Source organism: Solanum stenotomum, chromosome 9, assembly GCF_019186545.1.
Source record: "Solanum stenotomum isolate F172 chromosome 9, ASM1918654v1, whole genome shotgun sequence".
Taxonomy (NCBI): Eukaryota; Viridiplantae; Streptophyta; class Magnoliopsida; order Solanales; family Solanaceae; genus Solanum; species Solanum stenotomum.
Window position 1 is genome coordinate 51,996,088 of NC_064290.1, and position 69,913 is coordinate 52,066,000.

Genomic DNA, 69,913 nt, shown 5'->3' on the forward strand with positions numbered 1-69,913 from the left:
CATTTTTATGGGGAATTGATGCGTAGCTTATATAACAGGAGCAATGTTAAGATATTTTGGTACTACTTAATTGTATTTATAAAAGAGAGCATAAAGGAACAATTGGGCAAAATATTTTTTTTATCTTGAAAAAAATTTAATGATATTTGGATATATTATACGCATCTTCCTACACGATTGAAAAGTTTTCATTACTTTCATAAACTTCATGTCTTGTTAAATTAAAGTACATAAAATAAAATGGAAGAGTAACATGACATTCTAAGAAATAGGAAAAAGGAAAATAATAAAATTTGAATATTATTACTTTCTTTTACATATAATTATAAAAATCATTCAATCTCCTCTCAAAAATCATCACAAGATTTCCCAAAACATGACCCCTTTTAATTAACTTGAATTTAAAACTGTTTGAAATAGTATCCCAATAGAGTTCAATCTGATCACCACAACTCAATCCACGATTTTCAAACAAATCGGCACAAACAATTGCATAGTCCTTACATGGCTTCATCTTCACAACATAAGCTCTTTCATCATTTTTATAGTTCTCTTCAGTAACATCCTATAATTCAAAACGATGCATGTTCCTTTCTCTACAAGTTGGACCATTTCCTTCATCCAATGAGGAAAAACATGTGCAAGAGCGATTGCAAGTGGTAGCGTTAATAACTTGGTGAGTTTTTCAAACTAAGTGATAGTCTTCTTAATATTTCGGGGGTCTTGATCAAGAGCAGAGTGGGTGGTCATCTCCATAATAGTAATTATAGAGAAATGTGTTTGATGAAAATTTACTATGCTGAGGGAAAAAAGGTAGGTATTTTTAGGATTGTTTTGGCATTTAATTTGGAAGGTATGTGACACTATAATTATTTTTCTAATAAATGTTGGTTTCATATATTTAAGATTAGATTACTGTCACGATCCGAGTCTACACCCTGGACGTGGCCGGCACTCGAGAACCATTGATGGTCCCCAAGCAAACCCTCATCCTGGCTAACTACAAGCGGAAGATTAACTCAAGTATACAAAGCTTAAAACTGAAAAAAATTCAATAAACTCGAATACTCAACTTAGAAATAATATAAACAATACTCAATAGATGAACTTAGAGTTTGTAAAACAACTCAAAGAAGACACATACTGAAAACTACTCAACTTTGTCTATCTATGAAGCCTCTACTATTACAGAAAGATATCTGGACAAAACCCACGACATCTCAAAACTACTAATTGTAAGGTAAAGGTGAAATCCTCCAGAATATAAGAAGGCTCATCAAAGCTGACTGGAACTACAAGTGGCATCAATGAAGCTTCTGTTGATGACTCTGAATACCTGTAGCTGCATCATAAAATGATGCAGGCCAAATGAAATCAGTACATTAAATGTACGATCATGTAAGGGGAATTATAAAGCATAAACATAAGCTTGAACAGCTGGAAAAGAAACATACTTACCTCATCTCAACTCACTCAACTCAATGAAACATAGTTTCCCTCAACTCAGAGAAATAGGGCTCAACTCAGAAATAAGATACTCAACTCAGGGAAATAGGGTTCAACTCATCAATAAGGTACTCAAGATACTCAACAACAATAAAAGATGCAATTGTCACGCCCCGAGCCTATACCCTGGGCGGGACCGACACCCGGAGACCATTTCTAGCCCCAAGCAAACCCTTGGCCTGGCTTTCTTAACTCAGCGGAAACCTAACTCAACAGAACAACTCAATACAATGCAAGGTTACACAACAACTTAACTTATGAAATCTGGCCACAAAGGCAACTCAAATTCTCAAAATAGGTATTTACATATATACATAGAAGAGAGACTCAAAACTAATTGATTGACTGTCTATGAAGCCTCTAAAATACTAAGATGGATGTTGGGACAGACCCCGCAACATCCTAATACAACAAAACTAAGTACACAAAATAATTGAGTCCTCCAGAATGCAAGGAGGCTCACCTCTGACTCTGAAGTGCTTAACTGGATCAACGACGTGCTGGATGCTGATCCGGGGTACCTGAATCTGCATCATAATAAGATGCAGGCCAACTGGCATCAGCACATGGAATGTACGAGTATGCGAGCTGGAAAGCTAAACCATGACTTAAGCTTGAAAGGAAGACAAGAGAACACTTACCTTGGTCCTGTACGACTCAAGAATAACTTAACAGAACTCAATATATATATATAAGGCAATAAGATACATGCAATATATATAGCTTTTAAAACATTTCAAACAACTTAGTTCAATAATGATTAAAGCAATAACAACTCAACTTTATTTATATAAAAGTAATATAACTTTAATGGGAGATTCTTTAACCGACAACCACCACTATGAGCCCTAGTGGTGGTACAACGTTTTACCTCACGTTGCCCAAGGATCATCCTATACCTTTGCCGTGATATAGGACCTTACTTTTGCTTAGTGGATCCACTAGCCTAATCTTACGTGATCATCTAAAAAGAATGATACGTCAAGTCCCATGTTGGCGCATGGTTCTTATGGAGAGTTGAGTTAATATGAACTCGTGTCCCCAATTCGGTGCTCAATACTACTCCCAAAAATGCTTTGGCTCATAAGTGTTTTTAAACACATTTTTCTTTAATTGAGATAATTGCTCAAAACTTAGCCAAAAAGGCACTTTTGGAAAGCATGGTTCCCTTCTCACTCAAATGTAAAAGAACATTTACGAACCTCTTTGGGAATACTTAGTTCCCTAATAGCTTTTGAGAAAAGGACTCAACTTTATGCTCTTGACTTAACTTGAAACTCGACACTCTTTACTTAACTTGGACTCTACACTCTTGCTTGACTTTGAAACTTGAAACGAGTTAAAACGTTCAATAATGACTCTTGAAAAGCTTGGAGAACTTGCTTGGACTTACTACTTAACTTTACTTAACTTGACTCTAACTTCACTTTGACTTCGATCCTAACTTGCCTCGGATTGAACTATGGATTCAAGGTATATGATCACACGTATTTAGATGAGTTCGGGATGTTTAGAAATACATTGGAGTGTTGGAAACAACTAGGAAACATAGGTACAATACCTAGGAACATGCATGAGAAAGTGTGGAAAGAAAGGGGGAACTTGGAGTCCTTGGCGCTCTGCAAGGCGCGGAGCGCCAGCCCTTGACGCTCAGAAAGCCAACTGAGGGGCACTGCAGGGCGCGGCGCTCCAAGGGGTGAAGGCCCTTCTTGGGGCGCTCTGCAAGGCGCGACGCGCCACCCCTTTTCACCGACAACTTCGACTTTTCTCCTTCTTTTCTCCAACTCTAAACCTTCTAAACTTCAAGGTTTCCATCCCCAAACATTTAGAATCAAAAATCCCTCAACTTACAATAGATTTTTGACTCAAACACAACCGGAAACATGCCCAAATCAACAAGGGACTTCAACAACACAATCAACAACATCAACAACACAATCAACAACTTCAACAACACAACCAATCTTTTCTTAATAACAAATATGAGTTTGGTGTGTGGGGGAAAGGATCAACCCAACACTAAAGACTCACATACCTAGTAGGGATCACCCCCGACGATATCCACGACGATCTTTGACGAAAACTTGTTGATCTCCTCTTTCTTCTCTTCTTCTTCTCCTTCTTCTCTTCTTTTTCACTCTCAAACCCTAGCTTTCACTCTCTTAAAATGGGACAAAATGATCCAAATATCAGCCTAACACAACAATATAATCCCAAAAGAAATGGCTAGGGAAAAGACCAAAATGCCCTTAAAATTCCCGGACGGATTCCCTGCCAACTGCCCAACTTTCAAAGGGCATAGCTCACTCATACAAACTCGGAATCGAGAAAACTTTGTGGAATTGGAAAGATCATTCCACAAGCTTCGCAACCATAACTGGAACTACTCATATATCATCCTGAGCTAGGAGTTACGACTGCTCAAAGTTGGCCAAAAACTCACTGATTTCCACAGCCCAATTTTCTAGATTTTTGAATTCCTTCCAAAAATGACTATTTCCGATTTTTAAGCCTCTTCATAGATATTTCAAATTACCGGATGTTACAGCAATATATGGAAAGCTTTTAAATTAATAGGCAATAACTCAGTTGTATGCAAAAATACAATAATAACTCAATTGTATGAAAATACAATAATAACTCTATTTGTATATAAAAACATAAAGTAACTCTATGGGAGATTCTCTAACCGACAACCATCAGTATGAGTTGTGTGATGATACAACGTCTAGCCCATGCTGCCAGAATTGTCCTATACTTTGCTAGGGTATAGAACCTACTAATTAAGTGGATCCACTAGTCTATGCTAAAAAATAATAAGGAATCATCTAAAGAGTATGACCCTTTCTACGTTGGTTACATGGNGTTTAGATTTTCACCTTTTGTGGAGCAGTGAACTTGGTCGTTGATCAAAGATCTAATCTCGTTCCTCCGACAAAATCAAGCAAAATAGAGAATATAATAGAAAATATTTCGTGAGATGATATTGAAATATAAGAGAGGAGCGTTCTTGAGAATGCTTAAACTTGTTCCTGATTTCTTTTGCAAGCAGAAAACTCCTCTTTTTCAAAGCCAAAAAACCCCCTTCCAAAGGCTAACAGAGGCAAGTATTTATAGAATAGGCTTTAAGATTTTGGTTTTCATTTGGGCGGGATTTCATCTTTGATTTTTGAATTCATGGTCAAAGAGAGTCGTTTGAAATCAAAAACGTTGAGATTTGGATCAATGTGTCCTTCACATGATACTTCAGATTTATGCTCGAAATAGTGAGCCTTTTTCTGAAGTCGGATCTGCTCTTCATTGGACTTATACACATCTTGATGATATGCTAAAGTAGGTGTACAGAACTTGCACAAAAATGGTGAGGAAATTCTGCCATGACTATGAAAAAAATGTATTTACGCTAGAAGAGGAATGGAAAGGCTGCTGCTGAGAATTTTGAATTAGGGTTGAAGGTGTGAAGGGTATTTTTGGATTATTGATAAGTTATATGAGCTGTGGATTAATGGGTAGATGGGCTGAATGACTAAAACGTTTCTTGGACCAAAATAATCCAATTGTTGGGTTTTGGATTTATTGGCCTTTTCCCATCTTCTTTTTAAATCATTTTGGGCTTCTAACTTATAACTAATATAATTTATATTATGTAAAAAAGTTTAGTAAGTAAGAAACTTGAGATAAAGTAACGACAATCTATTTTAAAGAAGACGACAATAAAGTAATAATAGTAATGTCGAAAATAAAATATATAATTTTAAAATAGTGAAAATGATAATAGAAAGATGATAATCATAAAATAGTAAAATTTAAAGTAATATAGATAATAACAATAGTGGTAAATGGAAAATAATAGTGAATTATAAAGTATTCGACTTATTACCAATTTAGAAGCTCAATGAAATAAATTAGAAGAAAGGAGGGACAAAATTTGGTGTCAACACCCATATATTCATTTTGAAAAAAATAAAACTTGACTCTACTCATCCTCATACTTAGTGCTCAAGTCTTCAAAACAAGTTTTAAAACAATTTGTAAAAAGACTTATTACAATAGGGTTCATGTCGAATTATGGACTTGAACTACTCAATTCAAGGTTTTCAATAACCATGCATACAACTCCATACTTGGAACCCAACAACTCAAAAACTCAAGGAGTCAATGATAATACTCATCTAAAGAATGCTCAACTCGGAGGGTTCATGAGGAATTATGGGCAATGAACTACTCAACTCAAGGACTCTGATACTTCTCATTTCAAGACTACTCGACTCATAGAGTTCATGTAGAATTATGGGCATGAACTACTCAACTCAAGGACCTTCATGGGTAACTTGTAGTAGTCTCATGATTAGAAATATAATCTCAAAAGGATTATGAACTCAAGAATTAGAAATTGAAGATACTACTCCTCTAAAAGAAAATGAGGTTATAGAGTTCACGCGGAATTATGGGTATGAACGACTTGACTCAAGGATCTCAATGATAATGTAGACTCATAAATACATTCTCCTCCTTCTTATACTCACTTACTCGAGTCTTTAAAGAATTTAAAAGTTATTGTGGAAGACTCCTCGAAAAGACTCAAAGGGACTTTCTCAAACTTTACTCAAATCGATAGTTGATCTCGAATGATTCACAATTCAACTCAAAGACTTTCTTGAACTCTACTCTTAACTCAACCTTGAATTTGAATTATTAATTCAAGGATCGTGACTTTATATATTGGATTTCTTGATAACTAGATGTAGGTTGGATAGTAAAAATCACTAAGAGAACGAAGACATGTTTTGAAAGATCGAATATGGAATGGAGAACAGAGGAAGAAAGAACCTGACGTCCCTGGCGCAGCAATGGCGTACTGCGCCAGCCCTCAATTGACTGAGGCTAGTCTGGGGCGCACTAAAGACACAGGGCGCCTGCCCCTCAGGCATAACAGGGGTGCGCCGCCCCAGCCATGTTCTAGACAAATCCGACGAATTTTTCTTCAATTTTTTTCCAACCCTACCTCATCTAAACTCGAATGATTAATTCCTCTAAACTCTTTTGGATCCTTAAACCCAACCTAATTACAGCGAATTCTACACCAAAAACCCACCAAGAATAACACTCATTCGCAACTCTCACCTCAAGAACTTCATTATAAAAAACGAAGCACAAAACTTCAAGAACTCAACAAGATTATCAATATACTTAATCTCATGGATGAAATTCATAAAAGAAACTCATGATTGGTGTGTGGTTAAACAAACCTAACACTATGGAAGCTTACATACCTCTTAGGATAAAATCCTTGGCGAAATCCATCGAAGAATCGCAACAATTTTGAACGCTCTTCTTTTTCTCCTCTTTTCCTCTTCTTGAACTCCTCACAAAACCCTAAGCATAATTTTTAGACTCCTAAAACCCTACGAAAAATGCTTAAATTTGATTGGGTAAGGAAAGGACCAAAATACCCCTCATATTTTTGGGTAACTTTCTTTAATTGGACAGCCCAACTTCAAATGTGCATATCTCCCTCATACATGCTCGAAAATTAGCAAACTTGGTAGCGTTGGAAAGAGGACTCAGAGATCTTTCATTTGATGTATAATGAGTCTCCCAACTCATCATGTACTAAAAAGTTATGGTCGTTTGAAGTTGTAACATCCGACAATTTAAAAATGAATATGAAGAAGCTTGAAATTTGGAAANTTGACCCAAAACTTAGAAGAACTTAGGGTTGACTTGAATGAATTCTCTTTAGTTCTTTTTGGAACTCAAGGTGCTTCATCTAGCGACTTTAAAGCTTAAAAAAATGTAAATTCCTCCGAAAAACCATACTCACAACGAAGAATGGTTTGAATATTAGCTTAAAAATTTTCAGGGGTGTTACAATTACTATGATTAATCATATTTTAATTTTTTTTTCTCATCACTTTCCTTCTACAACTTGACTTGTTGAATCTTGCATAGAAACAAGTTATTTAAATGTAATTACAAGTAATTTTATTTAACACATTTATAATAAACAATAAATACTCAGTTATAAAAAATCAAATTACATTAATAATTTATTATATTTGAATCGTATCACGTATAAGCTGATAATTCTATTTAAAAAAATTCTTATCTTAGTGAACTTTTTATTAATAATAGAAAAAAATTTCAAATATGTCATCAAACTATTAGAAATGAAGCATCTATATCATTCGTTAAGAGTTTGACACATTTATGTCATCGCTATTAGAAAATGTGTTCATTTATATCATTATTTTTAATAGTGATTTTGAAAAAATAGTTTTGCTACAGGACCTCTTGTTAGAGGTCCACAGAAAAAATTGGACCCTTTAAAAAAATAACTCACCCACACTCTGTTCTTTTCCCCAACTTGGACTGAAACTAACTCATTGAACCTAGACGGGATTCATTGGGAGTAAGGTAATGACAGGAGATGGAAAATTTTACCCCATGACATTTTATCGTCCCAACTAACCGTATGTTTGTATTTATTTTTCCATTTTCAATTCTTTGTAGTTTAGGAGAGATGTCGTTGTCACGACCCGAGCCTACACTTTGGACATGGCCAGCACTCGAGAACCATTGTTGGTCCCCAAGCGAACCCTCATCCTGGCTGACTACAAGCGGAAGACTAACTCAAGCATACAAAGCTTAAAAACTGAATAAAAAATTATGAAATCAATTACAAAGCTTTAACTCACATGAAAAACTCAGAATAAAAATAAATTATTCAACTCGCCATAAAATGGGCAACTTAAGTCTTTAAAACATTTAATAAAATAAATTAACAGACTTCTGAAACTCTACAGTATATCTATGAAGCCTCTAAATGACAAAGATAGAAGTTGGGACAAAACTCACGACCTCCTAACAACTGATATAACTGAAAGTAAAAAGTGGACCCTCCGGAAGCAAGGAGGCTCACCTTAGTTAACTAGAACTCCATGTGGTATCAATGAAGCTCGTCTTGATGATCCTGAATACCTGGATCTGCATCATGAAAAGATGCAGGCCAAATGGATTAGTACGTGGAATGTACGAGCATGTAAGGGAAATTTTAAAGCATAACATAAGCTTGAACTTGATAAAAAAGAAGCATACTTACCTCTTCTCAACTCACTCAACTTAGGAATAAGATACTTAACTAAAATATAAGATATTCAACTCAGTAAAATAAGGCTCAACTCAATAATAAGACACTCGACTCTTGGTACTCAAACTCTGGATACTCAACTCAATATATAGCAAAAATAAGAGATGCAGTAGATGGAAAGGTTTTAAAACAGTAGAAAGCAATTCAATGTATTTAAGAATACAACATACTCAGTTTGTATGCAAGGATACAATATAAACTCTGCTTGTATTTAAAAATACAAACAAACTCTGTGTATATAAAACTACAAATATCTTTGTGGGAGTTTCTCTAACCGACAACCATCACTTAAGAGTTATTGTGATGATACAACATTTTGTCTCACGTTGCCAGGGTCGTCTTATACCTTGCCGAGGGTATAAAACCTGACTACTAAGTGGATCCACTAGTCTATGCTAAAAAGAACTAAGGATTTATCTAAAAAGTATGATATTTTTCTACCCATGGTGGCTACATGGTTTATGGGGGCTATGAGTTGTCTCAACTCTCCCTCATATCGGTGCTCAATACTACTCCCAAAATATGATACTAGCTCTTATGTTTAAAATCATACTTCTTTCTGTGATTTGAGATAATTGCTCAAAAACGTAGCTCAAAGGCTATCTTGGAAATCAAAGTTTCCTCTCTCGCTTAATTGTGAAAGCATTTACTCTTTTCTGAAAACTAGCTCAAAGACACTTTGGAAATCAAGGTTTCCTTTTCTTGTTTAAATGTGAAAACATTTTCTCTGTGGGAATAATTAGTTCCCATATAATCTTTTGAACAAACTGAACTTCACTTTTACTCTTACTCAACTCAATACTCAAGTTTAAAATAAAGTTAAAACGTTTGTAAAAGACTTCTTAAAATATGGTTCATGCCGAATTATGGACTTGAACGACTCAATGCAAGGTTTTCAATAACCATAGATAGAACTCAATGTTTGGAACTCAAGAACTTCAATGATACTAATCATTTCAAGAATGCTCAACTCAGAGTGTTCATGCAGAATTATGAGCATGAACTACTCAACTCAAGGACTCAAAGATACTTCTCATCTCAAGACTGCTCGACTTATAGGGTTCATGCGGAATTATGGGCATGAACAATTCAACTCAAAGACTTCATGGGTAACATGTAATAGTCCCATGATTAGAAATATAATCTCAAAGGGGATTAGGAACTCAATACTCAAGACTTAGAACTTGGAGATACTACTCCTCTCAATGATACTCATTTTATGGAGTCCATGCGGAATTTTTGGGCATGAACGACTCGACTCGAAGGTTTACACAACTACATGGAACTCATGTATACAACTCTTCTAATTCTCTTACTTGCTTCCTCAAAAAATTAATTGAAATCGATGATGGATCTCAAAGGATTCACAATTGAACTCCAAGGCTTCCTTGAACTCTACTCTTAACTCTCTCTTGAATGTGAATTATGAATTCAAGAGTTATGGTTCAAGATATGAAGGATATCGTGATGATAAAGTGGACTCATGAATACATTCTCCTCACTTTCTCGAGTCTTGAAACAAGTTATTAGAAACTGTAGAAGACTCATCAAAGGGACTCTCTCAAAATGATTGGAAGAACTCTCAAGACTTAACTCTTAACTTTACCTTGAATTTGAATTATGAATTCAAGGTTATGATCATGTTATGAATGATTTCTAGGTGTTTAGAAGTAGTTTAGAGTGATTGGAATCAACAGGAGTGAAGGTACACTTAAAAGGGGCTTAAATGGGACAATCCACAGAAAATGAGTGGGGGCAGACGACCCTGGCACATTCTGGGCACGGGGCGCCAGCCCCTAACTTTAGAGGCTGCATATGGGTGCACTGCAGGGGGGCCACCCCAGCCCCTTGGGCGCATCTGGGGCGCGCCGCCCCAGCCTCTTTCCAGGCTAAGTTCGACGTATTTTGCCTCTCGTTTTCTGATCCTAAATCGCTTTTAATCAATTTATTTTCTCAAGTTTTCCTTAGATTCAATTACCCAACCTAAGTANCTCTAAACCATCCTTACTTCAATGGATTTAACCCCAAACACTAGGGATCATCAATCTCTCAACATACAATAGATTACAAGTCAAATGCACAATCCAATCATGTCCCACAACCAAAAATAACTTCAACAACACAACTAACAACATCAACAACAACTAACAACTTCAACAACTTTAACAACAATTCCAATCTTTTCTCAAATCATAAAATGAGCTTGGTGTGTGGGGGAAAGGATCAACCCACACAAAGAACTCACATACCTTGATAGGGATCACCCCCGACGATTTCCACGACGGAATCTTGACGGAACTAGTTGATCTCCTCTTTCTTCTCTTCTTCTTCCCCTTCTTCTCTTCTTCTTCTCTTCTTCTTCTCAAGCCCTAGCTTTTACTCTTTTAAAATGGGAAAAAATGATCCAAATATCAGCCCTATACAACAATATAATCCCAAAAGAATTGGCTAGGGAAAAGACCAAAATGCCCTTAAATTTTCCGGACGGATTCCCTGCCAACTGCCCAACTTTCAATGGCCATAACTCGCTCATACAAACTCGGAATCGAGCAAACTCGGTGGCGTTGGAAAGATCATTCCACAAGCTTCACAACCATAACTGGAAATACTCCTAACTCATCTTGACCTAGGAGTTATGACTGCTCAAAGTTGGCCAAAAACTCACTTTTTCCCATACTTGCCAAATTTCCAGATTTTTAATTTTTCCAAAAATGGCTATTTCCAAATTTCAAGCTTTTCCATAGTTATTTCAAATTGCCGGATGTTACACTCATCTTGAGCTAGGAGTTATAGTTGTTTGAAGTCCACCCATAACTCATACTTAGCTTAACTTGCAAAATTTCAGATTTTGCTATTTCCAATTTAGTTCTTTTTGGAACTCAAGGTGCTACATCTAGTGACCTTAACATTTAAGAAATTTTTAATTCCTTGGTAAAATCTCACTCACTACGAAGAACGATTTGAGTCATAGTTCAAAAAATTTTCTGGGGTGTTACAGTCGTCCTCCCTAGCGGCATTAGAAAAACAACTATCCAACAATTCATCCTCATCGCAAAGAATTCACATCTTGTAGAATATGTGGAGAAAAATAACAACTTCCAACAAATTGTAATTTCTTACTAGTGCTAATATGAGTAAGAGAGTTAGGAAGTGTTCAACTTACCAATTTTGTTAGTTACAAGTTAATCAATAAGATATCTATTCGTATTATTATTTTTTGAAGCACTCGTTAGAGTCATAACATGTTTTACAGCTAGTGGTGGAACTACCATGGCACAGTTAGGCACAAATGTCAGGTTTACTAGTTTTCGGATACGGGGTGTTACACTACAACTAACTAACATTACAAAAAAATAAGCAACCAAAAAGAGAGTGGATAAACATGCCCACTAACTCTACCCTATCCACTAAAAACAACAAACAACTTAATGCTAAATAACTAAACAACATTACTTTTTTTTACTAGCTAAAAACTAGGAACCAAATGGACTATTTTGAAGCATTAATCAACACCATCTTATTTCTAAAAAAAGAAATCCATGTATAGTTTGTGTTGACACCTCATACGTCGAAGTGTTCAAAATATCTATTAAGGGTTTCAAAATGGAGATAGGACAAACAAAACAACTAACATGTTGTTCCACGAGCATGTTTGTCAATTCCAGATGTGCAACTTAAAACTTATAACTGTCCAAACTAGGTTGACGTTACTCTCTAACCAAATGGGCATCAAAAGAGTTAGAACAAATATTATTCTCTCTAGAAATTAGAATAAGATCGAACACCTTGCTTCCTGACAATGTTCATCTTATTAGCATAAACCAAAGTGTCAACTATCGTGTCCATGTCTTTCTTGTGTGTTTCCATGGACCAACCTTATCATCAACTTTATCTTTACCTTTGCTAAACTCCATGGCTTTTATGAACCCCAAACATCATCTACTACTTTTCCAAAATTCACATCCAACTTGACTTTCATCTCTTTTGCTCGTTTCGCATCTTCTTCATGTTCATCGTCCAAAAACTTATTAGTCCATTAATATTATGAAAAATCTCAACTTCATTTTCATTCATTATCGATTGTACACCATTTTGTTGTCTCGCTTTGTCACGAACTTTTGAGTTTCCTAGTAACAAGCACACTTACTCTCATCGTATTTTTAATGCTTGCAATGGCTGCAATATGATGGTAACTCATCATAGATATTATTTTGATGAATTAATTTAAATAATGACTTATTTCGATCAAAAAAATTTCATTTCTGGTAAAGTAAAGTGTGTGAATCCAATGGATAACTTCAATAAGTTTTAGGTTTGGTGTATTAAATAATTTAATTACTCATGCTTGTACTATATTTGGTGTATCTAGAAGGCATGCAAGTCACTTAAAATGTAATTACATGTAATTCTGCATAACTTATAATAAATGAAATTAATCGGTTATAATAAATTAAACCAAACTCGAATTTGCCAAATACATTAATCTAATTAGTGGGATTGCAAATGCTACTGAGGATGTGAGGTTGCTTAGGCAACATAGATAATCATTTCTTCTGTATGAATCAATATTTTATTATAAATCCTTCATGATACCTCCCAAAGCTTGTGTAGAACAATGGACTATAAGACCACATCAATGTCAAATATCTTGCAGAAATTAGAGCTTATATATTTCATAAAGTTAAGCATTTCAATTACATCAAAAAATGACTTGTAATCTTTATTATGACCATCTCTCATTGGTTGTCCCCGGGTATCATTATCAAGAAGTATATCTACGACTTTTTGTACTAATTTTTCCTAGCATAGATCTATGTGTTGTTAATAGATCGGTAAGGGTATCGTTTTGATAGGTAACTCTTCAATAGAGTTCATTAATATCTGGGCTAATTAGTTTTTCTATCATCCATCTGATTGATCAGTCTCAACTCATGAGGAAGAACCGTAATAAACACAAAATCATCAATTCTTGCTCTATACTTTTTCAAATTAAATGTTTATCCAATTTCACGCATCTAACCAAAAATTCATTTCTTATTCCAACTTTTTGATATTCCCATTCATTTTCTATGTGCCTTTCTACCCCAGTTATTCCCATTCTACCAATAAATTTCCATTCACAAGTATTAGAACAGTTGAAGAAATTGTGAATACATTGACTTGAAAGGAACATTTTTATGGGGATTGATGTGTAGCTTATATCAGTACTGCTCAGTTACATTTATAAAAGAGAGCATAAAGGAATAGTTGGACAAAACATTTTGTTGATTTTGAAAAAAATTTAATTATATTTGGATATATTATATGCATCTTACTACACGATTCAAAAGTTTTCATTACTTTCTTAAACTTCATGTCTTGTTAAATTGAAACACATAAAATAAAACGACAGAGTAACATGACATTCTAAGAAATAGGAAAAAGAAAACAATTAAATTTATATATTATTAGTTTCAAAAATCATTCAATCTCCTCACAAAAATCATCATAAGATTTCACAAAACAAGACCCCTTTTAATTAACTTTATCCCAATAGAGTTCAATCTCATCGCCACAGCTCAATCCACTGTTGTATTGAACACTGAGTTTTGTGTCACAGCTCACTTCAAATCATAAGGTTGTGAGTTTGAGTCACCAGAAGAAAAACAAATGGCCACAATCTTGTTTCACCCTTCTACCGATCTTCTCATAGACTGATCTTCATTTTCAAAACAGGTTTACTTACTTTACTACAACTTCCGCCTGAATCCCAATCTCTGCCTCTGTTTAAATACAAGTAAGCTTAAACCATGTTTGACAGATTTGTAGAATACCATTTTTCCTTATTAGAATGAATATAGAATGTGGGGAAGGCTAAATATTAATTTCTATAACAAGAGCAATGTTAAGATATTTTAGTAATACTTAATTATATTTATAGGAACAGTTGGGCAAAATATTTTGTTGATCTTGAAAAAAAATTAATGATATTTTGATATATTATATGCATTTGAGTACACTATTCAAAAGTTTTCATTACTTTCTTAAAATTCATATCTTGTTAAATTAAATCACATAAAATAAATGATAGAGTAACATGACATTCAAAAAATTAGGAAAAGAAAAACAATAAAATTTAAATATTCTTACTTTATTTCGAATATAACTATAAAAATCATTGGATCTCCTCTCAAAAAACATCATAAGATTTAAAGAAATAAGATCCTAATTAATTAACTTAAATTTAAAATTGAGTGAATTAGTGTCCCAATAGAGTTCAATCTCATCACCATAGCTCAATCCACGATTTTTGAACAAATCTGCACAAACTATTGCATAGTCCTTGCATGGCTTCATTTTAACAACATAAGCGCCTTCATCATTTTTAGAGTTGCTCTCTTCAGTAACATCCAATAATTCAAAACGATGCATGTTCCCTTCCTCTACAAGTTGGACCATTCCCTCCATCCAATGTGGAAAAACATGTGCAAGAACGAATGCAAATGGAAGCACTAACAATCTGGTCAGTTGCTCAAACTGGGTGATAGTCTTCCTAATCTTTCGGGGACCTTGAACATGGGTAGAGTGGGTGGTTGTATTCATAATAGTAATTATAGAGAAATGTGTTTGATGAAAATTTACAATGTTGGGGGAAAAAGATAGGAATTTATAGGAATTTTTTGGCATTAAATTTGGAAGGTAAATCACACTATAATTATTTTTCTAATAAAGATTGGTTTCATATATTTAAGATTAGATTACTGTGATTAATTTTATTTTATTTTCTAGTCACTTTCCTTCTACAACTTGATTTGATGAATCTTGCATACAAGCAAGTTATTTAAATGTAATTATAGGTAATTTTATTTAATAAATTTATAATAAACAATAAATAATCAATTATAATAAATCAAATTATACACGTGTACAAGTTGGTAATTCAATTAGAAAAATTCTTCTCTTTATGTACTTTTTATTAATAATAATAGGGAAAATCTTCAAATTTGCCATCAAACTATTAGAAATGACTCATCTATTTCGTTAAGAGTTTGGCACATTTATGCGTTGTTATAAATCATGTTCATTTATATCATTAGTTTTATTAGTGATTTTGTATAAACAGTTTTGCCATATGGCCTCTTGTTAGAGGTCCCCCAAAAAATTGGACCCATTTAAAAATTAACTTACTCACACTCTATTCGTTTCCCCAACTTGGACTGAAACTAACTCATAGAATCTGGACGGAATTCACCAGGTATAAGGTAACTGCGGGAGGGGAAAAATTTTACGCCATAACACTTTATCATTCCAACTATGATGTCTACCGTGTTTTTTTATATTTATTGTTTCATTTTCACTTCTTTGTAGTTTAGGAGAGATGCCATCCTCCCTAGCGGGCATTAGAAAAACAACTATCCAACAATTCATACTCCTCACAAAGAAATCACATCTTGTAGTATATGTGAAGAAAAATAACAACTTTCAACAACTTGTAATTTCTTACTAGTGTTAATATGAGTAATAGAATTGGAAAGTGTTCAACTAACAAACTTTTTTAGTTAAAAGTTCATCAAGAAGATTTCTATTCGTAATATTATTATTTGAAGCACTCGTTTGAGTCATAACATGCTTTGCACCTAGTGGTGGAACTACCATGGCACGGTTAAGCACAAATGTCAGGGCTATTGGAGGTTTTGGAAGGGATATAATCTACTACTCCTCTTGCATCATGTATTCCTCTCGTACCACCATTTTGGCCATTTTTTGCGTCAAAATTGTTGGTTGAGTACAATGGAATTAAGGCAAAAAATGTATCTAAATTTTGGTCATTCCCCAGGGATATTAGTTGTTGTTCAGAGCCATTGTATTTCTCACAAAAGAACTCCATGTGGAGTTTGTGTTGACACCTCAAACGTCGAAGTGTTCAAAGTATCTATTAAGGGCTTCAAAATGGAGATAGGACAAACAAAACAAACACCATGTTGTTCCATTAGCATGTTTGTCAATTCCTACTGTGCAACTTAAAGCTTATAATTGTCCAAACTAGGTTGATGTTCCTCTCTAACCAAAAGGGAATCAAAAGATTTAGAACAAATATTATCCTCTGAGGAATTTAATCAGACACCTTGCTTCGTGATAACTTTCATCTTATTTGCCTGAACCAAAGTGTTAACTACAATGTCCTTGTCTTTCTCGTGTGTTACCATGAACCAATACACATTATCAGATTTATCATTATATTTTCTAAACTCATTTATTTATGGAAACCCCAACATCATCCACTACGTTTTCCAAATTCACATCCAAAGTGACTTTCATCTATTTTGTTTGTTTCGCATCTTCTTCATGTTCATCATCCAAAACCTTATTAGTCCCATTACTATTATGAAAAATCTCAACTTCCTATTCATTGATTATCGATTGTACACCATCTTGTTATCTCGCTTTGTCACGAACTTTTTTGAGTTCCCTATTAACAAGCACACTTACTCTCATCGTATTTTTGATGCTTGCAATGGTTGCAATATAATGGTAACTCATCATAGATATTATTTTGATGAATTAATTTAAATAGTGACTTATTTCGATCAAAAAAAAAATTATCTGTTGTAAAGTAAAGTGTGTGAATCTAATGGACAACTTCAATATGTTTTAGGGTTGGTGTATTAAATAATTTAACTAATGATGATTGTACTATATTTGGTATATCTATAAGACATGCAAATCACTTAAAATGAAATTACATGTGATTCGATATAACTTATAATAAATGAAATTAATCGGTTATGATAAATTAAACCAAGTTCGAATTTTTCAAATACATCAATCTAATTAATAGGATTGAAAATGCTACTGAGGAAGTGAGGTTGCTTAGGCAACATAGAAAATTATTTCTTCTATATGAAAAATATTTCCATTACAAATCCTTCTTGATACCTCCCAAAGAAAGTGTAGAACAATGGACCATAAGACCATATCAATGTCAAATATCTTGTAGAAATTAGAGTTTATATATTTCATAAAGTTTAGCATTTCAATTAAATCCGAAAATGAATTGTAATCTTTATTATGGCCATCTCTCATTGGTTGTCCCCGGGTATCATTATCAAGAAGTATATCCACGACTTCTTGTACTATTTTTTCTTGATGTAGATCTACCTGTTGTTAATAGATCGGTAAGGGTATTGTTTTGATAGGCAACTCTTTTTAGAGTTCATTAATATCTGAGCTAATAAGTTTTTCTATCATCCATCTAGTTGATCGGTCTCAACTCATAAGGAAGAACCGGTAATAAACACAAAATAATTCATTCTTGCTCTATAATTTTTCAAATTAAATGTTTATACAATTTCACGCATCTAACCAAAAAGTTATTTCTTATTCCAACTTTTCAATATTCCCATTCATTTTTTGTGTGCTCTTCTTCCCCCAATCATTCCCATTCTACCAACGAATTTCAATTCACAAGTATTAGAACAGTTGAAGAAATTGTGAATACATTGACTTGACAGGAGCATTTTTATGGGGAATTGATGCGTAGCTTATATAACAGGAGCAATGTTAAGATATTTTGGTACTACTTAATTGTATTTATAAAAGAGAGCATAAAGGAACAATTGGGCAAAATATTTTTTTTATCTTGAAAAAAATTTAATGATATTTGGATATATTATACGCATCTTCCTACACGATTGAAAAGTTTTCATTACTTTCATAAATTTCATGTCTTGTTAAATTAAAACACATAAAATAAAATGGAAGAGTAACATAACATTCTAAGAAATAGGAAAAACGAAAATAATAAAATTTGAATATTATTACTTTCTTTCAGATATAATTATAAAAATCATTTAATCTCCTCACAAAAATCATCATAAGACTTCACAAAACAAGACCCTTTTAATTAACTTGAATTTAAATTATTCGAAATAGTATCCCAATAGAGTTCAATCTCATCACCACAGCTCAATCCACGATTCTCGAACAAATCGGCACAAACAATTGCATAGTCCTTACATGGCTTCATCTTCACAACATAAACCCTTTCATCATTTTTATGATTGTTCTCTTCAGTAACATCCCATAATTGAAAATGATGCATTTTTCCTTTCTCCAAACAAATGAAATTGTAACAGAAATGTTTGATCATAAATGTTTGTCCTTAATTTTATTGGCCATGAATGGATGCATTTTACTCCTAGTTCAAAAAGATAAAATACATTGAGTTTCCAAACTATGTGGTGTCCAAATTGAGTCAATATGGAGTATGAACAATTGCATCATGTAATCAAAGAATCTTGGAAAATTACTGCCTATTTTTGGTGCAGAAACTGAAATGGACACTGTTACATTTGGTGCACATATTGAACACTGTTTCCCAACTAGCTTGGGATTTGATGTAGCTTTTGTATTGAACACTGAGTTTTGTGTCACAGCTCACTTCAAATCGTAAGGTTGTGAGTTCGAGTCACCAAAACAAAAACAGATGGAAGCTCCTAGGGAGAAGTTAAAAAAAAAAGGGAAAAGGCATAAGTACCCCCCCAGCCTATGCCCGAAATCCCAGAGACACACCTAACCTTTACTAAGGTCCTATTACCCCCCCGAACTTAATTTATCTATAATATTCTACCCCTTTTCTGCCTACGTGGCACTATCTTGAAAAAAATGTCAACATGCACTGGGCCCACAAAGATAGTGCCACGTAGGCCAAAAAGGGGTAGATTAATACATATAAAATAAGTTCGGGGGGTAATAGGACCTTAGTAAAGGTTGGGTGTGTCTCTGGGATTTCGGGTATAGGCTGGGGGGTACTTATGCATTTTCCCAAAAAAAAAAACAAAAGGTGGCACAGATTAGCTCATTCTATTCATCGGGGACTCCGGGTAGACACCAATGGCCACAATCTTGCTTCACCCTTCTACCGATCTTCTCATACACTGATGGGTGGTCATCCTTGCGGAAATTTATTGACTGTGTTACGTTTAAAAGGACTACTGGCAGCTGCCTTTCCTTAATCACCTCCTCCACAATCTTCATTTTCAAAGGATAGCTCCTCTCAAAACAGGTTTACTCTCTTTACTACAACTTCCACCTGAATCTCAATCTCTGCTTCTGTTTAAATACAAGTAAACTTAAACCACGTTTGACAGATTTGTAGAATACCATTTATCCTTATTAGAATGAATATAGAATGTGGGGAAGGCTAAATGATCAATGTTGCTCGTTCCCTTCAATGATACAACATGCACTTTCATAAGATAAGAACTCTCATGTTAGTGTTATCATTTATAAGTCGGAGATTACCTCTTCGAGCTCTGGCAGCATTTCCTGCTTAGATAGGCTTCGGAAAGCCCTTCACAAATTCTCTCTCCTTAGTTGTGTCACTTAAAATATGCCATCACCAATAGTCTCTGCAGGAACATGTTCCGTTCTCAAATTTATGGAACCTATTGGCATCTCTAACAAGAAATATTTTCTGCAAAATCTTTGACAAACCCTTGATGTACTCATGACAATCTCCACAAACTCTCAAATTCTTGAAAACACGAATTGGCTTCCCCTCAATTTCATCGGCACCAGAAAGAAGTGCCAAACCAATTGCCAATTTCTCGCTGTGAAATCTCAGGCTCTCATCCCTTGTTTCATCTTCAACATCGTGTAATGAAAAGCTTACTTCCCGTGTGTAACCAAGTTCATATTTCATTTTCTTCTCCATCTTATACAAAAATTCATGGATAGCTTTAGTAAGTGGGTGTGTCTCATCTCTGTTGTGGAAAAAGTGCATCTTCTTGTCGATCTCCACCCAACTTTGTCCTGCTTCTTTTCTTAAACCTTTCGTTTTCACCAGTCCTCTTAATCCCTCACATTCTTCCCATAGGCGGGCATCAGCTAAAATGTTTGACATCATAACATAATTCACCGGATTATTGCCATCTAATTTTAAGAGAATCTCCCCAACTTCTCTTCCTATTTCTACATTCTTGTGTACTCTACACGCACCAAGCAGTGTCTGCCAAATACCAACATTTGGTTTTACTGGCATGTTCTCTATCACAACCTTAGCTTCTCTTAGGCGTCCAGCTCGACCTAGGATATCAACCATGCAAGCATAATGCTCTACTGAGGGTTTTAAACAATTTGAATTGCATAGTTTTGAAAAGTATTCTTCACTTTCTTGAACTAACCCCGAATGACTACAAGCTGTGAGCAGAGCTAAGTAGGAAACCTCATCAGGCTCAATCCTATCCATATGCATTTTCTTGAATAGTTCAACTGCTTCTCCACCAAGACCATACTTCCCATACCCGGTGATCATAACGGTCCATGAAATCACATTTTTTTCTGGCATAACATCAAAAAGTGTTTTGGCTTCCTCTATTAACCCACATTTTAGATACATATCCATGATTGAATTCAATACAGATATGTCTAACCCAGAAGGTATTTTTACTGCACAACAATGCAATTGTTTCCCAAGCTCAATTAGAGCAAAATCAGCAAAGATACCCATCATGCTTGACAGCACAAACCCATCCAATGTGATGCTACTTTCCCTGAGCTGCTTGAACAAGTTCATTGCCTCTGTTAGTTTGCCTTCTTGAGCATACCCTACGGTCAGTGTCGTCCATGATATCACACTTTTCTGTTCAACTTGACTAAACACCTTATGAGCTTCAAACAAGTTTCCTGATTTGACATACAAATCAATTAGGGCGCCTGCAATAACTTTTTGGCTGGAAATAAGGAATCCCCTAGTAATAAGAAAACCATGAATTTGGCTTCCTTCACGCACCGCCTTAAAACCACTGCAAGCCTTCAATGTGCTTGCAAACGTAAACTCGTCTGGCATTTCTCCTTGTTGTTGCATTTGTTTGAACAGATACAAAGATTTATCACCAAATCCTCCCATTGCATATCCTGCTATCATTACATTCCAAGTTATGAGACTCTTTTCTGGCATTTCATGGAACTTGTTTTCAGCCTCACCAAGTTTCCCACATCTTGAGTACATATCGATAATTGAATTACCTGCAACTGGATACTTTTCAAACCCACTTTTAGCACACAAACCATGAATCTGTTGTCCATTTTCCAGAACACCAAGAATACCACATGCCTTTAAGTTGGTGGAAAAAGTGTATTCATTGGGTCTTACATTTGAGAAGAGCATCCGAGAGAGAAGCAACAAGGATTCTTGAGCATTAGCGTGTTGTAAATATCCACACATTAAAGCCGTCCAGGAAACCACATTTCTTTCAGGCATTTTGTGAAACACTGAGCGAGCCAGTTCCACTCTACTGCATTTCCCGTACATATCAATGAGATCATTGCTTATCATCAAATCAAATGCATAACCCATCCTTAATACAGCTCCATGAACTTGCTTTCCCACATCTAAAGACAAAATCTTAGAACAATTTCTCAGTAGTTCAGCCAACCTTTGTCTCTCATTCATTACAAAAGATGTACCTTGCGGCATCTTCTTACCAGATATCTATAAATCTCTTGTGGAACTCAAAGAAGTTGTCCAAATATTTGTCATCTCATTTGAAACTCCGAAAAATTGTAGTTAAATGGGAATCCAGGTTCAGATATACGACTGTTCTAATTTTTCGCCCCAAGGGTGGTTTGGGTTATATATTATGTAACAGGAGAGATTCAAACTAGTTTCGGTTCACTGAGTCTCCTACCAGCATCAGCCTCTTTCCTTTCAATCTCTTCAAAAAGTCTGATGCACTAAACCTACAAAAGTAGAACTGCTTTAAATATACAAATCTGTTAAGTAGTCCCCTGAATTGTCAAACGACCAGCCTATTTATCAATGAAATGAATAAGTTTTATCATCACATGAATCAGCAGAACAGCAAAACCTATAGATATTACACAATATTATTGATACTGCCATCTATTAACATGTGAATCAATTTATGAAACTACTATTTGGTGATAATATTGAGGAAGCTCCATATTAATATGCAGGTTAAGGTGTAATTAATTTCTGATTCACAACAAAATGTTTTAAAGTCAGAAAAATATTTCCTTTATTGAGTTAATCATGTATGATATTGTGCAACATGATAAGCCCTCCTACCAACTCCAAAACAGTGTATTACATATATGTTCTACCCAAACCTTAAACATATACATATATATAGAGAGAGTGTTAAATGATCAAGAATCTATTATGCTTATGTTCCACATGGTGATCATGTTGAGGTTTAGCCATAGATCAAGGTTCCATTTCAGATATCAGACAATGACAATGCATGTCAAGGGCGCTAGCGCGTGCCCCCGGGGTGATCATTACCACTTGAAGTTTTAGTTAACCAGAAACATCTCAATGATAGACATTCTCAATTAGAAAGTGCAATGTCATAGTCAGAGTGAATTATCTAACCATGTTGAATCAACATGACAGTGAAATATCCTTCACAAAGCTAAAGAATTCATTTAGACACTTAAACAAACACCTTACAGGCAACCATTTTGAATACAGTGAAACATCCTCCACAAATGTAAAACGAATTCATTCGGACACTTAAACAAACACCTTACGGGCAACAACACCAGGATCTTTTATATATGTGCACAAAAATATTAATTCTGTAAATGTATAGTAAAAATTTAAACTAACGTGTACCTATTTTTAGTGATACTTCTGCTATGTTCGAATTATGAATTTGTATTTGCGTCCAACCAAAATGACCCCTTGAAAGACTATGAAATACTTTTTTTATATATAGTGACACAGCATAACATTTATGACTCACCAAACTCTAAAAAAAAAAAAAAGTGAGTTTCATTAATTACTTGAAGCTTACCAAACTTGACACAATGAAGAATGAGTCTCCAAATGCTTTCATGATTTACTAAGCTAGCATTTGGCCATAGATTTCTAAATATTGTTTGGGTGAAAATTTTATCATGTGTTTTGTCATAATTTTTGGGAAACATATTTCATTTTTTTAGCAAAATATGATTTATACTCGTAAATTTTAAAAATTATCAAAACTAACCATAAGTTTGTATTACAAGTCAATTGGATCTTTGTTGCAACAAATAACAAGTAGTGTCCATGACACTGGAGCAATGTGGTAGTTTGGAGTGAGTGCAACAAGCATCATTCCATATATTGTGAAGTAGACAACACATATGACTTTGTTACCTGAGCCGATTGTTCATCATTTTCATCAATAATCATATCATCACTTTCATATTCACTGAATATCTCATCACTACTTTGGCGTTCACATAAAAAATTATGTAATACAACACAAACAACTACTATAGAGGATGTTTTAGTAAAAGATAAAAGTTTGGTATAAAATTTTAATTTTTAAAAGATTTCAACTATTAAATACTAGAAAAAACTTGTATTTGGGAATTTGGGATATTTGTCAAAAATATTTGCTAAATAATAACAAATTGTATGGACAAACACTATTTGCAAAAAATTTCCCCAAATATTACTTGGAAAATCTATTACCAAAAGATCAAATACTTTTTGAAGTAATTGATGTGACTTATCTCAGTCAGAGAATAACAAGTCATTTCTTAATTATAGAATATGATCAAATTACTTTTTGAAGTGATTGACGATATACTATCTCTTTTCTATAAATTTAATAAGATTAAATGTTTGAAAAAGACTAGTATTTTCTTTATTACCGAAGACGATAAAATACAAAATAAATTTTTTGATGTGACTAATAAAACTATATTTTTTTTATATTTGAAAAGTTAAATACCAGTTCGAGAAAGGTGTTTTCTTGATTACAAAAGATCAAATAATTTTTTAAGCATGAGATGTGTGGAGCTTTATTTTAAGTGTGCTACATGTACACACAAAATAAATTAAGGTATTTCTAATATCCTCTATTTCTTTTTCCTTTTTGGTTGTTTTGTAGTCTAATAATATTATTGTTTTGTAGTCTAATATTATACTTATTTCACCATAGTTTAAAATGTATAAATTGCATGTCCTTCACTAAGTTAATAAATATGATGCACGTCACAATCCATGAACGCAATCCTTTTTAAAAGGTTTATTAAAGTGTTTCACTCCCCATTTAAATTTTTTCTTTGTGTTTCTCCTTTATACCTCCGAAAATATTTATTGGGAGGAGTTTGGACTATTTTATATTATTTATCACTTAATAATTGAGGTGTTTATAATCTTAAGAACAATTACTATTAAGGATAAAATGGAAAAAGAGCCTATCTTGAACTTCTAACATAACAAATAATTTAAGATAATTATTTTTATGAATCATGACAGATAATTTGAGACGAAGGAAATACCATTTTAAAAACAATATATTGTTTTAGTTTTACGGAAAATAAATATAGATTATAATTAAAGAGATCATAAGAAATTATTAGTTAAAAAGGTTTTTTGCTTTATTGGTAAAAATATCGAATATGATGACAAACAGAAAATAAAGACAAGAATGAGTTGCTCAGATGGTGAGTATCCATCACCTTCAACTTTAAAGTTATGAATAGTAAATTCGAATCACCAAGAAAGCAAAGGTGAAAACTCCCGGCGAAAGGAGTAAAAAAAAAATCAGTCAATTATTGGTTGTGCAAGAGTTATGAAATGAATTTTTATTGATCCTAGTAGACTAGACTCTACCAAAATAGTACTTTGGATAGTATATATTCTTATGTTAAATTGAGATCTGAATTACAATATTTCAAACTAGTGGATATTGTATAATGTGTTATGTGTTATTTACGTGCGGAGGTGAAGTACAAATTACGAATTTGATCGAATTTAATAATTTTAATTTATTGTAAAAAATTCATCGAATCTGTATAAGGTAGGAGTAGTTTAGAATCTAATATGTTAAAAAGAAATGAATTTTCAATCATAAATTTTAAATTATAATTAGGAAAAACTATGTTCTATAGTCTATACATAGGGTCAAACAAGATATCACAAGTTTAAATTATACAAATACTATTTTTACAAAGACTACATACATTAGATCCTTCTGATCCGATCATCAGTTTCACTAATTTCCATTCTAGTCTTCTGCCTTTAAAAATGGAGTCGTTATAACTCTGACCAACTAGGGGTTGTTTGGTAAGAGTATTAGAAAAATAATATTGATATACAAAATATTTGATATAATTTTATCAATTGTTCGGTTGTAATTTAGTTCATGTATAATTTAATATATTAGTTGGCGTATTGTTTTAAATATACCACCAGGCACCAACAACATGAAATAATTAATTCATGGACACAATACCAAAAAGTCAAAACTATCTTTATTAATTTCCTAGTAACTAACGAAGTATAATTATAAATCCATTACTTTTTAGTTAAATAAATAAATTAATATTATTTATATCCAACTGAACAGTGAACACCCTTAATTAAATATCCACCTTGAAAAAAATCTCATTTCTTAAAGGTGCCTTTCTTAAATATGCAAAAAGATAGATGATGCCACGATGTACCATGTTACTACCATCATCACAACAACTTGACAAGTCACCAACATGGGTTGTGTGACAAATGCATACTGGGTTCCACCCTAAATAGAGGTTTCGAGTTCAAGTCTTGAACGATTCTACAATGTACGATATGTAGATGCGGATCCACATGTGAAGGTAGGGATGCACATGCACCCATTAACTTCAAAAAAAATTATGTATATATACATATATCTATTTTGAAAAACTGAAAGAAACTAAAATATAAATAAAAGTATTCTCATGGAAAGCATAAAAGGCAGTTAGTACTGCTGGTACAAAGCGAGTGTGACCACCCACACGATCGCGGTTCAATTCCAGCTAAATCTGAATTTAGTCGAGTCTTCAATACAGACTCCAAACACCGAATAAAGAAAAACAACTTGAGAAGTCATGCAAAATAATAAATTAACCAAAATTCAAAAGAAAAATATCTACATTAACAAAATAATAATAATCTCTATTATCTATGTGGATCCATCTAACTACTTTTGTTATTTTACAAAAAAATCATAATAGAAGAACTTTTTTTAAAAAAAATTGATACATTGGTGAAAAACTTTTTCCAATCCTATATGGACCACGTTTAATTTGCGTATCAACTATATCTTTCTATCTATGTATTCTATGATAGGTATAACTTGTCCTTTTCCTCTATTTCATTTTTTTATACTAGAGTTTGATTGATTTAAATTTATAAAACGTAGTGTTATTCGGAAAAAAAACTTTTTTTGTCAAAAGAAATTCTTACATAAAACTCAAATTTAAATTAAAAAATTAATTTTATCCACTAAATCATATTCTTTGTTTACCCTCTTTTTTTTAGTCTGTATAAAAAATATATATCTTTTCATTTCTGACAATTTTTTAATTCAATTTTCTCCTTAATATGTTTAAAATTATAAGATTTATATATCTTTAATTAAAACTTTAAAATTTAAAAGTTTTTATTTTTTATTTTTTTATATCAAACAAAAATAAGACAACATTCTTATCTGGAAACATCACTTCATTTATTTTTTGTTGTTATCTAGTGGCTATGCAACTAATAGCAAGTTGTCCAATTTGGCCATTGTTAAGTCTAAAATTTAATAAATGAGGTAGATGTGGAATTTTAATCACATATATGAGACAAAAATAAATGAAAGTTGACAAGTAAAAAAGATTTTGACAAAAATAACTTCTTTACAAGAAAAGAGCCAAAATGTACAAAAATTCAACAGACTATTAACTCCAAGTAGTTAACACTAAAAAAAGTAAAATATAATTTCTCTTCGTACTCGTTAACTGTCTTAATTTATATGATATCATTATACTAAAAATGAAAAAGAGAGAAATAAAAATATTTAAAAATAGACTCTACAGAATTAAAAAAATAAATAGACAGAGGTAGTATTTTTTACTTTATTCAAGTTAAAAAAAACTAAACTAGTATTCCTCCATCCTATCTGAATTTATGTGTCACTTATATCTCTTATAAATGATTCAAATTTTATGAATTTTGAGTAATATTATAAAATACATATTGTTTGCAACGAATTTTAAAGTGACAGAAAATAAATTACAATCACAAAAAAACATGAAGAAACATAATTNTTCTTTACAAGAAAAGAGCCAAAATGTACAAAAATTCAACAGACTATTAACTCCAAGTAGTTAACACTAAAAAAAGTAAAATATAATTTCTCTTCGTACTCGTTAACTGTCTTAATTTATATGATATCATTATACTAAAAATGAAAAAGAGAGAAATAAAAATATTTAAAAATAGACTCTACAGAATTTAAAAAAATAAACAGAGGTAGTATTTTTTACTTTATTCAAGTTAAAAAAACTAAACTAGTATTCCTCCATCCTATCTGAATTTGTGTCACTTATATCTCTTATAAATGATTCAACTTTTATGAATTTTGAGCAATATTATAAAATACATATTGTTTGCAACGAATTTTAAAGTGATAGAAAATAAATTACAATCACAAAAAAACATGAAGAAACATAATTTTATTGATAAAGATTGCGGATATAATTTTGTTCCTCCCTTGATTCTACTCTCCTAAGATTTATCCATGATTCGAGGGTCGTTAGTGGCGTATTTCTCGAATTAGGATGATTTAGATTTGACCTTTATATGAATATTCCATGACTTTTGTGGAATATTCGAGATCTTGATCTTTAAAAATACCCAAGAGTTTATGGGATATTTCAGATGTCTTTTAAGAGAATTTTGTACCATTTATATAGGCGTGAACTAGGATTTAGGGTTGAGTACCCTCCAAGAATCCTAATTTGAGTTGAACACAATTTGTAGAGTCCACACTCAAATTGAACACATCTTATAGAGTCCCACAAAATTTCAATGTCTACACATATTTTTTTATTCATATTAACTTGAAAAAAAATTGTTTTTGATAGTTACTTTTCGTATTATTTCTAAATATGTAAATTTTATTTCTAAAATATTATGTTAATCTGATACAATTTAGCTTTAAAAATTAGTCAAATTAACTCTTTAACAAGCAAAAATCACGTAAATTGAGATGGATGAAATAATACTCCCTCTATTTCGATTTATTTATAATATAGTGACTACACACATAATTTAAGAAATAAAATAAAATAAAACTGAATCTTGTGATCTTAAATTAAATATATGTCAAATATATTCAACTTAATTTTATTGATTTAAACATGTCACATAAAAATTTAATACTAAACAATTATTAAAAAGATTAAAAAGATAAGTTATTATTCAAAACTGACTAAAATAAATAAATAAGACAAACAAATTAAAACCGAGTGGCACTTTTATATTAAATGATTTACCCATTGAAAAGTACTTACTATTCAAGTCAATCAAAATGAAAAAAAGAGAGAGAACAGAAAGAACAAATGTACATATATTATTAAGAAAATTTTAACAAAATTTCTCTTCTAAATTCATAGTTTTTTTTTCTTCTTTTCAAGAAATTGAAGATGGCAGGAGGAGGAATTGCTTCAATTGGTGTAAACAAAGAAAGAGCTGAAAATTACAATGGAAAACTCACTCTTTATGTCATCATAGCATGTATTGTTGCTGCAGTTGGAGGTTCACTCTTTGGATATGATATTGGAATTTCAGGTGATTAATTATGATAATTATTGGAAAAAATTATTGTAATTTTAGTTTATAAATTGATGATGAAATAATAGAACTTTTCCCTTTTTCCTTTTATAGAATTGGAAAAAGATGAATTACTAATATGTTGTTCGGATTTTTCAAAAATGTTAGTGTACATGTGTTAAATTTTTCATGTTTTTACATGTTTTAAGGATCTGACACGGTGCAACCACATGATATGAGTAATGAGTTTAATCCACCCATTTTAAAAAGAGCTAAGAAGAGCTTTTCCTTATCTTTTTATGCTATGTGGTAGGAGACTAGGAGGAGGCTTCTAGAATTGGAAGAAGATGAATTATTGTTATATTGTTCAGATTTTTCAAAAATGTCATCATGCTCGTGTCAAATCCTTTAAAAATTGTAATTTCTTATGGATTTGTGCACGGGGTGGCAGTATTTTTGAAAGATCCGAACAATGTGTTCAATTGCACTCCTTGTTTGGAAAAAGGGGCTCAGTCCTGTGCTCGGATTTTTCAAGAATGTCATCTCACCCGTGTCAAATTCTCTAAAAAGTATGCATTTTTATGAATCCGACACGAATGAGGTGACATTTTTGGTAAATTGGAGCAATGAATTATACCTAATCCTCTGGAACTTCCACTATTATCGAAAAAAGAAGGTGAAATAACAAAGATTAAAAAGTGGCAAATTGTAACTAATAAGAACAGAAAATGGATCAGAAATAAATTTTCCTTTTGAAAATTTTAAAAGGAAAATTCAGCTTGTTATAAATGTGCACAAATGCACGGTAAGGCTGTGTACAATAGAGCCTTGTGGTCTGGCCTTTCCTCGCACTCTACGAATAGTGGGAGTTTAGTGCACCGAGCTGAGATTTTATAATGTTTGTAGATTCTCAACTTATAGAGTGAAAAGACTACTTCATAATTTTGTTTAATTGTATGATCATTTTCAGCATTATCATGGACTGTGTGACCATCTCATTTAAAATTACGAACGTATGCCTGTTTTCATACCATGTTGAATTATTGTGTGACTGTTTTGTCTTAAGAGTTTAAAAATGCCACTTTAATCATGTCAAATCCTTTAAAAAGTACATACTTTTGAAGGATTCGACACGAGTGAAGCTGTATTTTTTGGAAAATTCTAGCATGAATTACACCTGCCCCTCCGGCAGACTGGGCTGGATGGCTATGACTACTCTACAGTTAGTCTCTGGAACTTCTTGAACTTCCATTTGAAGAGTAAACGAACTGCGTCATTAATGTTGAAATGTTCGACTAATTTCATCTAAAGCTTAGAGATTCAAACGAAGGACTTCTGTTATCTGTTTGTTTGCTTTGATACTATGTTGAATTTAATGTGTGACCATCTAATCTGAAACTATAAATTGTTAGAGGACAGACACTTATTTACTTAAATATATCTTCGTTGCATGCAAGATAACAGGGGGAGTGACATCGATGGATGAATTTCTTCGACGATTCTTCTACTCTGTATACCTAAAGAAGCAGCACGTCCACGAAGACAACTATTGCAAGTATAATAACCAAGTTCTTGCTGCATTTACCTCGTCTTTGTACATGGCTGGTTTAGTTGCATCTCTGGTAGCATCTCCTATCACAAGGAACCATGGACGTCGTGCAAGTATAATATGCGGTGGCATTAGTTTCTTTCTTGGAGCAGTTCTTAATGCCGCTGCTATCAACCTTGGCATGCTTCTTTTCGGACGAATTATGCTAGGTGTTGGCATTGGCTTTGGCAACCAGGTAATTCACCTTGAAATTTAGCTGTTACGTGTTCCTATTCTGTTATCTGTTTACAACAATAAGTACGCCTCAATCCCAAGCAAGTTCAGACCAGTTATATGAATCCTCACCGACCATGCCAGCTATATTAAGTTATTTATACAAAAAATAAAAGATGGATTACCTTCAATAAGCATAGATTTTTATAAAGAACTTTCTTGAATCACACATGTTTGTCTTCTCGTAAGACTGAGAGAAATGAATAAGTATGAAATTGGAAAAAGAATCAAATCACATTGCCTCGTGTTCGAGACAATTTTTAACACTATCACTGTATCTTAGCATGTTATAGCAAGGTAGCATGCCTTGTTTTCAGCATACTAATATACAATTACTTGTAATATAGGTGATTGGATAGTACGTGAATTCTTTTATACTGTCAGTGTATACAAGTTAAACTCATAAAAGTTACTCGGAACTTTTTAAAGATAAATGTTTCAACTCTGTGTCACTTCTTGAAGGCAGTTCCGTTATATTTATCAGAGATGGCACCAGCACACCTAAGAGGATGTCTGAACATGATGTTTCAATTAGCAACAACGCTCGGAATCTTTACAGCAAACATGATAAACTATGGAACAAGTAAACTCCATCCATGGGGATGGAGACTTTCATTAGGCTTAGCAGCAGCGCCGGCTTTCGTTATGACAGTGGGAGGCATGCTTCTTCCCGAGACACCGAACAGCTTAATAGAACAAGGAAACAAAACTAAAGGAAGACGTGTTTTAGAGAGGATAAGAGGAACCGAGAATGTAGACGCAGAATTCGAAGACATGGTGGATGCAAGTGAATTAGCACGTTTGGTTAAGCATCCATTTAGAAACATTCTTAAAAGGAGAAACAGGCCGCAGTTAATTATGGCGATTTTGATGCCGACATTTCAGATACTTACAGGCATTAACATCATACTTTTTTATGCCCCAGTATTGTTTCAGAGTATGGGGTTTAAAAGATCTGCCTCTCTGTATTCCTCTGCTTTGACTGGTGCGGTTCTTGCTTCATCTACACTTGTATCGATGGCCACTGTCGATAGATGGGGTCGAAGAATTCTTCTTATTACCGGTGGAATCCAAATGATCATTTGCCAGGTAAAGATTTTCTACTTACTTCTTCCACTTTTACGGACTGTTATCTGTAATTCTTTTCGTCAGGCAAGAAACTCGCCTAAGGAAAGTAGAAATCTATGCAAACTAACCAAATCTTTCGGGAAGGAAATTGGCCTTTTCCCTTCTCCTTTCTATAGCAAAAAAGAATGTCATCATTTTGTTCGTTACCTGAACAAGTACATCCAACCTTTCACCTTGATTCACAATCAAGAACGACAGGACCTAAGTCTCACATTGCTTGATCTTTTTAGAATTTCTGAAGTACATCGATCTTCCGCCTTGTATAGTTATCTATCAGTAGTAAAAGTTTTTTCACTGTCACTATATAGAAGTTAAGTATAATGCATAAACAAACACTCAAACTTTGCCTCAGCTGACAAGTAAGCACTCCAACTTTGTGAGTGCACATCTAGAGTCCTCAACTTGGTCTCAACTGACAACTAAACACTCCAACTCGTCCCCACTGTGTCTCGTGGGCACCCAACACTAACGTGACACATAAATTTTATAGGTGTCTAGATGATCATTTTGTAAGTTGGAATGTTTAAGTGACGCAATGGAGATGAGTTCAGGTGTCATAAATCNGATAGATGGGGTCGAAGAATTCTTCTTATTACCGGTGGAATCCAAATGATCATTTGCCAGGTAAAGATTTTCTACTTACTTCTTCCACTTTTACGGACTGTTATCTGTAATTCTTTTCGTCAGGCAAGAAACTCGCCTAAGGAAAGTAGAAATCTATGCAAACTAACCAAATCTTTCGGGAAGGAAATTGGCCTTTTCCCTTCTCCTTTCTATAGCAAAAAGAATGTCATCATTTTGTTCATGACCAGACCTGAACAAGTACATCCGACCTTTCGCCTTGATTCACAATCAAGAACGACAGGACCTAAGGCTCACATTGCTTGATCTTTTTAGAATTTCTGAAGTACATCGTTCTTCCGCCTTGTATAGTTATCTATCTGTAGTAAAAGTTTTTTCACTGTCACTATATAGAAGTTAAGCGTAATGCTATACAAACACTAGAACTTAGCCTCAGCTGACAAGTAAGCACTTCAACTTTGTGAGTGCACATCTAGACTTCTCAACTTGTTCTCAACTGACAACTAAACACTCCAACTCGTCTATGTCTCGTGGACCTCGGACACTGACGTGACACATAAATCTTATAGGTGTCAAGATAATCATTTTGTAAGTTGGAATGTTCAACTAACTGTTACTTTTATCAAAAAAAAAAAAAAGTTGGAATGTTCAACTAACGCAATGGAGATGAGTTGAGGTGTGAGGTGTCATAGATCTACATACTCAAAGTTTGAGCGTTTACCTATCACCTGAGGCCAAGTTTTGTCACTGTCAGTATATAGAAGTTAAATTGATCGGTTATATCATATGAAAGATAATTTGCTATCCTTATTACAGGTTATTGTTGCGATAATCTTGGGACTCAAATTTGGTAGTGACAAGGAGCTATCAAGAGGTTACTCGATTATAGTAGTTGTTTTCATTTGCCTCTTTGTAGCTGCATTTGGATACTCATGGGGGCCTCTTGGATGGACAGTGCCAAGTGAAATTTTCCCCTTAGAGACAAGATCAGCAGGCCAAAGTATCACAGTTACTGTGAATTTGTTCTTCACATTTGCAATAGCACAATCTTTCCTCTCACTTTTATGTGTTATGAGGTTCGGGATTTTCCTATTTTTCTCCGGTTGGATTGCTGTCATGACAATCTTCATCTATCTCTTCTTGCCCGAAACAAAGGGAGTTCCAATTGAAGAGATGATGCGTCTTTGGGAAAAGCATTGGTTCTGGAAGAAAATCGTCTCGGAGGATCAACAAGCTAAAAAGACCAATGGACTCAATCATGCTTGAAGTTGAGGTACATTTTTAACAATGTGAAAGGTGAATACAAAAATCTATCTTGTTCATGTAGAATTATGGTCTTCTGTATGTATATGCAAAAGTGTAAACTTTATTTTTTAAGAATGTCACTTTCTATTGTAGCAATACTTCAATTCCAACATCTCGTCGTCTGACATGTTTAAGACCACAAGACTGAAACGATATTTTGATATGTTATACACCTCGATCTTTAATTTATGACTACAAGATTTTAAAGTCTTCATTACTTTTTTGGGGGCTTGCCTTGGGTTTCGCCTAGAAACTATCCTTAAAAACGTTCACTAGAACGTGAATATATCACTAGTTAAATATTTCCTATGATGAGACCGTCAAATCAAATATATTCCTCAACAAAATTATATAAACAGTGCATATATTTTTTTGTGCGTGTTAATTAGTATATGATTTTGTTGGAATTTGGACATTTTCTTTCAAAGAACTTTACAGGACCATTCATAATAACATGGAGGAACAATTTCTATAGTCTCACCATGATCCAATCACTTTTTAGCATTTAGAAGACACTCAACAAGAATTAGACAATTTTCTTAGTTTTTGTCACGACCCAATTAAGGATCATGACCGGCGCTAAGGGGAAGAATCTCAAAGCAAGCCTCACCAGAATTTTACAGAAAGTCGAGCAGAGTTTCCTTTGTTTTTAGGCCTATCCTGAATTTTTCCTGTCTCATAATTTTATAACACAACTAATAGCAATTATAAACCACCATATAATATCCATCAATGATCAAATTGTCACGCAATAAAACCAATTCATCTCCAAATTACGGAAAAAGTTCCAAACTAGTCACTTGACTACAATTCGAAGGACTAATCTTGACTCAAATCAAAAGAATGACAAATGGAGCGACTCTAAGAGTTTTTAAAAGAAACTAAATAAACATAACAAATCAATAGCTCTCTTGCCATGCGAAGCAATGCGGGGCTCGCCAGATGCTACCAACTCACACGCTAGTTAATGAAATCCTCTTCAATACCACTTGAATTCTCTGTAAAAACAAATAGCGAGGAGTGAGATGCTAGCTCAGTGAGTAATAATACTTAACCACAACCATTTTAATGAGGGACAAGTCAGAAAATATGCTAGTGTAACAGTCATGATGATGAAACAATGCTCTTTCAGAAACAATAACAATATTCAACCTTAGGTGCCTCATATAAGCAAAATCAATGTAAATACATAATAGCAAACTCAGAAAAAGAACATTTTCATATCAAATCTTATAGCTGGGAGGTTTCCAAGGATGAATCATGTAATCAGTGTGGTCTTCTCTTTAAGAAGTAACCAATAACAGTGAACTCCTCATAAAGGAGTTAGTTATTCATAACAGTAGATCCCTACTCGAGGGATATCAGTAACAGTATACTAGTATTACCTTCCCACTAGCAAGGGCTTGATCAGTAATCAGAACTACAAGGTGCACCAGGTCTAACGAACCCGCTGTTAGCTACGGGATTAATCAAGGTCTACTCCTATTTATACTTTTCTTATAATCTATAAAAGCATTTCAAAATCAGATAGAACATTTATATCTTATCAATCAGAACATTTCAAAGTTTAACAATCACCTGTCAAAATACTATTTCTCAAATAAGTGTAAAACCTTTTCAATATCAGTAATCATATCTTGTAAGAATGAGATCATTTCAAATGATCTTTTCAGTATCATATCCAGTAAAAGACTTGTTCCACATGCAAGTTTAAAACATTCAGTAACACATTTGCTTTATAAACCATGTGAAAGTCATGCAAGTTATAAAACATCAATTGTGGTAAGATTACTACTCACAGTACTTGTGTTGAGTTACCAAGCTTGCCACTCGATTACTCCGTACGAATTCCTTTGGTCAATCTATAATCACATTCATAATAATTACGTGTTAACTCCTTCATTTAGGTAATTCATACTACATTAAAAAAAAAATCCAGCCCTAGAGGTTTCATGGTTGATTCAAAATCTGCCTAATCACTTAATTAGTGCTTTAATCACACACATTAGTCTCTTCTTGGTCAATTCTCGCTGTAAAAAGATCAACCTAACCTTACTGCCCAATTACTCTTATTGCATATAAGCCCAATACCAAAGTTTACAGTTAAAATCATTGACTATATTCACTTGGTTCATAAGAATGAAATAAATTTCCTCTTTTTCTTCTAAACCCATGTTTCTTAACTTCCCAATTCCCAATCTTATAGTCATGGAAGATACAAATTCAACCTTTAGACTAAGTTAAGAAACTTACCTTATTCTCGTTCTTCTTCTTCTTCTTCCACCTCTCTCTTTAGTTTGAGAGCTAAGGCTTTCAATTTAAATTTATGTTTCTCCTTCGTTCGTTCGTTCGCGCACTATAGAACAAGAAGAGTCCTTTTTTTTCTTTTGATCGCTGAAGTTGCAGCTTGCTACTGCTTCTGTTAGGGCTTTCANCCCCCCCCCCCTCCCCCACCCCTTTTTAATTTCTGATCTTTTTTTAAAAAAAAAGAGAGCTAAATGACAATTATGCCCTTATTTTAATATAGGGTATTACAGTTTTTCGTGTGTGAGTACTTGAATTTTTTGATGATATGGATTTCGAACTCTCTTTTTGCATAAATCTTTTCAAAACTCTTGGTAATGACATGTGGGAACAATACTTTTTGTCTCATCATATCAAGATCTACACCACTTTTTTAACATTTAAGGGCCACTTAACAGGAATTAAGTGATTTTCTTAGTTTTTTGTGTGGATTAGTACATAAATTTTTTGATGATTTGAAATTTGGGCCTTTTTTGCAAAAATTTTACAGGACCCTCCGTATTGACCTCATGGAACAATACCTATCGTCTCACCATGATCCATTCTACTTTTTTAGCATTTAGCGGCCACTCAATATGAATTAAACGATTTTCTTAATTTTTCATGTGTGTTAGTACATGAATATTTTGGTAATATGAATTTCGGGCACTTTTTTGCAAAAAACTTTACAGGATCCTCCATAATGACTTGTGGGAATAATGTATATAGCCTCACCATGATTCACGCCTTTTTTAATCATTTAGGGGTCACTCAACAAAAATTAGACAATTTTCCTAGTTTTTCATGTGTGGTAGTACATGAAATTTCAGCAATATAAATCTCGGGCACTTTTTTGCAAAAAAAACTTTATAGGATCCTCCGTAATGACCGAGAGGAATAATACATATGCCATCACCATGATCCCCCACCTTTTTTAATCATTTAGGGCCACTCAACATGAATTAGACTATTTTCTCAATTTTCGTGTGTTGTATTACATTAATTTTTTGGTGATATGAATTTTGATGATTTTTTATTTATTTTTTTGCAAAAACTTCATAGGACCCTCCATAATGACTCGGGAAAAAAAATACTTACAGCCTAATCATGATCCACACCACTTTTTTAGGATGTTAGGAGCTACTCAATAAGAATTAGATGATTTTCTCACTTTTTCGTGTGTAGTAGGTAGTTCATAATATTTTGGTGATAAGTATGTTGAGAGGTTTCTTCTTCTTTTTTTTTGCAAAATTTTTACAGGATCCTTCATAATGATTTGGGGAACAATATTTATAGCCTCTACAGAATCCACACCACCTTTTTTAGAATTTAGGAATTACTTAACATGAATTAGACAATTTTCTCAATTCTTTCGTATATTAATATCCATAAAAATTTTGGAATATGTTTTAGAGACTCTATTTGATTTCAAATTTTTGTGCATTTACTTATGAAGAACTAGTAAATAATACTCATTATTTCCTATGGACGAACATCATTTTAAAATAAAAAAATAACAAAAATACTCCCTTTGACTCAGTTTATATGACTTATTTTTCATTTTAGTCCTTCTCAAAAGAAATTGATATATTTCTATATATTAAGTAACAATTTAATTTTAAAATAACTATTTTATATTTAATAAAATGATTTATACCCACATAAATATTCATCACTTATTTTAGAGCACAAATTTAAAAAATCTATTTTTCTTTTTTTAAAAGTTTTTTGTTAAGTCAAAGTAACTCATATAAAATGAGAGGCCGGACGGAGAGAGTTGGTAGTAATTCATAAATTTTTAGAATGTGTGTGATGAGTGATGACTTTATTTGACCTGTGTTTGTAGATTCTTTTCACTCCTCAAAACCCCAAAGCAAGGCCTTTCATTCCCAAAGTTGTTAGCAAAATTACTTGAAAATGGCCATTAACACTGAATGTACTTCTCCTTCTCCTCCTCCTCCGAGGATCGGTAAGATCGGGCCATACACGGTTTTCATGACCCCTCCAGCCACACCCAAATCCGGTTCTACCGAGCTACCACCACCAGTTCAGCTGCAACCGGTTCAAACACCACCGGTTCAGGTGGTCGATAAGTCATGTCCGGTTTGGTCTCCTCCAATGCAGTATGATAAACCCTCTCACTCTTCTTTTGGGTTTTTCTGGAACGCTGTCGCTAAAGTTCAAAATGGTACCTTTTTTGTTTTGCCCTATCTTTTTAAAAAGATTGTAACTTTATTCTATTCTAGATTTTCAGATCTTGATTTCATGAATATTGTTCCTTTTTCCAGTTTGTGTTACTTAGTTTTTGCTGTACTGATTTCTAATTTGTATATGGATTTTTATAGCTCATGCGAGTTTGGATGAACAAGTGGCATACTGGTTTGGATTGAATCAGTCGAAGTATCAGTGGGCATTAGATGATTACTATGAGAGCAAAAATATTGTAAGTTTTAAGTTTGTTTCTCAAATTTGTTGAATTTCTTGTTTGGTGTTGTTGGGGTAAGGTTTGGAATTCAGAGGTGGAGCCAGGATTAGGAGTTTGGGGTATCTAGTGTGGAAAGTGTTTTCATGGTCTAATCGTTACCACAGAGCCGTCAAGTCAGTTTTTAGGAGTTCACAAGTTAATATACATATATAGTTATTCAATTTTTCAATACAAATACAGAATCTACAAAAAAGTTACTAGCCTAGCTCCGCCCTTAGTTTGGATATTATAGTTACAAGTTCATGCAATTTTGAAGTGATATTTATCTGGTTTCTACTTTATGATCAAGTAATCTTTAAGGTTAAGTATTGTCTTCTATAGTTTGTGTCACAGAAATCATCCGCTTGCTCTTACCTGGAGATGCTTCTTTTTTTCTAGTTAGCACTCTTAACTTTACCTCTTACTGTGGTACAGATTATGTTAATCATTGCAACAACAATTGTTTACAGATGTGGATCAAGGATATATAAACTTTAAATTTAGTCTTCACTAGATTTTTTTCCTACAGTTCCTCTGCAGTTTTGCCTCCTTCATGTCATTTCCTTTCTAGGATCATGTACCTGTAGATTATGACTTCAGATTTTAGTTTGTTCTTAGGCATAGAGGAAAAAGAGTCCTAATTAATACAACGTGGTGGTGCGGTCTTTTGCTGCAACTAAAAAGGTTTTATTTAGGATGAAGTCCTTGCTGGTGCTTTCCAGTTACAATCCCCTACTTAAATCTCTTGAAAGTTGTCACGACTCAATATCTGGTCGAGCCGTGACTGGCAGTCTAGCACCCGATGCCTTGACTTTACCAAGAAAACTTTCTTGGCCTTTCTACTCCTTAAATTCAAAACACTATGCAACCCAATGTAGTTCTTAAAGAAAACTGAGAATGTAAAATGATAAAGATGTTGTTCTTTCTTTCTTTTCTGAAACTGTAACGCTTTATGGAAGAAGTTTAAGTAGATGGTTGAGAGCTTCCCATGTAGTTGTGCAGACTGTTGCTAGCCTACCTATGTTATAGTGACATCTAACATCTGGGGACCACGAACATTGATCACTTTGTTATACACCTCTTTTCAAGAAGAAAATGGTAGGTAATGAAATGTTTGCTTGAGGTATTACAGGGCCGTGAAGAATTACTTGTGCTGTGCATAAATGTGGTGGGCTTCCAATAAACAGCCTAAAGGACATACATGTTTTTGGGCGCTGTATTGTTCACGAACTCTTTAAGTCTAAAGTTATATAGTATACTTCATTTGTCTTGAGGTATCTGTGTCAGCTGGTGTGCAATGTGCATGGATTCTTCAAAATTGGAAAATTTAGCAAAGAGGTGCTTGATTTTGTACCTGATACTATCCCATACACACTTGTAAGCAACTCTGTGAAACACAGCTAAGAAATTAATGTGGAATTTGGTATCTACTGTCATGGTAGAGAAAATTGGGGATGGGTAGAGAGGAAATATTGATTGCGGATGCTAATAACTTTCACCAAGAACATAATTAATGTAAGTTTTACACCAGCGACTGTCTTTGCTAGGAGCTCATTCCACTTCCATTTCATGAATGTTCTTCTTCAGCTCTCATAAGGTTTGTTTTTGCTTCGAAGTGTTGATTTTATGTTTTACTCCAGCCACTGAAATTTATTCAAATGGTTAAGATACCATGCCACTTTGATCTTCATATCCTTTTCTTTTGGTGGCGTGATTATGGGAAGATGATGCTGATTCTTGCAGATTTTGGGGTAGGGGTGGGGTAGGAGCTCTTATGGGTTTTTTGGTAAGATAAGATGAAGTTATGCTTCTTATGTTGTAGTACCTCCATTTTAGTTTATATGGCAGTGTAAAGAGTATAAGAAAAAAGACTTTTGGCACATATCAAAGGTAATGTTTGAACTTGTGGTCACAAACATGTCATCATCGGAGACATGTTTTTGTTTTCTTTAGCATTTATTGGGTTTTGTTTAATAAAGGATCTAAGAAGCTACTTCCTATCTCAAACAAATATTGTAATTGGAAGTGTATATGACATGTTTTTGTTTTCTTTAGCATTTATTGGGTTTCGTTTGATAAAGGTTAAAGAATTGCCTCGTTCCATAGAGTTAGAAACTGACGTTTAACTGGTCAGGAATTTTCTACATGAATCATTAGTTATCTGAAAACTTCCTAATGTTTGAATGATGAATGCAACATGCTCTAAATTGAGAGCATGATAGGCAGAGTTCTGGCTTTGGTGCCTGCTTACATTTCCTTCTAATTCTACCTTTGATTGATTTCCCTACACAGAATCACAAATAGTATGTTCAGAACTTAACTAGGCAAAGTATGTTTTCTTCCAAAAAGGAAAATTACATTTTCATTTGATAATAGCATACCTAGTGTAATTCCGTGAACGGAGTCTGGAGAGTGGTGTTTATGCACCTTACCCCTATCTTGTGAAGGTATGGTATGACTCTCGTGGGGTGCCACAATGGCCATCACAAAAATAAATACTGAAATGTTACTAATAAATCAGGCTGAGGCAAACATTGATACCGATTTAAATCGGACCTGCAAATCTAAAGTCCATGAAATGCAGTGGTTATACTTTTTGGTGTATTTGTAACTCGTACTCATTGTCAGATCACTTTTAATTGCTCTGTGAGACGTTTGTTTTTGGCTTTTTTGTTGTTGCTTATTTATTAAATAAATGTTTTGTGCACAGAACCAGGCCGAAGAAAAAGCAAAAGTCGTAGCTAGTAAATTAGAGAATGTATGATATGCCAAAGGAGAAGGTATAAAATCTTGTCAGGATGTGCTATCTCTTGTTGCTTCTAGTGCTATTCCTGCACGGTATGCATTTATGTGTGATTGTCACACATTACTATGTCGTGTTGTGTGGTGCAGCAGCTAACAATGCTGCTTGTGAAGTTATTGATGTTATCTATTACAATATGTATCTATGTACTTTTGTTACTGGTAGAAAGTTTCTTTCAGTAAGAGATTTTGTTGTTTCTACTCATCATTTTGGTGTCCTATTCACTACTGCTGTTATTGCGAATAATTTGGAGGGAAGCACCCAACGTTAAATCAATTTTGTTTCCTTTTGATAAATGAATAATCAAAAGCATCTTTCAGTGAATAATTTGTAACACGCACATCTATTCATTACTTGCTTGTATAATTTGGTTATGTTACACTAATTCATTTGAAACGTGATAAGAAGCTAAAGACGTAACCTTTGACCTCCCTCCCTCTGCTAGAATTTGCTTTTTTAACATCAAATCATAAGAACTTATGAATCTAGTGATGTTATATGTAGCAAAAACACTAAACCTATGTGTAAGCAAACAAATTTTATCCCATCACCAGTCCAAATGCTTTCTGCATAGCTGTTGTTTGCACACAACTAAGGCTAGCCAATTAATCTTTCATCATATGCATGTGTTATTTTGTTGGTGATGGGTATTGTAGAGTTAACTGCAATGATGTTGCTATTGGTGGTGCATTGCCTATTTATCTTTCTCACTCAGGAGCCAAAATGAACACGTCTGCTACCTACTATACTAGACCTTCGATCAGGCATGAATTGGAACCAACACCACTGCATTGCGCTCGAATAGTTGAGCAACTGCTGACCAACAATTTTCGCGCACAAATATAGATTCATTCCTCGTACCTGGTCCAGCCTCACAACCTTTAGCGAGTTGTTAATAAGTCAGTCTTGTTTGGTAAGACAAAATTGAACAAAGAAGAGATTGCTCGATTGGAACAACAGCCAACAAAGCACGTAATTACATTGATAGTATTGTGGTGTTGGTGCCCGATGACGGCATTAATGGAGATGATCACGAATCCGACTAGAAAGGACGAAAAACTTTATATCAATTATAGCTCAACATTCTGTATCATAGTTGGATAGTTTCATTGACAAACACACACTGCAAATTACGTAGTCACACTTCATAACCCTGTGATATTTAATATCATCACACCAAACAACCACTCAGTCTGTCATTTTGCATCATACCAAATGACACCAAATTAATAGAAGAAACTCCAGATCCTCTCAAGTAATCTCACAGGCTCTAATAGACAAACTTGGATAGGCAACACATTCAACAGTAGCGTAGCCAACTAACTATAATAGACTGTTTCATTTTTGCTAATTGTGATGCACACAATCTCGACTAATTACATGGGGTACCTGCTACCTTTCAAAAACATAGACATTTTCTTGGATAGATGGAAAGAAATAACTTACATTTCTCTCTTCACCTCTACCCTACATTTTGCCATCATGAAGCAGGGTAAAACACAGTTACAAAAAAAGTCATATGAACCCTTCCATAATACAAAACCTACACAAACGATCATTGCTACAAACCCACACAGCTATTTTTATTTTGGTTTGTTCATTCCTAGGAATCAAAGAGGGGTGGTTATTGCCACTATGATGAGTTTACATGATTTTTATTAACCAAGAAAAGAACCAGAAACTCTTAAGACATGCGGAAGTATGTTCTCATAGTTAGGAGTTCATTAGATTGTCTTTTCAGAGAAGCTAGAGCATATAATTCGTTACAGTTGAAACAACTGAATACTACACTTGAATAACTCGAATCACAAAACATACAGCCTAGCACATTCATAGCTTAAATATTGAGATTTCTTATGAGGATCCTGCTATATATTGCTCTAGCAGTAGAGACAATCCTTCATCAATCTCATGACTGTATGATAGGCTTCTGAATGGACCTACCACAACACACCCTTTAAAGACTCTACATTACCCATATAACACCAAAAATTTCCAGATATCCCTTGCAATTTTTGTTGAGGGGCTAATTTTTTTGGATGAAGCAATAAAATTTCATTCAAAAAGCATCAAGAAGAGATGCATACCAAAAACTTCCAAACTAAAGACACTATTATCTTCCCATATAGGCATATACAATAGTTTTTTTGAGGGTCTCATTTCAACAATGGTATATTAAATATTACGAACAACATCACTCCCCACGTCGATGCATATAATATAAACCAGCATTTGACTAAACTATGCAAGCAAAACTGTTCTGCTAAACCTTGCAAGCAAACCTCTCTGCCCGAAGATTGGAAGAAAAAGCTACGGTTCAATTGAAAAACATCAATAAACACGCAAGCACTTGTATTATTACATCGTGTCCATACTGGGTTAAAGGATTACATAGTCTAGCAAGTAATAGTAATGATTCAACATCCAATACCCGAGGTAACCTATTAGAAGCAACACTAATTATTTTTTTTTCACAAGCTTATCTAGGTAGAGTAAATGAGGTAGCTGTACAATGTAGGAGAGCTTCGATAATCGATAATCGATTATCGACTCTAGACAGGAGGTATATTGGAAAAAGAGAAACCTTTATAACCCTTGTAAGCATAGTATGCAATCCTTGTATAGTAGAACCCTGGTATAAACAGAACTCCACCGAGTACAGCAAAAAAAAGCCCTGCATTACAAACATTCTCTTCAAATAACAAGACATGCCCAAAAAAAAGACCTAATTATAAACCCTAGAGATAAATCAAAATCGAAATCAGATGAGTAAAAGTGAGCTGAAGAGGATTAGGGAGTTACCATGAGCTGTATCGCCACCGACCTTATTGATTGCCATGAAAATACCTAGAAAAATAGCGAGGGTACCAAATACAAGAAGGGAAACAGCAAGAGCGATCTCTTTAATGGGTCCACGATTGTTATCGGCATGAGAACCTTCCATCATCATATCCTCATCGGAAATTGAGAAAGCATGATCGACATACGCCATTGAAACAAACACTATTTCTTTGTAATGCTTGAAGAAGAAGAAGAAGAAGGGTTAGTGGGAAATGCCTTTTTCAGCAGAAACAGAGTTAGGCTAAAGAAGAAGGAGTCTTTGCGTGTGTGGGTCGACCTTTCTATTGTTTTTTTGTTTATATAATATTCCAATATAGACTAATTGTCAATACAACTATGCTAACCTATGGGTAACAATGATCCAAACAGAGTATAATAGATTTGAGTCCTAAATCGACTTTGATACCTAGGTATGAAAAAGTTTTTGATAAGTTCGAATAGGGTGTACAGGGCGTGAATTCAAAATAATCGGGTCCCAATGTAGATATTGGACATCGAATGAAAAGAAAAAACCCTTAGTCCTTATGGACTACTATTTAACCTTTATTCACCTACTACATTGAACACTAATCCAATTCATTTTAGTCTATTCTCATTCACTACTTGATTAATTTGGATTTTGTTTTATTATACACACATGGATACATAAATAAAGGGGGAAAAGGACAAATATACCCTCAAACTTTACGATTCAGATTTGATATACATATTTATCATTTCCGTTAGTATTTACTGATTTTTTTTAAAAAAAAATCAAAAATGCCACTACACCAACATGAGTTGTGGTGCAATGGTGAGACTAATTCACCCTTAATCAAAGGTCTCGAGTTCGAGCCCTGGGTATGGAGAAAATCTTATTGGGAGCGTCACCCCCGAATGGGCCCTGAAGTGCGCGATCCGGATTTAATCGAGGCTCCAATGTGGACTCCGGACACCGAGTGGGAAACCAAAAAAAAAAAGGATCATTTGCCCTCTTGATATTTTTTTTAATTAAAAAAATCTCAAATCACTGACAAGAGTTGTGATAGATTGATAAGTACTACCTCATTCTTAACCCACGTTTTCCCAGTGGGATACCAAAATAAAAATACATCCATATTCCATTTCTCTACTTCACTCACATTGCAATTTCAATCACCAAAAACACTTTGCACTCATATTAACTTATTTCCTCTACTTATAATACACTGGAAACTAAACTTTTTCCCATACTCATAGAAACAAAAAAAGAACCTTGGCTGAATTACATAGACACAAATGCTATTGACAACACACTAAAAAATCTTTTCCAGCTTCCTGAGATATGTACATTTGTGGTGAATGAGTCAACCATGTACTGTTATCGTCCTTCCGATCCTTAACTCTGGATCTAAGAAAGGCGGAGGCGTTGGTGTAGTTAGTGATCCAGCTTTGGTTACCAACATTGCAACAATCTCAGACATTGGTGGTCTTAAATTGGCATGAGGCTGAAGGCATAAGAAAGCTACATGTATTGTTTGCATTACATCCTTTTCTGCCATCCCATCTTCCAACATCTTTGGATCAACTAGATCGATTAATCTTGATCTTTCATATAGCTTCCACGCCTGTATATACGTACTTGAACAATCAATATCTATATATATACCGTCATAAACTTAATGAGAACTTAAGGCAGCTTACATATTCGGGGAGATATTGCATTTCTGAAGGCAAAGAAAGATCTGTATTCTTCCGAGAATTGATTATTTCTAGCACAACAACACCATAACTGTATATATCAGCCTTTTCAGACAATTCTCCTCGAATTGCATATTCAGGAGCTGTGTAACCTCTGCCAAAATCCAGAAAAACGAAAGCAATTAAGATGATATATGTTGATATATGTCATCCGTTAAAAGTTTGGTTCATCTACGTCAATGAGATTGTCATAATAAACAAAAATGAGAAAAACAACACTACTTACAAGGTTCCAGCAAATGCGGTGCTGAGATATGCTTGATCTTCAGGGAAAAACCTAGCTAGGCCAAAATCTCCGATTCTTGGTTGAAATTTGTCATCCAACAGAATATTGCTTGCCTTGATGTCCCTATGGACAATCCTAATGTGTGAATCCTCATGAAGATATTGTAATCCTCGCGCAATCCCTAAGATTATCTGGTATCGAGTTTTCCAATCAAGGAATATATTACTCTTTCCTGTGAAAAACAAACATAGAGGCCTAAAGAGTGCATAAATAATAACATTCATAATTTCTTATATTCAAGAACTCAAAAGGAAACAACTTATAACACGTTTGAAAGGAAAGAGACATAAATACCATATAGTATTTGGTCCAAGCTCCTATTTTTCATGTATTCGTACACGAGAAGCCTTTGATCCCCTTCTGAGCAACAACCAAGAAGGCGGACAAGGTTCTTGTGCTGTATACTTGTTATCATCCTCACCTCAGCAAGAAACTCCCTGTCCCCTTGCTGTGATTTGTCAAGAGATAGCTTCTTGACAGCAATTAACTGTCCATCTCCAAACTTCCCCTAAGAAAAACACTAGGGACAATTCTTAACCTCTGCATCTAATTATAAAAATGAATTTTACAAGTCGTAAAGACACATTAACCTTACCAGGAAAACCGGACCAAATCCACCACATCCTAGGAGGTTATCTGAGTGAAAATTCTTCGTAGCCTTCTCCAATGTATGAAAGTTAAAGTAACTTATCGTACGAAGATGTACACTAAGAGCATCACTAGTCCCTGTATCATTTGAAAAAGACATAATCTTTAATTTCGAACAACTATAAGAAACTGAAAAGAACAAGAACCAGTAAAAACAAAAAAAAAAACCTGAAGTAGGCTTAAATGTGCTAGTAATCAAAGCTGTCAGTTTTCTTGGTTTGAAAAACTTGCATAGGATGAATATGAGAAGTAAGACGATAAATAGAACAACTAAAGTTCCAAGAAAAAAGAACAAGCCGGAGAAAGGCTGCATCTCAAGTTTCGATATCACTGTTATCGACAAAGTAGATAAGAATTTATTAGGTTAATCAAGCTAGATTAATTAACATGAGAGACATATAGGGAGAATCGAAAGGGCTTCGTAAAATCCAGAGTTGCAATGCCAGCATAAATTAAAGACAAAATACTTTGTTTCAGTCTTCACTATGGAGGACGGCAGAATATTGTTCATTCAATAGACAACATCTTTTACTTGTATAATATTTTAATCATACCTACTGTAACTCATAAGAAAAAAATCCATATTTTGTGAAGTCCATATCCTTAGATGATATACTATATCTAACTTAAACTCAAATTTTAAAAGATAAATATATCTACACGAAGAGATTATATGTACCATGTGGATATGGATGTGAACGTATTAAATTAAAGAATAACTAGTTAATAGGAATATTTACAAGAGTCAATTATAAGGCAAGAATTTGTCTTTAGATATGGGAGAGCAAGTTCAAATGGAGTTGTATTAAGTGTTGAAGTGTGTGACTATTTCCATCTAAAAGCTGAAGTTGTTAGAGAGAGTACTCTTTTAGTTAATTGTATTATCAACAAGCCCCTCACATGCAGGCCTGATTCTTTTTCATGGGCCAAGCATGTGTAAATTCTTTTTGATATGAGTGACGGTGAGATTCGATCCCAGAACTTGTGCTTGCTCTAATATCATGTTGATGATAATTAATGATCTCATTGATATGTAGAGTGGAATTGAATCGCTACATGTTTGACAAACTTTAATGTGTGTATATTTACAACATGTTAATGATCAAGAATCCTTGTTGCTTGTCCCCCCTTCGGGTTGGAAGTGAGGGGTGCTTACTATCGGAGCAACACCCTCTCGTTGGACAAAAGACTCATGGGGTTGTGTGCTAAAAGTGGGTTTGAAAAGTATTCATTTGTGAGTAATTCAATTATTGATATGTACTCAAGATGGTGATGCTGAAAAGAAGTTTCATGAAGTGCTAAAAAAGAGTCTCATAACTTGGAATGTAATGATAGAAGGGTGTGCAATGTGAGGATTTGGTGATAAATCTTTGTTTCTGTTTCAGATAAATACAACAAGAAGAGAAATGCCAGAGGAGTTTACGTTTGTAAGCACATTGAAGGCTAACAAGAAGCCAAATTCATAGTTTTCTCATTACTAGTGAATCCCTTTATCTAGTCTCTATTGGCCCAAACATTGTGGCAACCATACACAGAGCAAAATGCTTGGAAAATTAGCAGCAAGACAATGAATATTGACATAACAACAGGCAAGAACTTCAAAGAAACATAGATGTGTTTCTTCAATCCTCTACGAGCCCTAACGATTAGCCTCTGGTCATAGTACTTGTTGACTTTCTCCATGGCAATCTCCACATTAGAACTTCCACTAGACCTCACAAATGACCTTTGTATGGTACTGAACAAAGTGGCAATTTCATTATCAGTCAAATCCCCTTTGATAACACCAGCTTTCCTTAGCAACATCACATCCTTAGTAGTATTTGCAGTTCCACTCATTAGATTGATGTATCTAGCAAATTCGAGCTTGGATTTCGACATGGCAGCTTCATAGACCATCAAGTTTCTAATTATGACTTCTGAGCCAGCATTCATTGTGATCACAGGAAGATATAACGTCGAAGAAGCTTGTTCAAATTTAATCCTACTGATACCCTCATGAATTGGGCTGCATTTGACTCTGGCATAACACCATAATTTGTATGCTGAAGGGATAGTACTGATATTCTCTCTTTCTTCGTCTCCATTTATTTCTATACCATTCCTAAATAGCCCGGAAATCGTTGACCATGGGACCTTTTCTACAACCTGGTTAATGGATTTTAGAAGTTTTTGCACGTTTCTTGGGCCTATAGGTTCCACCACCTCCAAGATTGTTTCGAAGTTGTGAATGATGTCTTCATGTGTATCTTGATCTCGAACATCTTCTTTATCTTTATCGTCATGGTTGATAATGATAGATGACATTTGAATAGGAACTGAAACAAAATCTACATGATCATCAAGGATTAAATGATACATAAGATCAAGCAAATGAAGAGGCCGAGTTTCTTTAGCATTTTTTCTAGGCAAAGGAAGCGGGGAATGCATTTCACAGAAGCGCCTAAACATGGAAACTAGCTCGGTGTCTTCTCTGTCTTCAGGGGAAGAGAAACAGAGAAACTTTCTAATTTGCTTCACTACCACAAAGGGGATTTGGTTTTCAAGCATCATGAAGTCTCGAGTGAAAATGTTATCATCAATATTATCATCATGAACATTATTCCCATACGATGAACGGAGGATGTTAAGCAAGAATAGACCATCTATGGCTACAATCCAAGCTAAAGTCTCCTCATCTATATCCATGAACCGGTTATAACAAGCACGTATAACAAGGTCATTATCTCTAAGTTTATCGATCAAGAGGTGCTCGAAATTGAGGATTTGAACAGGCTGAAGAATGTGTTTGATGGCAGCAAGTTTGTACCTTTCCATTTGATATAAGTCTGGCCTTAAATGGTGATAAGGTCCCATGCCAATGAGCTGAGGAGTATAGGCTTCTGGTTTGTGATGAGTTAGTGTTTTCGGAATGTGGAGGACACAGACAGGAGGGAGAAGATTGATGTCAATAACAACATCTTTCTTAAGGGCATTACTTATGCGGTCTGTCCATCTTCTTGCACTTGAATTTGAGGGAACAATTGGATCCAATGCCATGTTTCTTCTTCTTTAATTTGTTTGCAAATTGTTCATGCATGCATATATGTACTATGATGTATTTATAGATGGTGTATATATTCATTCTATCATGTTTTGTTTATGAGTTTTGAATAGTATTATTATATGTTGGAGACTTGTTATTAAAATTAATTAGTGGAGGCACAGGGAGTTTCCTGCTTGCTTCCTTGTTTTTGGTATCAGGTAACAAGTTTGCTATGCTGCTCAGACTCTTTAAAAATATCGACAGGTGCGTGTCTGATCCTTAAAAATAGTGTATTAGTAAAGGATCCAATATGAGTGCGATAACATTTTTGGAATTTGGAGTTGAGGGTAGGGCTATTCAAAACCGAACCAAAACTGATAACCCGAACCGAAAATTTTTTATTGGTTTATCAGTAAATGGTTTTGCAGTTTAGATAACGGTTTTGATTTTTTTGTTATCGGGTTATCGGTTCTTAATGGTTTGAGGTTTTTTCTTAATGGGTTAACCGATAACCCGATAGTAAATTAAATAATTATATTTATATCATTTTGTATATAAAGTCCCTGACTTAGAGTTTAGTTTCCTACTTTCATTTATGGCTACCTCAAAATCTTGGTTATTCTACAATATAAAAGTGTTTGCTTTTGAGCAAGATGAAACTTGTGAACTCATGTACATTATTCATTCAATTTGTCACCTTGTTTCTAAGTGATTTTTTATTAATTTATTTTTGTGTCAAATCTTAACGGTTAAACTCATAACGATCAATAACCGATAAGCCAATATCTTAATAGTTTTATAACGGTTTTACATCTCTACAAACTGATAACAATCAGTCAAACCGATCATGTTTAATTAGGCTAGAAATAGTATTAATCTATGGGGAGTGTTAGTTAATCACGACAAGTCTATAATATATGTCTATCCCATATAATTTTATATGATACTTAGCTTTGCGTAATAAAAAGTATATATACATATATATAATAGTCTATATTATCACTTTAGAATATGCCAATAGATTATCATTGTCATTCTCAAATAGGAAAATCCTGGTCAATAGTTTATCTTTTACCACAATTTGATAAACAAAATTGTTGCATGTTGGGAATTAAATGTTGTTTAATATGGTCAATAATTATCTTCTACACAAATAGTAGTATTAGTCTAATGTTGTTTGACATTTCAAATACTCCACATGGGATAATTACTTAAGTTATGGTAATTTATATCTCGTTTAGATTGTTGTTACCCGTTGTATTGTATTATATTGTTAGTTTAAAACCAAAATATTTATTGTATCATATCTTTTAAATATATTGTTAGGTAACAATGAAAAGACTCATTTATGTAACAACCAATTTGATGTGATTGCATAGTTACCTTAATATTTTTCTCTCAATTTATCTTTATTTATTATTTAATAATCATATTTAATCTTGGGGAAAATGACAAATATACCCCTCGAACTATCGTAAATGGTATGCAGATACCCTCCGTCATACTACTTTGGGACATTGGTATCCTTGCTATCCAAAAACTAGAGCATATATACTCTTCATTCTAACGGAAGACTAAACAGGGACACGTGGCGCAATCTTATCCATCGATCCGATAATTAATAAATGTCAGCCGGTAGATAAGATTATGACACATATATGTCCGTTAGTATAAAGAGTATATATGCTCTAGTTTTTGGAAAGCAGGGACACCAATGTTCCAAAAGTATGACAGATGATATCTGCATCATTTACTATAGTTCGGGGGTATATTTGTCATTTTTCCCTTTAATCTTTTATCCTACATTTTTATAGTAACTCTACCCCGTATCCTATTTTTCTTGTAGATTTATCATTCAAATTATGGATATGTAACATTATGTAACGATGAAGAACAATGTAATTTATTCAAACATTGTATTCATTAAAACAATACAATACGACATAATACAACACAATATAATATAATATAATATAATACAATACATCCGAACAAAGTTAGTAGATATCCTACCTGAGTAATTTGATTTGAGAATAGAAAGGGTTGTGGAAAAATTAGATTGGTAGATAAAGAATTACTATAATTCTGAATTTAAATATGGTAAGTTGACTCATTATTACTATTATTTACCCAAAAAAAAGATGGTTTATGTTGAGAGATTATAGGAATTCATGTTTGTCGGCCTTATACATGGCTACAAAATCAGTCATAATGCCGCCTTCTTCTTCTTCTTCTTCATATGGCACGTTATACTTGTATATTCTTTGTCCTTTTCTTCTTTATTTCAACTCTCTTCTTTTTCAGCAGAAAAATTGTTCAACCTACTCAATTACTCTCTGTTTACAGAGATACCCTTTCTCAAACCCCTATACTCTTGCAAAATCAGACCCCCATTTCACCAAAATCTGATCTTGATGATAGTTTGGTTAACCCCATTTCACTAAACACTTCTACAGAGATACCCATTTTGACAAAATCTGATTTTGATGGTAGTTTGGTTGAACCAGAGACCATTTCTAGTTCTAGTGAGACATCAAGATTTAAAGGACTAGAGGCTAATACAGAGATACCCATTTTGCCAAAATCTGATTTTGATGGTAGTTTGGTTGAATCAGAGGCTATCTCTAATTCTAGTGAGACATCAAGATTTCAAGGACTAGAGGCTAATCCAGAGATACCCATTTTGGCAAAAACTGATTTTGATGATAATTTGGTTAAACCTATTTCACCTGAGACTATTTCTAGTTCTAGTGAGAAGTCAAAATCTGATCTTGATGTAACATCAGAAACACCCAAATCTAGTTTAGTTGAGAAAAACTCAAGACCCATTGGAGAAAGTTGTGATCTTTTTAAGGGAAGTTGGGTGAAAGATGAGAATCATCCAATTTATAAACCAGGGTCTTGCCCTTATGTGGATGAGGCTTTTGATTGTCAGACTAATGGTAGGCCAGACTCACAATATCTTAAATGGACATGGAAGCCATATGGATGTCATCTTCCAAGGTAACTTAAATTACTCATTCTTCTTTGTAAATGATGCATCTTTGAAGTTATTTTGTAGTTATATGTCTTTTGTTGAGCTGTCATCTTCCATCAACTACATGAGTTGGACATTCAAACAACAATTAGTAACCAATATTGATTTCCTACATTGTGATTGTGATTATATATTTGGGTGTTTTCGATCGTAGCTCTGTGTTCGAGTAAGGTAAACAGTTTTAATGGAGAGTGAAGTGCAATGTAATCATTTAAACAGAATGAATTCTTCTTCTTTAGCTGGACCAAAAGTTTCTGGTTTGAATAAAGATTATATTTTGTCTTATTATGAGGTTGTTTGTCAATGAACGATTTGCGATTCTTGAAAGAAAGAGATGGTTGAGGTCTGTGGTTAAAGGAAGATTTTCAACTCTGAAGAAAGAGATGGTTTTGTAGTCCAAGTTTGCAAGTTCTGTTTGTGCCGTTATGATAAGAAACTCATGAATAGCCTGTCTTTACTACTGGAAGTGTGTCTGATATGTAGAGGATAATGCAAATGGGAGGAGATCTCAGGAACGATCACTTGGTTAAATTCCACAATAATTTGTAATGTCTGCAATTGTTCAATTGGAAGATAATAAATGCAAATGTACTACCACTATAAATTGATTTCGTTTTTAAAATTACCGAGGACATGACTTTAGATAGGACGGAGTGGAGGTTGCGTGTTAGGGTAGAAGGTTAGTAGGGGTAGATTATTGTCTTGCCTTGTGAAGGTTTAGGCTTGTTAGTGCCTGGTGTAGTACTAGTCATATTCTTGTAGTTCTTGCCACATGTATATTATTGTATGTCAATTATCATGCTATTTTTGTTTCTCTCTTGTAGACGTTACACTGCTTTCCTTATTAATTGCTATGCTTTCTTCATTGTCTCTTCTATTTTTACTTGGGTTGATGTACTCGAGCCGAGGGTCTTTTGGAAACAGCCTCTCTACCTCCATGAGGTAGTGATAAGGTCTGCGTACACTCTATCCTCCACAAACCCCACTTAGTGGGATTTCACTGGGTATGTTGTTGTTAGTACAAAAAAAACCTGCTACTATAAATAGATTAACTGTTAAGATAAGGAGTTAGTAATTGTTATAGGTTTTGACTGTTGGAGAAAATTGGCAAATATTAATTAGTATCTACACTAAAGATTTGGTTGACTATTTCCCAAGGATGTACTCTTGTTTTTGTTTTGTGTTGGCAAGGCTATAATCCTATTTGTGTAATAATCTTCTTCTTTTCATGTTGTTAGACTGTAGGCGTTTGGCCATGCGATATCATATCACGATTTCAACTTAGTAAAATACTTCACGTTATAGTTAAAAATACTAAGGGTGGAGTTCAACTTAGTAAAAGTTGTGTGTCTAATGGTGTGCTCTAGATTTCAACTGATTCATATGATGATAGAACTGATTCATCTCGTTGATAAATAGTCAGTCATTGTTGATTCAGGGGACTACTTATAGTACTTGTATCCTTAAACCAGTTATAATTCTTTTGTAGGTTTAGTCCATCAGATTTTTTGAACAGATTGAAAGGAAAGAGGATGATGCTGGTTGGGGACTCAATGAACCGGAACCAATTTGAATCTCTCCTTTGCCTTCTTCGTGAAGGTCTCACTAATAAGAGTAAAATGTACGAGATCCATGGGTATAAGATAACAAAAGGAAGAGGCTACTATGTTTTCAAATTTGAGGTGATTTTGCGTATGCATTTATAAAGATTTCGTTCTAGCTAAATTGACACCATTTATATCAATGATGAAATGTTGCGAAAGCTTCTTAGAAAAGAGAGCAGTGAGGACTAAAATATTATGGTTTTGCAGGATTATAACTGCACAGTTGAATTCGTGCGCTCACACTTCCTTGTTAGAGAAGGAGTACGTATCAATCCTCAAGGAAGCTCAAATCCAACTCTATCAATAGATCGCATAGACAAAACATCTAATCGTTGGAAGGGAGCGGACATTCTTATCTTCAATACGGGGCATTGGTGGACTCATGGAAAGACTGCCAGGGGGTGTGTTTTATTCTTCTTACGACATATGCAACATATCATTTGCGGTTCTTTTCTGAGATGCAACATATATTATGCTATCATTGCCGTTAGTATCTTTTCTTACTAGCTATCTGAGGTTCTCTTATCTGAGCTGGAGGATCATTTGACTTATCATTCTATAGTGCTCTGAGAGCATTATAGCTCTTCAAGGCTGATATCCTTATAAACGAACCGGTCTCTTTGACACAATATCTTTTCTTATTTTCTACTGTATATTCTCAGTCCTTGTGTTTTTTCTCGTTTGACTAAATGGAGCTGCAGGGGCATCTAAGATGAGGTCTTTGTTGGTGCAGGAAAAATTATTATAAAGAAGGTGACCAAATATACCCTAAATTTGATGCCGTTGAAGCTTATAGGAGAGCATTGAAGACCTGGGCTAAGTGGATTGACGAAAACATGAGCCGTGAAAAGTTGATTATATATCGTGGGTACTCTTCAGCTCACTATAGGTACTTACTTTTGCTTCCATAATAGAATCTTTTGAAACCAAATGCTAAGGTTTGTCCAAGTAAAAACTCGCCTCATTAACTCATTCAAGATCGACCTTAAATAGCATTTCCATTTGGTTGTATCATGTATGATGTACAAATTTGTGTAACGTTTACTTGTACTTAAACAGAGGCGGAGATTGGGATTCAGGTGGAAGTTGTAATAAAGAGAGTGAACCTGTTTCGAAAGGAGCTATCCTTGGAAACTATCCTTTGAAAATGAAGATTGTGGAGGAGGTGATTAAGGAAATGCAGTTTCCAGTAGTCCTTTTAAACGTAACACAGTCAACAAATTTCCGCAAGGATGGCCACCCGTCTGTGTATGGTAAGGTTGGTAAAAAGGGTAAGCAAGATTGTAGCCATTGGTGTCTACCGGGAGTCCCCGATGCATGGAATGAGCTAATCTATGCCACTTTAGTGTTGCAACAATGAGCTGAGGCTGTTGTGCAGCAAATGTAAGAGTGTCTTGTAACATTGTAAAATGAGTTGAATATATAGTTAAATCATTTTTGAATGAAGTTGCATCATTTCAGTTTTTTTGTACTAAAATTAGACAGTATATTCTTAATTCTAGGATCAACTCACTTCAAGTTTTGTAATACCAAACTTATGCTGCTTCACCAATTAGCAATGTTATATTTTTTTTTCTACAGAAGTATTCAAAACATCTCTAAATTTGTCGTGAATTATTAGTTTCATCCTCAAACTATTGACAACCTTAAAAACATTCATCTACTTTACTAACTGAATTTAAATACACCCCTAATTTTGCACCCTAAATTCTCGTCAAGTTTAGGGGTGTTTTCAATACTTGTTCCTCATTTCTACAAAGATTTTGAAACCACTTGCTATGTCATGTGGCAAATCGTATGTTTATTTAAGTTGAGTTAGTCAATTAGAGGGGTGTTTTATGGCTATCAATACTTTAAAATGAAACTAATAATTTACATCAAATTTAGAGTTGTTATCGATACTTAACTCATCTTCTTTTTTTAGGTGGAAAAAGCAAACAAAAAAAAAATAAAAATCAAATACTATAGTATTGACTAATTTCAACTTAAATCCTCATTTGGAACTATTTAAATGTGGTCCTACAAATAAATAATGATCTACTTGACCTAATCTCTTGATCACAATGGAGTGGGGACCCACTAACTTATACTCCTTCCGTTCAATTTATAACTTATTTTTCTTTTTTATCCATTTAGAAATGGACATATTTTTATATTAAGTAATAATTTAATTTTAATATCTATTTTACTCTTAATAAAATGATTTATAGCCACATAAATATTTATGCTTTATTTTATATCACGAGTTTCAATAATCTTAACTTCATATCGAATCAAACTAACTGGTATAAAATGAAACGAAGAGGGTAATAATAATGATTAACTTCAAATCTAAACGGCTCTATCTTTTATTAATACTTCGAAATTCCAATTAATGATGTTCAACTGTCGGTGCATGCCCGTGATTTTCTCCGACAATAATATACGCTTTGTCACTTGTACCTAAGCCTTTTAACTCAAATCACTCCGCTTAGCCCGACAAAACCCTCTTTCCTTAAAAAAAATCAATACTGATTACTCACTAATCTCTGAGATTGTCATTTTCTTTCATTTATTTTGAGTGAATGGTAGCTAGCTGATACAGAAATTAGTTAGATTGAGAGAAAGATGATGGGTTTTTTGATGAGAAAAGATATGAGGAAATTACTCAAGAGGAAGGACAGTGATGCTGGTGAAAAAGGTACTTAATTACTTCAAGATTGAGTTTTTTCCCCTTTTTTCCTTGTGGGGTTTTGCTAAAATGTGTAAAGGTGTAATCTTTGTACATTATGTTATTGAGGGATTTGGTTGTTATTGGGTAACTGGATATTTCTATGGATTCTTGGTGTTCATTGTCTTGTCATTTCTGTTGATCTTTTTGTTGTTGTATGGAATTCATCACCAACTAACTAATCTAGAAATTTGAAGAATTGGGAGGAGAAATCTGTATTCATATGTTAGCGCTCCAATGGTGTGGTCTAGTAGACAATGAAGTGGTTTGCAATCCTGAGGTCTCGGTTCAAAACTCAGTGGAGAGACAATAACACTAGGTGGTTTTTTTCATCTATCCTAACCTGGTGGATAGAGTTATCTTGTATGTTGTTGGTGGGAGGTGACACGTATCTCGTGGAATTAGTCTAGGATAGAGTTATCTGGGAGGTGGCACGTATTTCGTGGAATTAGTCTACAACGTTACCTGGGAGGTGGCACATATCTCGTAGAATTAGTCTAGAATAGAGTTACCTGGTATTTGTTACTGGTGGGAGATGACACGTATCTCCTGGAATTAGTGTAGGACAGAGCCACCTGAGAGGTGGCACATTGGAATTAGTCTAGCACAGAGTTAGCACAGAGTTACCTGGTATATGTTGCTTGTTGCTGGTGGGAGGTGGCACGTATCCCCTAGAATTAGTCTAGGATAGAGTTACCTGGGAGGTGACACATATCTCGTGGAATTAGTTTAGGACAGAGTTACCTGGTATCTGTTGATCGTTTGAGGTGACATGTATCCCGTAGAATTAGTCGAGGTGTGCGAAAGCTGGCCCGGACACCACGGTCATCAAAAGAAAAAAATACTCCATATGTTAGCAACCAATTGTGATATATGTTTGCTATTGACCAAAATGAAAACATATGTATTCTCCCAGTTTGCCCTGAGTTTTTACTTAAATGGAACAATGACTATATTCCATAACTTCACCTTTGCTCCTGTCAAGTCATTGTATTCACAAATTCTTCGATTGAGCTAACTGTTCTAATACTTATGAATGGTTTTCCTCTGCACTTAAAAGGCTAAACTTTATGAAATACGTAAGCTCTTTCTACAAGATGTTTGATAATCATGGTCTAGTAGTCTATTGTTCAACGATCAAATTGATTCCTACAGAAGAAAAGATTTTCTATGTTCCTTTTCTTGATGCAGGAAGAGCATTGGAGGAGGTACGGGCGTCTTTGTTTAGCAAATTACGAGAATTTGGAGGTGGGAAGCGTCAACAAACTACCTTATGGGGGCCTACGGTTGCTTTGACATTCAATTTTTTTGTTTCTGTTAGTATCATCTTGATGAACAAATTGGTCAGTCTACTTAACCTTAATCTAACTGAAAGTAGATATTACATCTTTTAGAGATCGTAACATTTGCTTTCCTCTTCTCTCTTCCAGGTTCTTGTTACAGTCGGATTTAACTATCCAATTTTCCTCTCTTTCCTACATTATGTCTGTAGCTGGTTGATAATGGCAATTCTTAATGCTCTCTCCATCCTTTCCTTGTCTACGCCATCAAAATCGACAAAATATTCATCGTTGTTGTCTCTTGGTATAGTTATGTCACTTTCGACTGGGCTTGCAAATGTGAGTTTGAAGTATAATAGGTGAGACTTATGGTAATCTATTCTCCTCTGAAATCTTAACAGGTCTTCTTTCTTGATAGTTAACAAGCACGATATATTTCCAGTGTAGGATTTTACCAGATGGCAAAGATTGCAGTAACACCAGCTATCGTTTTAGCTGAATTTGTTCTCTTTCGGAAGAAAATTTCTTTCTTAAAGGTAACTGCTTCTTACTGCTAATATACAGTGTATGCTTGTAACCTAGTGGAGAGCTAGGTTTAGTTTCTTTACGCATTGTTTTTCGTTTCCATATGCCGTTAGTATTCTTGGAAAAATTTCCTACTTTTTTTTTTGAGTATGTGTGAGTATGCCTTTTATGATAACCGATTACTATGGTCAGTTTATTCAACGCAATGATTTCCGTTTGGTCCGTCTGCATCTCCCTTGATAAGAATATTGATCTGTAGCCTTATGTTTCAGGTGCTTGCACTCACTGTTGTATCAGTAGGCGTTGCTGTTGCTACGGTGACAGATTTGCAGTTTCATTTCTTTGGTGCTTGCATTGCAGTAGCATGGATAGTACCAAGTGCAGTTAATAAAATACTATGGTCCAATCTCCAGCAGCAGGAGAATTGGACTGCCCTGGCGTATGCTCCAAAACGAATCTCCTTCTGTTAATTTTTAATCAGTTCATTGTATTTTCGTACCTCAAATTTGCATTTCTGGTAACAGGCTAATGTGGAAAACCACACCGATTACATTATTCTTTCTGGTGATGTTGATGCCATATCTTGATCCTCCCGGTGTCCTTTCATTTAAGTGGAACTTTTACAACTCGACAATCATTGGTGCCTCGGCTGTTCTTGGTTTCTTGCTTCAGTGGTCAGGTGCTCTCGCACTTGGGTATGCATTGCTTAGTACATCATTTGGAAATTGCAAAGTTCGTTATTATTTATGCTTCTAATTATGTTTTCGTCTAATTTAGGGCAACATCTGCAACAACTCATGTGGTACTTGGACAATTTAAAACGTGTGTCATTCTACTCGGAGGTTTTCTTATCTTTGGTTCAAATCCGGGTCCAATTAGCATACTAGGAGCCATTACGGCTCTTGTTGGTATGTCTCTCTACACTTACCTTAACTTGCAGCCCTCGTCCTCTAAACAATCTCTATCGAAATCAAAGCTAGGCAAAGAAAATGCAGATGGAAGTCATGCTGATGAATCTGTGTAGTGAAACTCTTTGGACCAACAGAGTAAGTTTTGTGAATGGAGGAGCAATTCACTAACCACGTAAAGCTTATCGCCCCCCTGTATTTGGTAACAAATGATAGCTAACATGAGCGTTTTATAAAGTTACGTTGTATATTCAAGTACAATGACTTTTGCTATACGCAATGTTTGTCAAGGGGACGATTGGATTCGTCTTCTTTAACAGCTAGCTAGAATGAGGAGACCAAAAAAGAAACAGAAGAATGGAGTACAAGTCACTATTAAGCATTCTTCATTGCTATGTATGTTATATGTATATGATTATGGAGTCAATCTCTCAATGAAATGTCTTGTCCTTATTTTCTGAGATATTTTTGTTATTTGTGTCAAAGTGTGAAATTTCACTTCTTTTGTCTATCATATCCATATGCTTGCGGTGCGCGATTCGGATTTAGTCGGGCTCCATTGTGGACTTCAGACACCGGGTGGAAAATTAAAAATAATATCCATATGCTTGCCAATTAGGGCAAAAAAAACAATTAAGCACATACATATGTTGTCATATCAATCTCCAACGGTCAAATGTTTGTACTTAACTAATTAAAAACATGAAACGAAATCTTAAATTAAGGACTTTATATATCGAATGTAGATAAATATAATTTATTAATTTACTATTGGGTTATTGGGAAATTTGTTCGGAAAAAATTTCAAATCTTTAAGAACCGATAACCCGATAATATAAAAAATCAACTATTAAACCAATGACCCATTACCGACTTTTTTAAATTTTGATTATCGATATTAGTTCGATTTTAAACAATCCTATTTTTACTTATCTATTTTAAATTTTGCACATCTATTAAGAAATAATAAGTAATTATTTTTTTGTGAAAATTTATTCTTGAAATGACAGTAGTGAAAAATAAAAATGAAGCGATGGAGTAATTAATGTGCCAATAATACAATTTCCCACGCTAAATCTTTTGGAAATTGTTGTACGAAAAATGGAAAATATATATGGAGTCAAACGTAACGGTTATTCATCCTTTTTTTTCAACCTAACTTTCAGATGGAGCCTTTTGTCAAGAACTTAGACTCCAACTAAACTCTTCGTGCGGCACTTGACAATTTATTCATGAATTTTTTATAAAGTTCGTGAATGAATTGTCAAGTGCCGCACAATATATTTAATACTTCATCCGTTTCAAATTAATTAAATTATTGAGGTGTTTTACTTCTTTTCAGAAAAGAAGATTAAGACATAAATTAAGCATAACTTTCCATTTTTATCCTTATTAATTATTGTTAAATTTATGATTAAAATAATTAAACATTAATCAATAACTAATTCCAATACTAACTAATGAAGGGTAAAATTAGAAGAACATTGTAAAAGTAATCTTGAAAATTGAACAATTAAGTTAATTTGAAAAATGAAAAATGTCTCAACAATTCAATTAATTTGAAATGGAGGGAGTAGAAATTTAAGGCCGTGACACCTTGCTGTCCAGCTTAGCTCAAGCTATATATATATAGATGGATCTGGCTCCCCTCCATTATTCCTTCCCTTCATTTCGTCAAGTGCACATCTACATTAGAGACATGTGTCATATTTAAAGTTTAAAGGTCAAGATTATATATATTAACAAATATCATAATCATAGTTAAGTCAACTAATTTTAGAAAACTACTCTCCAAATTTAGTAAGAATTACAATATATTTTATACAAAATTTGATATTTATTAATATCATTAATTTCATATTATATTTTTGTATTTAAACGTTAAATTATATGATATTTAAGGTGAGAATCAACTAAACAATTTATGTACTAGTAAACTTTGCTCTTGAAATATTATAAATACTATGTTGAGAAACAAAACAAAAAAAATTAAGAATTATCGTGTGGAAAAAAAATCATAAAATAAAAGACATGAAATAAAAATAAACATAAAAATAAAAAATAAAAAAAAACAATAAAAAGATGAAAGGTTTTTAGAATTAAACGTGAAATATCAGGAGAAAATGTGGCTATTGTGTTTGAAGGGGAAAAATATATGTTTTTTTTTTAATAATATTTTTTTATCTTTTTTTTTTGTGAAAATAGAAGATAATATTGTTTTAAATGCAAATGTTTTTGAAGATTATTATTTATCACATTAAATATAAATGTTTCATGTTCTACAATTTTAATATTTAATATTTAAATATAAAAATATAATATGAAATTAATGATATTAATAAATATCAAATTTTGTATGGAATATATTGTACTTCTTACCAAATTTGGAGAGTAGTTTTCTAAAATTAGTTAACTTAACTATGGTTATGATATTTGTTAATGTAATATAATCTTGACCTTTAAACTTTAAATATGACACGTCTCTAGACTCTAATCTAGACGTGCACTTGACGAAATAGAGGCAAAGGGTAATGGAGGAAAGCCGAATCCATATATATATATAAATAAATAAAGCCTGTAATTAATTTTTCATATAAGCCTGGTATATATCATAACTTGGATAATGTAAAAATAACTTGCTAGAAACAGCTAAATTAAAACAATAGTGTAAAAATAAATTAATTCTACACATTTTTAAATAGATCTAGATGGATGATAAGTTAGAGAATGCATCCATTTCTTTCTAATGGCTCCAAAGTATGTGTACTTTAATTAACTAGATATGATAAGTAATAATTTATCTACAAATCAAAATTGGGTCATGTGATGTTGTAATTTGTAAACTTGTAGAGCTGGTAAGATCCATTATGTTCAGACTTAGAGGAACATTATCACATGCATTATATTGCTTCTACACAACTTATAATTAAAAAAATATTCTCTTCGCCTCAATTTATATGATACTTTTAAAATTTTGAGGTTCAGACAAGTTTATTTTTTACTACAATGAATTTTGTGCTGTGGATACGTACAAACTTTGGTGATTGACTGAGGTAAATAATACTCCCTCCGTTCTTATTTACGTGTCGTCTTTTATTAAAAATAAATGTTATTTAATACTTGTCATTTTACAAAATCAATATATAAATAACACTATTATTCTTTTTTTACCATTCAGAATTATTAGCCTTTAAAATATGCATTTGACTAACATAGAAAAATTAAGTAAATTATTCATATTCATTGATCAAATTAATTAATTAATGTTCATTGATTGAAAACTTCACTTTAAGAAAACATTAAATAAGGATAAACTAATAAACTTACGTAGTTTATTAAGGAACGTGAATTTTAAAATGATGACAACTAAATAGGAATGAAGGGAATACAAGGGAGTAAAATTAATGGAACTAGAAAACAACTTGTAATTACAAATATACTTCATCCGTTTCTATTTATATGTCACCATTTTAGATTTCACGTCTCTTAAGAAACTATGTACTAAGTTTTGTTATTTTACCCTTATTTAGTATTTTCTTAAAGTCAAATTTTCAATCAATGAACATAAATTAATTTATAAACATGAATCAATCATTTAGTTTTCCTATGTTGGTTAAATTCATACTTTCAGGACTAATAACTTTAAGAAAAATAGTGTCGTTTATGCATTGGTTTTTATGACAAATATTAAGAATTATTTATTTTTAATAAATACGACACATAAATAGAAACGAAGCAAGTATTGAGTAAACATTCAAAAAGTGTTCAATTGCCAGTTTCCTACTAAAGGCCGTATTCACATATTTCAAAATTTTAGAAATGAGAATAGTAAATCTTGGAACAATGCACTGAAGCTAAATTTTCTCTTTTTCCCACTATGATTTTATTGAATTTAATCTTCCACGTGCATGTACTAATATTTGAAAAAAACTCATCAAATAGTCAAATTTAGCCAACGTAACATCATCGAAATAAAATAAATATTAATTTCTGCAAAAATGAAAAAGGATCAAATCTACCTCGTTTGACTTCTATTTTATTATAAAATAATGAACTATTTTCATACTTAAACAGTACTAAAAGTAGAAGAGTCAATAAGTCACCCTTCTCGTTAGAGTCAAGTGACTTTCACTCTTTCAAATTCATTATATTCAGAGGCCTCAATAGATTCATGTGACTTTCACTCTTTCAAACCATTATATTCAGACGCCTAACGAGTGATAATAGTTCACAGTTCGACTGCTAATTCAAGTTACAAATTTCACATCTACTTATTTCGATCGGGATAAAAATATATTGGTCTTATATGATTACTAATTGAGGCCTAAGGTAAAGAAGTAGTTGTGTTAAGCGTAATAGCAATGACTTTAGAGGAATTATTAGCCGTTAAGAGAAAGAAATGTCGAATAAGGCCACTCATCCGCTGAGTTGATCGAAAGAAGCAAGCAAAGAGTTATTCTAAATAAAAGTTCTATTCCTACTCTAGAATTCTGCAAACTATTAATAGAAAGTACTTAGCATTCACCGCTACAATTGGACTGAAACAATATGTCAAATGTTTAGATCTGAACTAGCTACAACTTTAATATTACTTCGTAAATGAAAGTAATAATTCAACATGAATTAATAATTCTAGTACTATTGATGACAAGTTCTTCCTAGCTAGCTAACTATAAAATTTTAGAAAACTACAAAATTAAAGAAAAAGAATGAAAATAAATTAATGCATTTTTTTTTGTATAATAATATAATTAAGTAGTCACATGCTAGAGGAGCATATAGTAGTTTCCATATTGTTGAATCCATTGAACTTATCTGTCTCTGTTCCCCATGCCTACGTCTACACACCAAGAAGCACATAATATAATATTGTAATTGGTAACGCAACTAGCATTCCAAATATAACCCTGCCAAATAAAAACAATTTAAATAATAAACACGCTAAAACAGAAGCAGATTCAGAATTTAAATTCAAATTAAATGTATACAAAAGTACTTACGCGGTACTAAGTATATCAGGGTGGAGATTGTATTCTTTTGCAAACACAAACGGAACAATGCCTTGTGGCAAAGCAGCCTACAAGTTATATATAAGTCAATTAACGTCAGTATATATAAGTTAAACTTATGACTTTATTATCCTTAATGTATATATACCTGAACGATAGCAACATGTAGTAATACACCGCGAAGACCAATAGCAATCGAAGTAGCAGCAATAACAGCAGGTCCTGTTAAGAACCTAACTGCCATGGAAAATGTAGCAACAGATTTTCCACAAGCTATGATCTTTGGTTGTAAAGCCATGAATAGACCTATATACATAATATAATTGTGTTATATATATATGTTAGTTACTTAATTCTTCATTTTATGAATGATATATGTATATACCTAGACTGAACATAGCCATTCCGAGACCAGCATCTGATAGAATTGAGATCGAACCTTTTACAATCGAAGGCATTTGAATATTCCATCTGCAAAAAAATTGACAACATCATTAATCCAGCAAGATGAACGCTCACCAACAAGGTGAAAGTTTTGTTTGAAGTATGTTTTTGAAATACCTGAATGAGACAAGAGACCAAATGAGTCCAATCAAACTTGCATAGGTGTTTGGATTTCTTATCAACTTCCTCCATACCATTATAAGGATTAGCCTTGTCATAACACTTGCCGGAGGCATTTGTGATTTCTTTTCTCCATCTTCCATGTTCTTCGAACCATCCTCAATCTCGATTTCTTTTTCTACGTTTCCTTTACTAACCGAACTTGCATTCTCTATATATGAATTAAGTCAACACACGAACGAACACAAATTAACAACAATAACAATAACTGAGTATAACAAGACCTCTCGTATTCAAACAGAGAGCGTTTTACTTTCAAAATGAGACTCTCTGATGTTATTTAGTTGGTAGTAGCTTCAATAGCTTGAAAAATAAGATAGATTACCCTAAATAGAGTACTAAAATTTGTTTGTATGCATGCAAAATGAATTTTTTTTATCAATCTAAAAGCACTTGGATGGATTGAAGAAGGTCAACTAAAGTAAAGTAAACAAGGACAAGAAACTTATAACAAGAAGCCAAAAAAAAGTGAAAAGGACACCTTATTTCAATCTTTTGCATGCGCTAGAGACAAAAGACATGACAAAGTAAAAAAGGACTTTACTACTTCTCAATTAATTTAATTGACACTTTTCATTTTTCGAGAGTCAAACAGTTTAAGTTTCATTACCTCTTGCTGCTGCTATCTCTTGTTGAAGAACAGCTTTGGATGCATCAAGAACTCCAAGTTCACTTGAACCACCTCTGTTAATCGCGTGTTTATGATTACCTTCAGATGTAGGAGAAGCACTTGAACTCCAAACAAACATATGAAGCTCTTTACTATTGTTATTACTATTCGACATTGGTACTGGTACTGGCACTGGCACTGACACTGGCGTTGGAACTCCACTTCCGCTTCCAACTTCCTTTTTCCTTTGTCCGGAAAACATTGGATTTGGAGGCGGATACACCAATCCATTAGTAGAAGCATTACTACCACTGTTGTATAGCTCCCCGCTCATACTCCTACCTGTTCAGACATATTATAATCAGAAAACGATGAGATGATCATACAGTTCAATATGCATTATATTACTACATTACCTCCTCTGTTCTTCTTATTGCTTCCAATCTTCGACATCTCCTCTTCAAAATTAGAAGTTCGCGGTGTTGGCCCTTTAGATGACTGCACAGAAAAAACATCTCCACCATAGCTATTCGTATACCCATGCTTCGGACTAGCTGTTTTACTAGCAAACATCGCGTAAAAATCACTCTGATTAAAACTAGACGCTCTTGGAGTTGGTTCTCGAGACGATTGCACTGAGTAAATCTCAACACCAGTTAAATTCGAAGCTCTTGGAGTCATGTTATTCGATTGCAATATCCCCTTATTATAAGACGAAATAATCGAAGAAGCAGAGGATCTTCTAACAATTACATGTAATTTCCCATCGTCTCCAATTTCTGCATCAGCCTGTAATGGTTCACGTCCGTTAAGTGAAATTACATCAGATTCAACTCGAAATGAAGTAATCGAAGCTGCAGTTTCAGGGAATTGCTCTCCGATTAGTAACTTTGCTCCTCTGTATTCGAACATAAAAAGCATGAGAGTATACCAAATAACACTTTGCATAACAACAATTTGAACCATGAGATTCCCTGAGAAATCTCCGTACATTGCTTTAAGCAATGGAATACCCATAACTAATGTATTAGGCAAAGTCGATAATGAAAACAGAGTAATCACCCATTCTAAACTTCCTCTTTTGCTAAAAACATGCCAGATGAAAAGCGCGAAAAGGATAACAACTTTTTGAAGGGAATCAGCAGCAATGAAGTGGTAATTCATTGAGTAAGGATCATTAGTAGATATGAAATGAAAACCGAGCAGAGGAACAGCGAAAACCGCTACGAATCGATTGATTCCAGAGCACTGATCGGGGGTGAAGATTTTCCACCATCGAACAGAACCATAAGCTAATATCATAGCAACATATAAAGGTATAATTGCTGCAAGAACATCATATATGTCTTTGCCATTAATCATGGCTGTTAAGTAAAAACCAAAAAAATGAGGAAGAAAAGAGAGAAAAGTATGAAAGTAAACTAACAAAGATGATGAAATGTATACTACCTCTTTCCATTTTATATTACATATAGTTCGAATTTTGAGAATCCAACAAAAATCATGTAAAATATATTAATAAAGATTATATATTTGAATACAAGGATAAAAGTTAAAGTAGAAAAATTTTCACCATAAATATCTCTTTGATAATTTCAAATTTATGTCCTTCAATTTTGGATATGTATAAGTAAGCATTTAAATTTGTATAAAATTAAACAAATACATATGCATCATACGTGTCACAATACACGTAGGACATAAATTGTTAGATAAGATGCTACACAGAAAGTGTGTGTTTATTTGTTCAACTTTATACAAGTTTGAGTGTCTACTTATGTACACTCAAAGTTGAAGAACATATACGTGAGTTAAAGCTAAGTTAAAGGGCATATTTATGTCTTATGCCAATAAATGATATTAAAATTCAAATTATGGCATATATACTACTTTCTTTAATTCATATAAAGTGATTTATTGAAATTTTCTTTTATAGTTAAAAACAAATAAATTTAATGTTAAAAAAAATGTTGACATTTTTTTCGTATTTATCATTTCTTTTAATGAGGTTCTTAACTATACTATATTTTCTAAAAGATTACTTAGAAATAATCTAAAAAAAGTAATAGTAGAAAATAGCCTTTAATTTTTTTTCATATTTATCTTTTCTTTTAATGAGGCTCTTAACTACACCATTTTTTTTTAAAAGATTACTTTAAGAATAAAAAAAAAATAGCCTATAATTTTTTTTAATTTTCCAACAGTTCACTTAATATGGACTGAAGGAAGTAATTATATGAAGAGACCACTCCTTCTGTTCTCTTTTACTTGTCTAATATTTGACTTGATACACATCTTCAAAGCAATAAATAGAATATTAATTTTATTATATTACTATTTAAATATAATAAATTAAATATTTTTAAAAATTTATTGAAAAATAACTATAATTAATAATAAGAATAATTTAAAATTAAGTGATAAATTATATCTTAATTTTTTAAATTAAATAAATAAAAAATAGGAATTTATTTTTAATAATTTAACGGATAAATAAAAATGGATAGGAGGAAGTAGTTTATTGGTCAAAGGAGGTGGGGACGTATGGTAATTAAATGGAGAAATTAATTAAATGCTATTCGGTTAATCTTCCTCTTCATGCGATTGCATGTAAAAGGGGGGAAAAGTTTTGACTTATCAGACACTATTTATTATATGATGTCCTTATTAAAAATAGATATTTAATATTTCTTCGGTCTTTACTTATTTGTTTACTTTTGAATTGATATATCTATTAAGAAAATAATAATTGATATAGTGACTTTTTCATTTTATCCCTATTAATTATGGAGTTGATGAATTAAAAATTTAAGATTTTCAAGAAGTTCTTCCTTTTGCAAAATTAATAATTGAGGGTATAATAGATTAAAAAAGTGTCCTTTACTGATTTGTCAAAATGAACAAGTAAAAATAAACAAGTAAAAAAAAGAAAAATTAGACAAGTAATTAGGGACAGAGGGAGTGTTTGTTATTTTACAAAATAAATACACAAATAACATTATTCTTTCTATTTTACCCTTGAAACTATGAATTTAACCAACATAGAAAAACTAAATGATTAATTCATGTTTATTGGTCAATTTAATTAATCAAAATAAATTAATCTATGTTCATTTATTGAAAATTTAATTTCAAGAGAACACTAAATAAGAATACAATGGTAAATTTACATAGTTTTTTAAAGGCTGTGAAATCTGAAATGGTAACCTATAAAAAGAAACGGGGAGTACTTTTTAACAATAATTAGTTAATGCATAATATATTAATATATTATAATACTTAATTATAATAAGTTATTAGAACTAAGCATTTAATTAATTATATGAAATTATATTAAGTATATATATAAAGAGTGCTTAAGTTTGTAAGCAAGTCAAACTAAGTGATAAACCCCCTCTCTCTCTTTATATATATATATAATTTTTAATTTTATTAAGTTTTTATACTCCATCTGTCCCAATTTATATGACTCACTTTT

General features: G+C 33.4%; 9 protein-coding genes across 10 annotated transcripts; 4 read left to right on the plus strand and 5 right to left on the minus strand.

Moving 5' to 3' along the window:
• Positions 1 to 19,467: 19,467 nt before the first annotated feature.
• On the minus strand, positions 19,468 to 23,368 carry LOC125876341 (putative pentatricopeptide repeat-containing protein At3g15130). Its single transcript, XM_049557512.1, has 3 exons — positions 23,277 to 23,368; positions 19,940 to 22,378; positions 19,468 to 19,747 (listed from the first exon to the last, which is right to left on the minus strand). Exon 2 carries the CDS (start codon positions 22,113 to 22,115, stop codon positions 20,034 to 20,036), a length of 2,082 nt encoding a protein of 693 aa, XP_049413469.1. The 5' UTR covers positions 22,116 to 22,378; positions 23,277 to 23,368; the 3' UTR covers positions 19,468 to 19,747; positions 19,940 to 20,033.
• A 5,628-nt stretch (positions 23,369 to 28,996) lies between these two features.
• On the plus strand, positions 28,997 to 34,148 carry LOC125876354 (sugar carrier protein A). The gene is made up of 4 exons (XM_049557533.1): positions 28,997 to 29,240; positions 30,687 to 31,006; positions 31,507 to 32,133; positions 33,571 to 34,148. The coding sequence occupies exons 1-4, from the start codon at positions 29,096 to 29,098 to the stop codon at positions 34,018 to 34,020; spliced, it is 1,542 nt and encodes a 513-aa protein (XP_049413490.1). The 5' UTR covers positions 28,997 to 29,095; the 3' UTR covers positions 34,021 to 34,148.
• A 4,046-nt stretch (positions 34,149 to 38,194) lies between these two features.
• LOC125876384 (uncharacterized) lies at positions 38,195 to 41,951 on the plus strand. Its single transcript, XM_049557567.1, has 3 exons — positions 38,195 to 38,530; positions 38,688 to 38,785; positions 41,517 to 41,951. Exons 1-3 carry the CDS (start codon positions 38,260 to 38,262, stop codon positions 41,568 to 41,570), a joined length of 423 nt encoding a protein of 140 aa, XP_049413524.1. The 5' UTR covers positions 38,195 to 38,259; the 3' UTR covers positions 41,571 to 41,951.
• A 2,179-nt stretch (positions 41,952 to 44,130) lies between these two features.
• LOC125876389 (uncharacterized) lies at positions 44,131 to 44,714 on the minus strand. The gene is made up of 2 exons (XM_049557573.1): positions 44,412 to 44,714; positions 44,131 to 44,283 (listed from the first exon to the last, which is right to left on the minus strand). Exons 1-2 carry the CDS (start codon positions 44,599 to 44,601, stop codon positions 44,162 to 44,164), a joined length of 312 nt encoding a protein of 103 aa, XP_049413530.1. The 5' UTR covers positions 44,602 to 44,714; the 3' UTR covers positions 44,131 to 44,161.
• A 1,061-nt stretch (positions 44,715 to 45,775) lies between these two features.
• On the minus strand, positions 45,776 to 47,416 carry LOC125877638 (probable LRR receptor-like serine/threonine-protein kinase At1g56140). Its single transcript, XM_049558869.1, has 6 exons — positions 47,272 to 47,416; positions 47,051 to 47,181; positions 46,750 to 46,963; positions 46,396 to 46,627; positions 46,113 to 46,263; positions 45,776 to 46,036 (listed from the first exon to the last, which is right to left on the minus strand). Exons 1-6 carry the CDS (start codon positions 47,414 to 47,416, stop codon positions 45,776 to 45,778), a joined length of 1,134 nt encoding a protein of 377 aa, XP_049414826.1.
• Positions 47,417 to 48,597: 1,181 nt separating this feature from the next.
• On the minus strand, positions 48,598 to 50,142 carry LOC125877639 (putative UPF0481 protein At3g02645). The gene has a single exon (XM_049558870.1). The coding sequence runs from the start codon at positions 50,140 to 50,142 to the stop codon at positions 48,598 to 48,600; it is 1,545 nt and encodes a 514-aa protein (XP_049414827.1).
• A 2,213-nt stretch (positions 50,143 to 52,355) lies between these two features.
• Positions 52,356 to 56,393, plus strand: LOC125876351 (protein trichome birefringence-like 5). The gene is made up of 5 exons (XM_049557526.1): positions 52,356 to 53,131; positions 54,655 to 54,847; positions 54,977 to 55,170; positions 55,503 to 55,658; positions 55,829 to 56,393. The coding sequence occupies exons 1-5, from the start codon at positions 52,368 to 52,370 to the stop codon at positions 56,127 to 56,129; spliced, it is 1,608 nt and encodes a 535-aa protein (XP_049413483.1). The 5' UTR covers positions 52,356 to 52,367; the 3' UTR covers positions 56,130 to 56,393.
• A 717-nt stretch (positions 56,394 to 57,110) lies between these two features.
• Positions 57,111 to 60,609, plus strand: LOC125876368 (nucleotide-sugar uncharacterized transporter 2-like). 2 transcript variants are annotated; one of them, XM_049557546.1, is made up of 7 exons: positions 57,111 to 57,449; positions 58,671 to 58,822; positions 58,910 to 59,118; positions 59,202 to 59,295; positions 59,557 to 59,723; positions 59,809 to 59,979; positions 60,062 to 60,609. In XM_049557546.1, exons 1-7 carry the CDS (start codon positions 57,377 to 57,379, stop codon positions 60,306 to 60,308), a joined length of 1,113 nt encoding a protein of 370 aa, XP_049413503.1. In that variant the 5' UTR covers positions 57,111 to 57,376; the 3' UTR covers positions 60,309 to 60,609. The 2 variants fall into 2 exon arrangements, with proteins under 2 accessions (XP_049413503.1, XP_049413504.1); XM_049557547.1 differs by having other exon boundaries at positions 57,153 to 57,449; positions 59,809 to 59,963.
• Positions 60,610 to 64,717: 4,108 nt separating this feature from the next.
• On the minus strand, positions 64,718 to 67,850 carry LOC125876344 (auxin efflux carrier component 2). Its single transcript, XM_049557516.1, has 7 exons — positions 66,852 to 67,850; positions 66,436 to 66,777; positions 65,763 to 65,976; positions 65,587 to 65,672; positions 65,350 to 65,507; positions 65,193 to 65,269; positions 64,718 to 65,099 (listed from the first exon to the last, which is right to left on the minus strand). Exons 1-7 carry the CDS (start codon positions 67,795 to 67,797, stop codon positions 65,033 to 65,035), a joined length of 1,890 nt encoding a protein of 629 aa, XP_049413473.1. The 5' UTR covers positions 67,798 to 67,850; the 3' UTR covers positions 64,718 to 65,032.
• Positions 67,851 to 69,913: the final 2,063 nt, after the last annotated feature.

Excerpts from the sequence above, each read along its gene's own strand:
- LOC125876341 (XM_049557512.1), bottom strand. The coding sequence starts at position 22,115 with ATGCCGCAAGGTACATCTTTTGTAATGAATGAGAGACAAAGGTTGGCT.
- LOC125876354 (XM_049557533.1), top strand. The coding sequence starts at position 29,096 with ATGGCAGGAGGAGGAATTGCTTCAATTGGTGTAAACAAAGAAAGAGCT. Across the intron at positions 31,007-31,506 it reads GCATTGGCTTTGGCAACCAG|GCAGTTCCGTTATATTTATC; the intron begins GTAATTCACCTT and ends CACTTCTTGAAG. Across the intron at positions 32,134-33,570 it reads TCCAAATGATCATTTGCCAG|GTTATTGTTGCGATAATCTT; the intron begins GTAAAGATTTTC and ends TCCTTATTACAG.
- LOC125876384 (XM_049557567.1), top strand. The coding sequence starts at position 38,260 with ATGGCCATTAACACTGAATGTACTTCTCCTTCTCCTCCTCCTCCGAGG. Across the intron at positions 38,531-38,687 it reads TGTCGCTAAAGTTCAAAATG|CTCATGCGAGTTTGGATGAA; the intron begins GTACCTTTTTTG and ends GGATTTTTATAG. Across the intron at positions 38,786-41,516 it reads ACTATGAGAGCAAAAATATT|AACCAGGCCGAAGAAAAAGC; the intron begins GTAAGTTTTAAG and ends TTTTGTGCACAG.
- LOC125876389 (XM_049557573.1), bottom strand. The coding sequence starts at position 44,601 with ATGGCGTATGTCGATCATGCTTTCTCAATTTCCGATGAGGATATGATG. Across the intron at positions 44,284-44,411 it reads CGGTGGCGATACAGCTCATG|GGCTTTTTTTTGCTGTACTC; the intron begins GTAACTCCCTAA and ends TTTGTAATGCAG.
- LOC125877638 (XM_049558869.1), bottom strand. The coding sequence starts at position 47,416 with ATGCAGCCTTTCTCCGGCTTGTTCTTTTTTCTTGGAACTTTAGTTGTT. Across the intron at positions 46,628-46,749 it reads CTTGGACCAAATACTATATG|GAAAGAGTAATATATTCCTT; the intron begins GTATTTATGTCT and ends TGTTTTTCACAG. Across the intron at positions 46,037-46,112 it reads TGCAATATCTCCCCGAATAT|GCGTGGAAGCTATATGAAAG; the intron begins GTAAGCTGCCTT and ends ACGTATATACAG.
- LOC125877639 (XM_049558870.1), bottom strand. The coding sequence starts at position 50,142 with ATGGCATTGGATCCAATTGTTCCCTCAAATTCAAGTGCAAGAAGATGG.
- LOC125876351 (XM_049557526.1), top strand. The coding sequence starts at position 52,368 with ATGGCACGTTATACTTGTATATTCTTTGTCCTTTTCTTCTTTATTTCA. Across the intron at positions 54,848-54,976 it reads ACTATGTTTTCAAATTTGAG|GATTATAACTGCACAGTTGA; the intron begins GTGATTTTGCGT and ends ATGGTTTTGCAG. Across the intron at positions 55,659-55,828 it reads TACTCTTCAGCTCACTATAG|AGGCGGAGATTGGGATTCAG; the intron begins GTACTTACTTTT and ends GTACTTAAACAG.
- LOC125876368 (XM_049557546.1), top strand. The coding sequence starts at position 57,377 with ATGATGGGTTTTTTGATGAGAAAAGATATGAGGAAATTACTCAAGAGG. Across the intron at positions 59,724-59,808 it reads GAGAATTGGACTGCCCTGGC|GCTAATGTGGAAAACCACAC; the intron begins GTATGCTCCAAA and ends TTCTGGTAACAG. Across the intron at positions 59,980-60,061 it reads TCAGGTGCTCTCGCACTTGG|GGCAACATCTGCAACAACTC; the intron begins GTATGCATTGCT and ends CGTCTAATTTAG.
- LOC125876344 (XM_049557516.1), bottom strand. The coding sequence starts at position 67,797 with ATGATTAATGGCAAAGACATATATGATGTTCTTGCAGCAATTATACCT. Across the intron at positions 66,778-66,851 it reads CAATAAGAAGAACAGAGGAG|GTAGGAGTATGAGCGGGGAG; the intron begins GTAATGTAGTAA and ends ATGTCTGAACAG. Across the intron at positions 65,508-65,586 it reads AATGGCTATGTTCAGTCTAG|GTCTATTCATGGCTTTACAA; the intron begins GTATATACATAT and ends TTATGTATATAG.